Consider the following 63014-nt stretch of genomic DNA (forward strand, 5'->3'; position numbering starts at 1 on the left):
CCGTAGGCAAGCACCATGGTCTTGTAGCGGATGCGAGCTTCAACTGGAAGCCAGTGGAGAGAGCGGAGGAGTGGGGTGACGTGAGAGAACTTGGGAAGGTTGAACACCAGACGGGCTGCGGCGTTCTGGATGAGTTGTAGGGGGTTAATGGCACAGGCAGGGAGCCCAGCCAACAGCGAGTTGCAGTAATCAAGACGGGAGATGACAAGTGCCTGGATTAGGACCTGCGCCGCTTCCTGTGTGAGGCAGGGTCGTACTCTGCGGATGTTGTAGAGCATGAACCTACAGGAACGGGCCACCGCCTTGATGTTAGTTGAGAACGACAGGGTGTTGTCCAGGATCACGCCAAGGTTCTTAGCGCTCTGGGAGGAGGACACAATGGAGTTGTCAACCGTGATGGCGAGATCATGGAACGGGCAGTCCTTCCCCGGGAGGAAGAGCAGCTCCGTCTTGCCGAGGTTCAGCTTGAGGTGGTGATCCGTCATCCACACTGATATGTCTGCCAGACATGCAGAGATGCGATTCGCCACCTGGTCATCAGAAGGGGGAAAGGAGAAGATTAATTGTGTGTCGTCTGCATAGCAATGATAGGAGAGATCATGTGAGGTTATGACGGAGCCAAGTGACTTGGTGTATAGCGAGAATAGGAGAGGGCCTAGAACAGAGCCCTGGGGGACACCAGTGGTGAGAGCGCGTGGTGAGGAGACAGATTCTCGCCACGCCACCTGGTAGGAGCGACCTGTCAGGTAGGACGCAATCCAAGCGTGGGCCGCGCCGGAGATGCCCAACTCGGAGAGGGTGGAGAGGAGGATCTGATGGTTCACAGTATCGAAGGCAGCCGATAGGTCTAGAAGGATGAGAGCAGAGGAGAGAGAGTTAGCTTTAGCAGTGCGGAGCGCCTCCGTGATACAGAGAAGAGCAGTCTCAGTTGAATGACTAGTCTTGAAACCTGACTGATTTGGATCAAGAAGGTCATTCTGAGAGAGATAACGGGAGAGCTGGCCAAGGACAGCACGTTCAAGAGTTTTGGAGAGAAAAGAAAGAAGGGATACTGGTCTGTAGTTGTTGACATCGGAGGGATCGAGTGTAGGTTTTTTCAGAAGGGGTGCAACTCTCGCTCTCTTGAAGACGGAAGGGACGTAGCCAGTGGTCAGGGATGAGTTGATGAGCGAGGTGAGGTAAGGGAGAAGGTCTCCGGAAACGGTCTGGAGAAGAGAGGAGGGGATAGGGTCAAGCGGGCAGGTTGTTGGGCGGCCGGCCGTCACAAGACGCGAGATTTCATCTGGAGAGAGAGGGGTGAAAGAGGTCAGAGCACAGGGTAGGGCAGTGTGAGCAGAACCAGCGGTGTCGTTTGACTTAGCAAACGAGGATCGGATGTCGTCGACCTTCTTTTCAAAATGGTTGACGAAGTCATCTGCAGAGAGGGAGGGGGGGGGATTCAGGAGGGAGGAGAAGGTGGCAAAGAGCTTCCTAGGGTTAGAGGCAGATGCTTGGAATTTAGAGTGGTAGAAAGTGGCTTTAGCAGCAGAGACAGAAGAGGAAAATGTAGAGAGGAGGGAGTGAAAGGATGCCAGGTCCGCAGGGAGGCGAGTTTTCCTCCATTTCCGCTCGGCTGCCCGGAGCCCTGTTCTGTGAGCTCGCAATGAGTCGTCGAGCCACGGAGCGGGAGGGGAGGACCGAGCCGGCCTGGAGGATAGGGGGCATAGAGAGTCAAAGGATGCAGAAAGGGAGGAGAGGAGGGTTGAGGAGGCAGAATCAGGAGATAGGTTGGAGAAGGTTTGAGCAGAGGGAAGAGATGATAGGATGGAAGAGGAGAGAGTAGCGGGGGAGAGAGAGCGAAGGTTGGGACGGCGCGATACCATCCGAGTAGGGGCAGTGTGGGAAGTGTTGGATGAGAGCGAGAGGGAAAAGGATACAAGGTAGTGGTCGGAGACTTGGAGGGGAGTTGCAATGAGGTTAGTGGAAGAACAGCATCTAGTAAAGATGAGGTCGAGCGTATTGCCTGCCTTGTGAGTAGGGGGGGAAGGTGAGAGGGTGAGGTCAAAAGAGGAGAGGAGTGGAAAGAAGGAGGCAGAGAGGAATGAGTCAAAGGTAAAATATAAATAATATATGCCATTTAGCAGACGCTTTTATCCAAAGCGACTTACAGTCATGTGTGCATACATTCTAGACGTGGGGAGGTTAAAGTCGCCCAGAACTGTGAGAGGTGAGCCGTCCTCAGGAAAGGAGCTTATCAAGGCATCAAGCTCATTGATGAACTCTCTGAGGGAACCTGGAGGGCGATAAATGATAAGGATGTTAAGCTTGAAAGGGCTGGTAACTGTGACAGCATGGAATTCAAAGGAGGCGATAGACAGATGGGTAAGGGGAGAAAGAGAGAATGACCACTTGGGAGAGATGAGGATCCCGGTGCCACCACCCCGCTGACCAGAAGCTCTCGGGGTGTGCGAGAACACGTGGGCGGACGAAGAGAGAGCAGCAGGAGTAGCAGTGTTATCTGTGGTGATCCATATTTCCGTCAGTGCCAAGAAGTCGAGGGACTGGAGGGAGGCATAGGCTGAGATGAACTCTGCCTTGTTGGCCGCAGATCGGCAGTTCCAGAGGCTACCGGAGACCTGGAACTCCACGTGGGTCGTGCGCGCTGGGACCACCAGATTAGGGTGGCCGCGGCCACGCGGTGTGGAGCGTTTGTATGGTCTGTGCAGAGAGGAGAGAACAGGGATAGACAGACACATAGTTGACAGGCTACAGAAGAGGCTACGCTAATGCAAAGGAGATTGGAAGGACAAGTGGACTACACGTCTCGAATGTTCAGAAAGTTAAGCTTACGTAGCAAGAATCTTATTGACTAAAATTATTAAAATGATACAGTACTGCTGAAGTAGGCTAGCTGTCAGTGGCTGCGTTGTTGACTTTGTAGGCTAGCTGGCAGTGTCTGCGTTGTTGACACTACACTAATCAAGTCGTTCCGTTGAGTGTAATAGTTTCTACAGTGCTGCTATTCGGGGGCTAGCTGGCTAGCTAGCAGTGTTGATTACGTTACGTTGCGTTAAAAGAACGACAATAGCTGGCTAGCTAACCTAGAAAATCGCTCTAGACTACACAATTATCTTTGATACAAAGACGGCTATGTAGCTAGCTACGATCAAACAAATCAAACCGTTGTACTGTAATGAAATTAAATGAAAATGTGATACTACCTGTGGAGCGAAGCGGAATGCGACCGGGTTGTTGAGTGTGGAAGTTCTATTCGGTAGACGTTGGCTAGCTGTTGGCTAGCTAGCAGTGTCTCCTGCGGACCGAAGTGCAGATGCGACCGCTCGCTCCAACCCGGAAGTGACTAGTCATCCTTGAGATGTTTTCCAACTTGATTGGAGTCCACCTGTGGTAAATACAATTGATTGGACATGATTTGGAAAGGCAAACACCCATCTATATAAGGTCCCATGGTTTATGTCAGAGCAAAAACCAAGCCATGTGGTGGAAGAAATTGTCCGTAGAGCTCAGAGACAGGATTGTGTCAAGGCACAGATCTGGGGAAGGGTACCAAAAAATGTCTGCAGCATTGAAGGTCCCCAAGAACACAGTGGCCTCCATTATTCTTAAGATGGAAGAAGTTTGGAATCCCCAAGACTTTTCCTAGAGCTGGCTGCCCCAGCCAAACTGAGCAATCCGGGAGAAGGGCCTTGGTCAAGGAGGTGACCAAGAACTTGATGGTCACTCTGACAGAGCTCTAGAGTTCCTCTGTGGAGATGTTCCTCTGTGGAGATGGGAGAATCTTTCAGAAGGACAACCCTCTATGCAGCACTCCAACAAATTAGGCCTTCATTGTAGAGTGGCCAGACGGAAGCCATTCCTCAGTAAAAGTCACATGATAGCCTGCTTGGTTTTTGCCAAAAAAGTTGCTAAAGACTCTCAGACCATGAGAAACAAGATTCTCTGGTCTGATGAGACCAAGATAGAACTCTTTGGTCTGAATGCCAAGCGTCACATCTGGAGGAAACCTGGCACCATCCCTATGGTGAATCATGGCGGTGGCAGCATCATGCGACTTGTCTGGATCGAAGCAAAGATGAACGGAGCAAAGTACAGAAAGATCCTTGATGAAAATCTGCTCCAGGTGACTCAGGACCTCAGACTGGGGTGAAGTTTCACCTTACAACAGGACAACGACCCTAAACACACAGCCAAGACAACGCAGGAGTAGCTTCTCTGAATGTCCTTGATTGACACAGCCATAGAACAAACTTAAACCCGATCGAACATCTCTGGAGACCTGAGACCTAGATGTGCAGAGACGCTCCTCATCCAACCTGATTGATTGAGAGGATCTGCAGAGAAGAATAGGAGAAACTTCCCAAATCAAAATGTGCCGACTACAACATCACCTTACAGTGAAATGCTTACTTACAAGCCCTAACCAACAAAGCAATTCATTTTTTTTAAATAGCTAAAAAAGAATAAGTAATAAAAAACAAATAATTAAAGAGCAGCAAAAAATAACAATAGAGACAGGGGGTACCGATACAAAGCCAATGTGCAGGGGCACTTGTTAGTTGAGGTAATTGAGATCATGTGCATGTAAGTAGAGCTTTTAAAGTGACTATGAATAGATAAGAGTAGCAGTGGTGTAGGGGGGGTAATGCAAATAGTCTGGGTATACATTTGATTAGATGTTCAGGAGTCTTATGGATTGGGTAGAAGCTGTTTAGGAGCCTCTTGGACCTAGACATGGCACTCCGGTACCTCTTGCCATGCGGTAACAGAGAGAACAGTCTATGACTAGGGTGGCTGGAGTCTTTGACAATTTTTAGAGCCTTCCTCTGATAACGCCTGGTGTGGAGGTCCAGCATGGCAGGAAGCTTGGCCCCAGTGACGTACTGGGCCGTAAGCACTACCCTCTGTAGTGCCATGCAGGTCAGAGGCCGAGCAGTTGCCATACCAGGCATTGATGCAACCAGTCAGAATGCTCTTGATGGTGCAGCTGTAGAACCTTGTGAGGTTCTGAGGACCCAAATCTTTTCAGTCTCGTGAGGGGGAATATATTTTTCGTGCCCTCTTCACGACTTTCTTGGTGTACTTGGACCATGTTAGTTTGTTGGTGATGTGGACACCAAGGAACTTGGAGCTCTCAACGTGCTCCACTACAGCCCCGTCGATGAGAATGAAGGCGTGCGCAGTCCTCTTTTTCCAATAGTCCTTGATCATCTCCTTTGTCTTGATCACATTGAGGGAGAGGTTGTTGTCCTGGCACCACACGGCCAGGACTCTGTCTGACCTCCTCCCTATAGGCTGTCTCCTCGTTGAAAGTCATCAGGACTTACGTTGTGTCATTGGCAAACTTAATGGTGATGTTGGAGTTGTGCCTGGCCGCACAGTCATGCGTGAACAGGGAGTACAAGAGGGGATTGAGCATGCACCCCCGAAGGGCCCCAATGTTGAGGATAATCGTGGCAGATGTGTTGTTACCTACCCTTACCACCTGGGGCAGCCAGTCAAAAAGGCCAGGATCCAGTTGCAGAGGGAGATGTTTAGTCCCACGGTCCTTAGCTTATTGATGACCTTTGAGGGCACTATGGTGCTGAATGCTGAGCTGTAGTCAATGAATAGCATTCTCACATACAGTTGAAGTTGGAAGTTTACACACACCTTATCCAAATACAATCAAACTCAGTTTTCACAATTCCTGACATTTAATCCTAGTAAAAATTCCCTGTCTTAGGTCAGTTAGGATCACCATTTTTTTAACAATGTGAAATGTCAGAATAACAGTAGAGTGAACGCTTGCCGTTAAATAGTTTAACTTGGGTCAAACCCTTTTCGGGTAGCCTTCCACAAGCTTCCCACAATAAGTTGGGTGAATTTTGGCCCATTCCTCCTGACAGAGCTGGTGTAACTGAGTCAGATTTGTAGGCCTCCTTGCTTGCACACGCTTTTTCAGTTCTGTCCACAAATTTTCTATGGGATTGAGGTTAGGGCTTTGTGATGGTCACTCTAATACCTTGACTTTGTTGTCCTTAATATATTTTTCCACAACTTTGGAAGTATGCTTGGGGTCATTGTCCATTTGGAAGACCCATATTCGACCAAGCTTTAATTTCCTGACTGATGTCTTGAGATGTTGCTTCAATATATCCACATAATTTCACACCCTCATAAAGCCATCTATTTAGTGAAGTGCACCAGTCCCTCCTGCAGCAAAGCACCCCCACAACATGATGCTGCCACCCCCGTGTTTCACGGTTGGGATGGTGTTCTTCGGCTTGCAATCCTCCCCCCTTTTCCTCCTAACATAACAATGGTCATTATGGCCAAACAGTTCTGTTTTTGTTTCATCAGACCACAGGACATTTCTCCAAAAAGTACAATCTTTGTCCCCATGTGCAGTTGCAAACTGTAGTCTGGCTTTTTCATGGCGGTTTTGGAGCAATGGCTTCTTCCTTGCTGAGCAGCCTTTCAGCTTGTGTCCATATAGGACTCGTTTTATTGTGGACATAGATACCTTTGTACCTGTTTCCTCGAGCATCTTCAAAAGGTTCTTTGCTGTTGCTCTGGGATTGATTTGCACTTTTCGCGCCAAAGTACGTTCATCTCTAGGAGACAGAATGCGTCTCCTTCCTGAGCGGAATGACGGCTGCGTGGTCCCATGGTGTTTATACTTGTGTACTTTTGTTTGTACAGATGAACATGGTACCTTCAGGCATTTGGAAATTGCTCCTAAGGATGAACCAGACTTGTGAAGGTCTACAATTTTTTTTCTGAGGTCTCGGCTGATTTCTTTTGATTTACCCATGATGTCAAGCAAATATTTTGAAGGTAGGCCTTGAAATACATCCACAGGTACACCTCCAATTGACACAAATGATGTCAATTAGCCTATCATAAGCTTCTAAAGTAGTGGGTTCGATCCCCGGGACCACCCATACGTAGAATGTATGCACACATGACTGTAAGTCGCTTTGGATAAAAGCGTCTGCTAAATGGCATATATATATATATAAAGCCATGACATAATTTTCTGGAATTTTCCAAGCTGTTTAAAGGCACAGTCAACTTAGTGTATGTAAACTTCTGACCCACTGGAATTGTGATACAATGAATTATAAGTGAAATAATCTGTCTGTAAACAATTGTTGGAAAAATGACTTGCACAAAGTAGATGCCCTAAACGACATGCCAAAACTATAGTTTGTTAACATGAAATTTATGGAGTGGTTGAAAAACGAGTTTTAATGATATCAACCTAAGCATATGTAAAATTCTGACTTCAACTGTCGGTGTTCCTTTTGTCCATGTGGTAAAGGGTGTCGTGAAGTGCAATAGAGATTGCATCATCTGTGGATCTGTTAGGGCGGTATGCAAATTGGAGTAGGTCTAGGGTTTCTGGGATAATGGTGTTGATGTGTGCCATGACCAGCCTTTCAAAGCACTTCATGGCTACAGACGTGAGTGCTACGGGTCAGTAGTCATTTAGGCAGGTTACCTTAGTGTTCTTGGGCACAGGGACTATGGTCGTCTGCTTGAAACATGTTGGTATTGCAGATTCAGACAGACAGAGGTTAAACATTTCAGTGAAGACACTTGCCAGTTGGTCAGCTCATACTCGGAGTACACGTCATAGTAATCCGTCTGGCCCTGCTGCCTTGTGAATTTTGACCTGTTTAAAGGTCTTACTCACATTGGCTGAGGAGAGCGTGATCACACAGTCGTCCGGAACAGCTGATTCTCTCATGCATGTTCCAGTGTTACTTGCCTCGAAGCGAGCATAGAAGTATCTGGTAGGCTTAGAGGTTAGAGTTCTGCTCCTTGAAAGAGGATTACATTTCGGTCAGATTTGCCAAATGGAGGGCGAGGGAGAGCTTTGTACGTGTCTCTGTGTGGAGTAAAGGTGGTCTCGAGTTTTTTTCCCCTCTGGTTGCACATTCTACATTCTGGTAGAAATGAGGTAAAACGTATTTAAGTGTCCCTGCATTAAAGTCCCCTGCCACTAGGAGCGCCATCTATGGACGAGCGTTTTCCTGTTTGCTTATGGCGGTATACAGCTCATTGAGTGCGTTCTTTGTGCCAGGATTGGTCTGTGGTGGTATGTAGACAGCTACAAAAAATACAGATGAAAACTCTCTAGGTAGATAGTGTGGTCTACAGCTTATCATGAGATACTCTACCTCAGGCGAACAAAACCTTGAGACTTCCTTAGGTATCGTGCACCACCTGTTGTTTACAAATATACATAGACCTACACCCCTTGTCTTACCAGAGGCTGCTGTTCTATCCTGCCGATACAGTGTAAAATCCGCCAGCTCGTGATGTTCATGTCGTCGTTCAGCCACGACTCGGGGAAACAAGATATTACCGTTTTTAATATTCCGTTGGAAGTTTAATCTTGCTAGTAGTTCATCGATTTTATTTTCCAATAATTGCATGTTTGCCGATAGAATTGGTACTCTAATTGGTACTCACTCGCCTTCGAATTCTCAGAAGGCAGCTCGACCTCTGCCCCCTTTTTCTCTGTCTTCTTTTCACACAAATGACAGTGAATTGGGCCTGTTCCCGTGAAAGCAGTATATCCTTCACGTCGGACTCATCAGATTCGTTAAAGGAAAAAGCTTCTTCCAGTTCGTGGTGAATAATCGCTTTTCTGATGTCCAAAAGTTGTTTTCGGTCATAAGAGACGGTAGCAGCAACATTATGTACGAAATAAGTTACAAACCAATGCAAAAAATTAACAAAATAAGTTGGTTAGGAGCTCATAAAACATTAGCCATCCTCTCTGGCGCCATTTCAGGTGAGCCAAGCTTGTAGCGTCATACTCCAAAAGACTCAATGCTTTAATCACTACCAAAGGTGCTTCAGAAAAGTACCGGCTAAAGGGTCTGAATAATGATGTAAAATGTTCCGTTTTTTATATGTAATAAATGTGCAAAATTTCTAAACCTGTTTTTGCTTTGTTATTATGGGGTATTGTGTGTAGATTGAGGGGGGGGGGGGGACTATTTCAACAATTTTAGAGTAAGGCTGTAACTTAACATTATGTAGAAAAAGTCAAGGGGTCTGAATACTTTCCATCTGTAATGTTCGTAAACCATAAGTAATATTAATATATTGCCATATTACTTTTACTAAATGTGCACAGATGTTATCCACATGTTGATCTGATTCTGGGGTAGTAGATAAAGGGCCTTGTTGCCAAAATCCGAAAGTATCCCTTGAAGACATCGGTTCGAATCTAATTAGTTTGTGCCATTACATTTTGAGAAAATGACCAAATAAGTATTTTTCACATCTCTCATTGACTTCTCAAACCCCAGCCTAGTCTGTTTGGTCTGTTTTGCAAGTCTTCCCTGAAGTTTCGTAATGTTGTTTCTTGGGGTTTAGAAACTGTGGTTTTAGCATGGGCAGTGCCATTGTGGGCTTCCAACATGCTTCTGCCATTATAAAGTTGTCAAAGTAGTCACCTGGTTTGGGATTCCTATGGGTTATAGCCTCAACAGTGCTGTGGATATTTTATGGCAGTTGTCAACCAACTTTAAGGTGCATTACTACCACTTACTGGACTGGAGTGTGGGCCAATGACAGGAAAGGTCTGAATCCTACCCAAAATTCAAATACATAATGAAATAGTACATTCACTGAAGATATCCCCAGCAGTTCACTTCATCTTGGCATTTCAACCCCATTTCTCCTTAAATCTATTAACAAATCGCTCCCTTTCCCTCCTATATTGCTCGCACTAAAGTAGAAATTGTTCCACTGTCTCCATCTCCTTCTGACAATGATCCCACCTCCCAGTCGAATGTTTTCCCACCAATTTCAATGTACTATTGAGCCTTGTGTGTCCCAGTCAGTCTCAGCCCTTCCTGCCCCCACCTTTTCCTGGATCTTATACAGATGTCTTTCCCTCCCTTTTCCACAACTCTTGCCATTTGGCTTCTGCTTTACTGATTGACAGTTCGATCTCAACATTAGAATGTTTAGGAGCCTGCTTCGCGAGAACATCCACCTCCTCATTCCCCTCTACTCTAATGTGAACTGGTACCCAGAAGAACATCACACATACCCCCATCTGTCTCACCCTATACAAGCAATGCAAAACCTCATACAATACATCTTGTCTGTTCCGAAACACAAATTAATTGAAGTTCCTCAGTGCTGCACAGGTAACAGAGAAGAGGACTACCCTGTCTGGCCTCACCTCCTCCGCCCACTCTGCAGCCAAGAGTATGGCCAGCAACTTCATTGTGTAAACAGATAAATTATCTGTTGCTCTTTTTATCACTGTGACCTTAAACTCAGGAACACCAAAAGCTGCACCTGTCCTCCCTGTTTTATGGTCCTTAGATCCATTTGTGAATATATTCAACAAAGCATAGTACTGTGTTCTTAAATGGTCACTTACAACTGAATCTACTCCTTCCTCAACATCTCTTACCCTCTCAAGCAACCCTACATCTATCACTGTCAGCGGAGCAACCAAGGTGGGATAGCAGGAAGAACCACAGAGGAGCTAAACTTCTTCCTTAACCTCTCGCCATGCCATTGCCTATCCACCCAAAACTGGTATTCAGATTTCGTTCATGTTCCCAGCACTCCAAGAGTACCATTTTTGTAGGATGTGTAACCTTATGTCTTTGTAGATTTACCCAATGTGTCATGCTTAGTTGTTGTCTTCTTAACTTTAACAGCATCTCTCCCAACTCTACCTACATCGCTATGGCGCTACCGATGCTGTCACATATGCTTTAATGGCACAGATATAAAGATGAGTTCTATATCTATTTATATGTGTGATGGAGCATGCCCCCACTGCTGGAAAAGGATACAGATCAAACATTATAGTTAAAAATGTAACACACCAGCTAGGTTTCCGTCCAATTGGTGACAGATTTTCATGCGAATATCACCATAAATATCACCATAAAGAAAATATATGCATTTTCCCACCAGTGTTTCCCTCAAACGGACTTGTTGCAGATAACAGTGAGTGCATGATGACATAGTGCACATAAAATGTACTTTTTTTCTGCTTACATTTTCATGTTTCCATCTTATTTTCAACTCTACCGTAGTTTGTCACAAAAACTGCTTCTTTAAATAGCAAATGTGCCTGCTCTGGTTTTTGCACATGCACTCTCGCCAACAGCTCGCAGATACAGTGCTAATAGGTTCTACATGATGAGATTATTATGGATAAAAGCTAGAATATTTGTATTTGTCAAAGGCTTCCTCTGCTGGTCTTGTTTGTTCCCATCCTCTCTCCCCTCCCTCTCACTCTCTCGCTCGCTTTCTCTGTCGCCCGTTCCTGCTCCCAGCTGTTCGTCGAGATCATCATGTCACCGGAATAACAACCTCGATATTTATTGTTACGAGCATCAACATGATCATGCATGTCCACAACTCTGTGAAGCTCATCATCATTTATTTAATCTGTAGACTAATTAACGGCATGGTTTCCCGAGTCATGTACATATAAAGGATGTGTAACCTTATGTTCTACATTTCTCATGTTCTACCTTTCTTATTGTAGGCTTAATGACATGATTTACTTTTACTTGTTCATCATAATTTGTATAATTTTGTTGATCCGGTAACATTCATGCAAAAGACTGAACACAATATATTCAGCAAAAAAATTTAAATGCGAAAATGGGAGCCCTAAATAGACATCAGAGGACAGCATTACTCAGTAGCTACTGAGTGTCTACGTGTAATGTCTTCTCTATGTCAGAGGGTGAAATCCTTATGTCTGGGCTCAGGACTCTTGAATATTAACTAGAATGTTAGATCATGAGAAATTGAGTGAGTTACCAAAATTCGGGTTGTGCAGAGTTTCCTTCTTTTTTTTGACCGTGCAAGGTCTGTGTTTATAAATGTAACTGTGACTTCATTAAATTGAAACATCAACCAAAAATCACACACTCTTCAGCCAATTATTTTCTATTATTTTCTATTTAATGTGAGTGAAGCAGCAGCTTGCTATAGTCTATAAGCCTCAGACAGCTGGCCTGCCGTTAATGTCAACAGTCATGTGCAGTGGAAGGAGTAGTTGGTTGACTACATCACATAAAAGTGACTATAAAATATGTCTGAGCATGACTTCAACAATTGAAACACTGAATCAATCATGGAAATAACCAATTGAGCTCAATAATGAAATGTAAAGCTGCAATATGTAACTTTTTGGGCTATGAACGAATTCACATAGAAATATGTGTTATAGATCTGTCATTCTCATTGAAAGCAAGTCTAAGAAGTGGTATATCTGGTCTTTGTGCACTATGCTTCCAGGTCTGAAGTTTCGTATTTGCTTCTTTTACTTTCGGTTTTGTACACCAGCTTCAAAAAGCAGAAAATAAATAGTTATGTTTATTGAAAATATATTTCACATAGGTTGAGATGGTACAATGAATATCTACATTGCTTGTTTGTCACATAAATTGAAATTAGTAGAACTTTTCGAATTTTAGCAACCAGGAAATGGTGTTGTGATTTTGTATATTGCACCTTTAATGTTGATAATAAAATCCCCAAGAGCCTCATGCTCGTGAGATGGACCGCCCTCAATATCTGCGGTTATCAATTCAATGCGCTGGTGCGGGCTGGACGCAGTGCCTGACACATTTATACTGGAACATGTGAAGGTGGGAAGATTTGGAAAGTAGTTAGAGCATCCAACAAATTCTGAAGGTATTTTTGCATATTTTCCAAGAGTATGTCCATGTTAGATTTAAATGTTTTTTGCTTGTAACATAAATAGTTTTTTTTTTAACCAGTTACGGAATGTGACATCTATGTTACTGTGATTGTCTCACGATTTCAAATCATAGCGTAAGCGTAATGTATGTATGCCCAGCGAAACTTCAAGAACTTTAGTGTCCTTTTAATTAAGTAAATATATATATATATTTTGTTTTTAAACAAAATGTCAATGAGCAAAAACAATTAAAACACATTTGGTTATATTGGCACATTTGGGTATTAATGCACGGATAACTCCACCCAAACATGTTGAGTGAATAACAAGCCCAGACCAGTTAGTTGGTTGCCTTGTTTGGGAATTGGAGTGCAGGAATTTAAAGTTGCAAAATCTAATTACGTGTACGTGTTTGTGCGCGTGTGTGTGGACTTTTAAGAACAAGTAATATACGTGAAATGAAATTAATTTCCTTGACAGTTGTGCCTTCATAACTACATGTGACTGTTTTATGTCACTCAAATTATGAATAGGGGATCACATCAAATGCTGGCAATAAGTAACTTGAGGTGTTTCCAGATCTGTTCCATTTATGCATATTGTTTTACTGGTTTTAACGGGAAAGTTCACCCAAATTACAAAATTGTATTTGGGTTTCCTTACATGACTGCCTTCCATGCTTTGATTTAGTTTCCCTGTCACGGTTTCCACATGCTAATGTTTTATCATTTGTGGCACAAATTCCATTCAAGTCATGGGACAAATATTATACATTTTCGTGCATCATATTTAAAACATCTACAAGTGACATTGTTGAGCTTCACAAATCAATTTGAGATACTTTAGGATGCTTTGAACATGATGTGTGAAAAAGTACCATGTCTTGAATGGGGCTTGTGCCACAAATGCTAAAATGTTAGCATGTGGAAACAGACCAGGGAAATACTTTGAAGAACTACTTAAGTCGTTTTTTTGAGTTATCTCTACTTTACTATTTATATTTTGGATTACTTCTACTTTTAGACCATTACATTCATAAAGAAAATAAGTACTTTTTACTCTTGTACATTTTCTCTGACACCCAAAAGTATTCTTCACATTTCGATTGCTTAGCAGGACAAGAAAATTGTCCAATTCACGTGGTAACCCCTAGTGCCTCTGATTTGGAAGACTCACTAAACACAAATGCTTCATTTGTAGATGACGTCTGAGTGTTGGAATGTGGCCCTGGCTATCTGAGAAATGTTAAACAAGAAATTGTGCTGTCTTGTTTGCTTAATATAATACATTTGAAATTATTTATAACATTTACTTAAGTATATTTTATTTTTAAAAATTGCATGTAAGCAATCCATTTTTCAAGATGTAGAACTTTCAAAATGCATAAATACAGACAATATGATGCATTCATACCAGCTGTATTTATGTATTTTGAAAGTTATATCTTAAACTTGATTGATTATATTCAAAACCTTTTGGGACTATATAAACAATGGACGAATGAAACAAATACCAAAATATAGTGTGTGGGTGGATTTTCCCTTTTAATTATATTTAAAACCAAATACTTTTAGACTTAAGTATTATTTTAATCTGTGACTTTCACTTTTACTTGACTAATTCTCTATGAAGGAATCTTTACTTTTATTCAACTATGACAATTGGGTACTTTTCCCCCCACTGGAAACTAAACCAAAGCATGACTGTGGTCACGTCTTGTCTGTAGACTGCTTACAGGTTAAGGAAACCAATGTGTCATTTTTTTATTTGGGTGAACTATTGCTTTTAATGGTGCTGTTCAGAAGTCCCCGCCCCCCAACATGTCTTTGCCCCAGAACATGCTGGACCTGCCAGGCAGCTGTTGAGTGATATAAATAGGTTTTGTGTGCCTTGTACTTTAGTCCAAAACCCTTTTGCAATCATGCCAAGACACTGTACCTAACTAACCTCTGCTTTTTGGGGGTAGTGAAAGGAAATGGGGGCCAGGGTATCATGTTACCTATGTATTCTTTTTTTATTTTGAGAAACTGGATGACATATAAACTGGTAGTTGGGGGGGAGGGGGCATCCTCCCAGTCCTACTGGCATCACAGTGATAAGTTATGGGAGTTGGGACAGTGTGTTGAGGTGCTGTTCTGGACAGTCTGTGCTGTCTTTCTTTCTCTCTATCGCTCTTTCGCTCTTTGCCTCCAGGAAAAATTGTGGCATGGCTCCAAGCTTGGAAAACTATTTTTGGATCCAGCTATGGGAAAATAAGCAAGTCCATAATCACTCACAAATAGACAGCTTTTTGAAAATCCCTAGAAAACAAACAGTGATTTATGGAATCAGTCAGTAAAAGTAAAGAATCTTTTCCATGAAATACTCTACCATTTGTCAGATTAGACTTTGCACTGTGATCCATACAGTAGTTGAGGTAGGTTTATGTATTGGGGTGGCAGGATAGCCTAGTGGTTAGAGCGTTGGACTAGTAACCGAAAGGTTGCAAGTTCAAACCCCCGAGCTGACATCTGTTGTTCTGCCCCTGAACAGGTAGTTAACCCACTGTTCCTAGGCCGTCATTGAAAATAAGAAGAAAATAAGAATCTTAGTAAATGTTATGTTTTTTATGTACAGTATGCACTGCACAATCACAAGACTATATACACTGAGTGTAGAAAACATTAAGAACACCTACTCTCCATGACAGACTGACCAGGGTTATTCAGGTAAAAGCTATAATCCCTTATTGATGTCACTTGTTAAATTCATTTCAATCAGTGTAAATGAAGATGAGGAGACAGGTTAAATACATATTTTTAAGCCTTGAGACAATTGAGACCTGGATTATGTATGTGTTCCTTTCAGAGGGTGAATGGGCAAGACAAAAAATGTAAGTTTCTTTAAACGGGGTCTGGTAGTAGGTGCCAGGCGGACTGGTTTGTGTCAAGAACTGCCACACTGCTGGGCTTTCCACACAAAACAGATTCCCATGTGTATTAAGAATGGTCCACCAAAGGACATGCAGCCAACTTGAAACAACTGTGGGAAGCATTGGAGTCAACATGGGCCAGCATCGCTTTGGACACCTTGTAGCGTCCATGTCCTGATGAATTGAGGTTGTTCTTGGGGCAAAAGGGTGGGTGGAACTCAATATTAGGAAGGTGTTCTTAATGTTTTGTACACTAATTGTATACACACTCACTCCACACACACTACACTGCCACTCTCACACAAAACCAACACAAATTCACATACAGTACATACGCACACACATGCGTACAGACACAAGACAAACACACATACACACACACAAACTCTTATCTATCCTGACACCTAGTGACTTTACCCTGCCTTCACGTACATACAGAATCTACCTCAAATGCAGCATACAATGCTGTTAAGGTAAAGCTCACAAGTGAATATTGGTATAATATTGGGAAGATGATATAATTAGTTATCATTAGTATTATGTTCCACACTTTGCTGTTATCTCGGTATCTTAAGGTCGTATTGTCCTCAGTGCGATTGCAGTTATTGTTCTTTCTCGCTGTCCTTTTTTTCTTTTTCCATTAATTCCAAAAGAGGAGATGCACTTCTCATGGTCATGCACTTCTCATGGCTTACAGGCTTTTGGCTGCGCGCTTGAGGGGTGGTAGCATTGAAACAGGTTTCATGGGACAGTACCAACTCTTTACTTTGGCCATGCCAATCGGTGGTTGAAGGTGTGCATTAAGACACTAAACGTGTGTTATGGGTACAGAGGTGGTATGATAGTATCAGGGACAACAGCCCATCTGGGATCGGGGAGACTTTCACAGGGAGGATATTGGAAGACAGCTGGAGGTCCACTTGGAGTCAGTTGCAGCTACAGTATGTTTAGCAGTGCATACATTTTAGTACAGCTACATGGATAGAGGTCATGTATTGATTCTTGTAGTATTGGTAAGTATGATACATTCAGGGTGTCTAGCAGCTTGATCATCATGGTACGTTTTGTTAGTAAGTTTACAGGCATGTAAAATTGAAACTTGTATCTCATTATGAGTATAGCTAGTTATAATTGTAGTGGTTTAGCAGATTATACAAAAAGACGATGGGTCTTTCCTGTAAACAATGGATATTACTTATCTTTTAGCCAGGTAAACTCACTTTACAATTACAGATGAGGTTGTGTGGGGAAACGACTGGGAGAGAGCAATATAGTTCTGTCATGGGCAAAGAAACTCAAAAGTGGTGATGATATAAAATGATCAATTGTCTTGATCTGAATGTGCAAACTGTCCAAACAAGGAATTCAACCTCATGGTTTGGTTTTTGCTCTGACATGCACTGTCAACTGTGGGACCTCATATAGACAATGTATTTTACAAAAAGGTGGACTCCAATCAAGTTGTAGAAACATCTCAATGATGATCAATGGAAATAGGATGCACTTGAGCTCAATTTCGAGTCTCATAGCAAAAGTTCTGAATTTATTTAACCTTTATTTAACTAGGCAAGTCAGTCAAGAACAAATTCTTATTTTCAATGATGGCCTAACAGTGGGTTAACTGCCTGTTCATGACAGATGTGTACCTTGTCAGCTCTGGGATATGAACTTGCAACCTTTCAGTTACTAGTCCAACACTCTAACTAGGCTACCCTGCCGCCCCAGAATACTTATGTAAATGTAATGTTTCTGTTTTTATTTTTTTATGACTTAGCAAACATTTCAAAAACCTGTTTTTGCTTTGCCATTATGAAATTGATGAGGGAAAAAAAAACATTTTAATCCAGTTTAGAAGAAGGCTTTAACGTAACAATGTGGAAAAAGTCAAGGGGTCTGAATACTTTCCAAATGCACTGTACCAATAGCTGCCCTATTGCCCTATGCTCTATGCAAAGCATTGGAAAGCCTCCCTGGTCTTTGATTGAATCTGTTTGAAATTCACTGTTCGACTGAGGGACCTTACAGATAATTGTATGTGTGGGGTACAGAGACTAGGTAGTTATTCAAAAATCATGTTAAACACTATTATTGCACACAGAGTGAGTCCATGCAACTTATGTCACTTGTTAAGCTAATTGTTACTCCTGAACTTATTTAAGTTTGCCATAACAAAGGGGTTTAATACTAATTGACTCAATACATTTCAGCTTTTCATTTATAATAAAGAATAAAAATAAATAAATAAATAAATAAAAAAAAAATAAAAAAAATATATATATATATATATATATATATATATAAATATAAACATAATTCCACTTTGACATTATGGGGTATTGTGTGTAGGCAAGTGACATATCAATGTTTAATCAATTTTAAATTCAGGCTGTAACACAGCAAAATGTGGAAAAGGTCAAGGTGTGCGAGTACTTTCTGAAGGCAAAATAAAAATAGTAAATAATCGTTACTTCTCAATGTATTGAACTGTCAAGGAGTTCAACAAGGTTGCCCATTGTCTTCGTATCTTTGTTTTGGCCATCTAAATGTTAACTATGAAAGTTAGCAAAAATGAACAGGATCTTGCAAGCAGGGAGAGTGCCATACCTCTCCATTTATGGAAATCACACTGATATAACTCTAGTCATATCACAGTTCACATAATGACTTATGGCACTGCGTACTCCAGACGAATAGTTTTTCAAATTATATGAGCAAAAAATAATTTTATTTGGAAGGGTAAGACAGACAAAATTAAATATGCCTATTTATATAATGAATACGAGTTTGAGTCTAAAATGATTACACATTAAAGCATTAAACCTCTCACTAAAAGCTAAAGTAATAAAAAAAGTTATACTCAAAAAAGCCATACAAAGCTGGTTGCAATTCCAGTTATCCCCCAGAAAAGACAGAATAAATATTATGGTTAAACACAAATATACTGATTTGATTTTTTTTAAATAAAACATTAAAAAAAATATTTTGATTTGATTTGTTCATGATATTAGGAATGGTGGAGTTATGTCACAAGTGCAGTGAACAAAAATATGGAAATGTTTGATCTATCAAAATTACAACCAACTGATTGCAGCGTTAACCAACTGATTGCAGCGTTAAAAAACTGATTGCAGCGTTAACCAACTGATTGCAGCGTTAACCAACTGATTGCAGCGTTAACCAACTGATTGCAACGTTAACCAACTGATTGCAACGTTAACCAACTGATTGCAACGTTAACCAACTGATTGCAACGTTAACCAACTGATTGCAGCGTTAACCAACTGATTGCAGCGTTAACCAACTGATTGCAACGTTAACCAACTGATTGCAGCGTTAACCAACTGATTGCAACGTTAACCAACTGATTGCAGCGTTAAACAACTGATTGCAACGTTAACCAACTGATTGCAACGTTAACCAACTGATTGCAGCGTTAACCAACTGATTGCAGCGTTAACCAACTGATTGCAGCGTTAACCAACTGATTGCAACGTTAACCAACTGATTGCAACGTTAACCAACTGATTGCAACGTTAACCAACTGATTGCAACGTTAACCAACTGATTGCAGCGTTAACCAACTGATTGCAACCAACTGATTGCGCGTTAACCAACTGATTGCAGCGTTAACCAACTGATTGCAGCGTTAACCAACTGATTGCAGCGTTAACCAACTGATTGCAGCGTTAACCAACTGATTGCAACGTTAACCAACTGATTGCAGCGTTAACCAACTGATTGCAGCGTTAACCAACTGATTGCAGCGTTAACCAACTGATTGCAGCGTTAACCAACTGATTGCAGCCATAACCAACTGATTGCAGCGTTAACCAACTGATTGCAACGTTACTGCACAAATGAAGGAGGCAGGTAGAAGGGGGAGAAGGTTCTTGTGTGTCTGCCTTTTATTAATTAAAATACCAAAATTAGACATTTTAGGGGGGCATAAAATAAACGCATATACCAGTTTCATTTGAGGACAAATGTTGACAGCGGCAGCGCAATACAGGATGCAAAATAGCTGAGAAAAGATTTAGGATGTTCCATGGCACATGGTTTATGAACTGATACACAAAACAACGCTTTATTCAAAACTTAAAGTTTTTCAATGAAAATTATTATTCAAAATTCTTGCCACCAATAGAATGTTGTGTATGGGGTGTAAAACCATCTCATCTCGGAATATTTTGCTGAGAAGAAACAATCATTAGATCACTTATTCTGGTATTACCCTGTGTAGCTTATTTCTGATCACAGGTTCAGGGAGTGTCTGAAAAATCACATTTACCTAAAACTAGCCCTGCAAATAACACTGTTGGGAGATTTGGAAAGCCATTGTCAATCAACAATATAATAACTTATGTAAAAAAAATGCATATTTAACTTACAATCTGTAGATACTATGTGATTAGAAAGGTTCAGAATGTATGTGAATTATCCCAGCACAGTTGGAAAAATATATGGCACATACGTATAAGGGGGTGGTTTAATGGAGATACTGTAGGTGGGATGGGTGGGTTTTAAAGCCATTGATCTATAATATTTATGACTGCAAACACTATATATAATGTACAGTATACCGGATGTGTTTAAGTACCATCTATCCAGATGTACACTGAACAAAAATCTCTTAAAGTCGTCTTAGAAAATTTGGTAGTACGTCCAACTTGCCTCACAACCGCAGACCATGTGGAGTTCCTGGGCTGGCGTGGTTACACATCTGGCTTCTTCACCTGCGGGATCGTCTGAGAACAGCCACCTGGACAGCTGATGAAACTGGGTTTACACAACCGAAAAATGTCTGCACAGACTGTCTCAGGGAAGCTCATCTGCGTGCTCGTCATCCTCACCAGGGTCTAGATCTGACAGCAGTTTGGTGTAGTAACAGACTTCAGTGTGCATATTCTCACCTTAGTTGGCCACTGGCACGCTGGAGAAGTGTGCTCTTCACGGATGAATCCCGATGAACTGTACCGGGCAGATGGCATCGTGTGGGCGAGAAGTTTGCTGATGTCAACATTGTGAACAGAGTGCTGTATGGTGGCGGTGGGATTATGGCATGGACAGGCATAAGCCACGGACAATGAACACAATTGCATTTTATTGATGTCAAATGCACAGAGATGCCGTGATGAGATCCTGAGGCCCATTGTCATGCCTTTCATCTGCCGCCATCATCTCATGTTTCAGTGTGATAAGGCACACCCCCATGGTCGCAAGGCTATGTATACAATTCCTTGGAAGCTGAAAATATTTTTTTACTCTGCATCATTGGTAAGGGCTCGTAAGCAAGCATTTTACAGTAATGTCTATATCCGTTGTATTCACTGTATATGACGAATACATTTTAATTGACAGAACTGTTTTAGTTATAATAAAACATTTTCAGGCAGTTAAATGTAAATAAATAAATAATAATAATAGTATTACTGACACCAACAACCAATGTTGAAAGTTCAACATTTTCTTCCTTCTAAAACCCTCTGCCTTTGTGTAGGTGTAACAATGGCATATTTTTAACCTGTGGTTGTTGGGAGAGGGGGACGGAAGTGCCAGGACAACTAAGGAAGAGAGGCCTCCTCATACTTTATCCTTCCTGGGATTTGGAGATCTCTCCGCAGCCCCTTTGAAATACAAATAAACAGGCCTCTCCCCAGTGAGTAACAGTCAGTGAGCTATGACTGCCTGACCTACAATTAGCAAAAGAGATGGAAGTTGTGTAGAGGTCGTCCCTAAGCTCAACAAATGGTTTACCATTATTGCATGGAACTCTGTTCCATCTCATATTGCTCAAATAAACAGCAAACCTGGTTTTAAAAAACAAATGAAGCAACACCTCACGGCACAACGCCTCTCCCCTATTTGACCTAGATAGTTTCTGTGTATGTATTGATATGGCTGTGTGCCATTAAACCTTTTTTTTAATGCAGTTCTGTCCTTGAGCTATTCTTGTCTATTAATGTTCTGTATTATGTCATGTTTTGTGTGGACCCAGGAAGAGTAGGTGCTGCTTTTGCAACAGCTAATGGGGATCCTAATAAAATACCAAAACTACCAACGTCATGTGGCAAGAAACAACTAATTGGCACCAGAGAGCCACCATTTAGAATGTAACCCCTAAAGGACAGAAATAGATTAATTGCTCTCGGGGGTCATGGGGTCATCAAAAAGGAGCTGGGAAATCCAAATATTTTTCATAAAAACATGGAATGCATGATTAGCATCTTTCCTAGTCAAATGGGTTACAGATGCTTCTAACGCGTGGGTGGAAATTTAGAGCCCAGACGTCATTAAGGTCTGATGTCTCAGAGGAATTTATAAAACTGACTGGATGAAAGTTTTTTTTAAATGGTGAAATAAAACGGTAAACAGCTTAGGGTTAGGATGGTGCTTTGTGGAGACAAAACAGGAGAAAAGCTTTTCTGAGAAACCTTTTAGAATCACACCATAAGATGATATTGTATTGTCCGGTCAAAGACAGCCAGGTTAGACAAATCATAAAGAAGGAGTCTTCTTGCCATATGACGGGGGTAGTTGAGCCTTGGGATGATTCTGCACATCATAACACAAAAAGGTTTCAGGATCTGGGTTGAAAATGACATTTTCATGGCAATCCATTTCACAAACGCGTCAGCCACTTTAGAGTCCTATGGAAATCGTGGGAAACATGTTGCTTCCCCTCCATCCACTTCGAGTTCCCTCGTAAAGGTCCAACACAATATAAACAGCTCCTCTTGCTGCTGTCGGAAATACTCAAGTTGTTCAATGTACGGTGCGACCCACATTTAAAAAATACTATGGTATAAAAAATATATTTCCCGTAGTGTTTTTGTGTACTTTAGTCTGCAAAAACACTACACTGAAATACTGTATTATTTAATGTAGTATTTACAGTTAACTCAACTAAATACTGCAGTAAATATACTTGTTTATAATTAATGTGGTGTTTTTGCAGGCTGTAGTATTTACTGTTGTTTTTGCAGACTAGTATACTGTATTCTTTTACTGTAGTGTTTTTGTGGACATTACTGCAGTGTTTACTATAGTGTTTTAGTTTTATTATATTTTACATGAATGGAGGCTTTCTCCTTCAGGAAACATACTGGAGAAAAGCACACATTTTCCATAACTTGTAGATAGGTCAAACTGGGGTCCGAACAGAGCAGAAGCGCTGAGTCTGCACCTGTAGGGAACACAATATATGACCAACACTTTGCATTTAGGTTACTCACTAATGGGTGGCACAAATTGCAATACAAAGGGAGGGGAATGGGCAGGGTATATGCAAATTAAATACTGTAGTTTTTACTATAGTGAAAAAACATTACTTTTATTTGCTACAGTGTGTGTTTTTGCTGATAATACTGTAGTATTTACTATATTATTCTATAGTATACTACAACATTCTATAGTAAGTATGATCGAGGGATACTAGTTTTTACAAGCTTTTTGCTACATTATAAGCATTGCTACACCCCCAGAACATCTGCTAAATATGTGTATGCAACCATTACAGTTTGATTTGACTTGATTACTACAGTGTGTTGTATTGTATACTACATTTTACAATAGAAAACTGTAGTATTTTTTTTCATGTGGGAAGACCCACTGCAGCCACATCTGTATTTTTCCAGTGGTAGGACTCTTTGGTAGAAAATAATGTAAGGAAGAGTGAACAAGAGAAAGGCTTGTCTGAACCTACCCATACACTCCATGGTACATGGAGACATTTATGAAAGTGTAAATGGACATTTTCATTTATCTATGGAAGTCCACATGTGCTATATGTAACCCAAGAAGATAATCAAAACAAGTAAAAGTGCTTTGAAAGCTTTGAACACAGAATACATTCCTGTGAGTCAGACTTAAAAGACTTGGACTGGAATGAATGAATTATTTGAGTGCTTATGAAGAGCCTCCTGATTGGGTGTCAAGGGACAGTTTCTAGCAGTAATTACCATTTTTAAATAGTAAATATGTCAGTGTGCAAACCTGTGAATAAATCAATGTAAATAGTGTAAATCAAAATTTTGCATCAACTATTAATATAAGTACCAATATGATCTTTAAATATGTTGATTACCTAGGATGCTGGACCAGGGATGTGAGTTTCTTAACGCAATCTCTGGTGTGTTTTGTTTTGAGTTGGAAGTTCTGTTGAACCTAGATTAGGACTCAGAGTATGGGACCGCTAGTGTTGGCCACAGACACATATCCAAACAGACTACTCTTCCCCTCCATGTCAGGGAAATGATAGGAGGCAGTGGCCTCTGGTAATGTCTTTCTCGTCCTTATACAAGTCAAGGGTGTTCACAATCACAGCATGGCCTCTATCTTTTGTTTTACGATTCTCTACATCAAAGCAACAAACACAGAACAGGACAATAACAATAGACAAATGGGTCTTTACCCAAAGCTGTTGTAGCTCATGAGTCATGGCTTTGTTTCTGGCAACAAATGAAACAGCTTGATTAAGGCTTTCTTTTGCAGTTTCTTTCTTGGTCTTGATATTTTTCACAGCCTAATTAGGCCTATTTGTCTGGTCTACAGGAATTCAAATGCTTTGATAGCAAACACTGCATGTGATGGAATCAATGCTTGTTAATTGGGGTAATTAAATGTGGCAAAGCATGGTGCCAAATTAAATTGAGAATTTAAAAAATCCCAGACTTGTTAGACACTAATATTCAATGACACAACATCAGCTTTGTTCACAGACAAACTACAGTGGTGTTAACACTTTTTAAAACTAGATTTACTCAACTAAGCATTGTATTTCATACTTAAAACTGTAGTTGGCAGAAAATTCACTAACATTTACATTTTAGTCATTTAGCAGATGCTCTTATCCAGAGCAACTTAGTGAGTGCACCCATTTCCATCCCTTTTTCATACAGGTCCACTGTGGGAATCAAACCCAGAACCCTGGCGTTGCACACACCATGGTCTACCAACTGAGCTACATGGGATGTGTAAAAGGGTTCTTTGGCTATCCCCATAGGAGAACCCTTTTGGTTTACCTCTGTAGAAAGGGTTCTAGCTGGGACCCAAAAGGGTTTCTCTTGGGGAAAAAACTGTTGTTGGCAAAACATCTACTGACCACTATGCTAGAGCTATAGTGCATCAAAAGGGCAGTTGGAGGGACTATTTTCAGGTTGTTCTCCATCATCTAGGGTTGTGTTTCCATGGAGGGACTATTTTCAAGTTGTTCTCCATCATCTAGGGTTGTGTGATCATGATGTTTGCTGATGACCTTTATCCTTCATAAAATGAGAAAGTGAAGGGTGTCACTCACTTGATAGACTGATCTAGGTCCCTCCATGGAAACACAACCCTGGATGATGGAGAACAACCTGAAAATAGTCCCTCCATGGAAACACAACCCTAGATGATGGAGAACAACCTGAAAATATGTCCCTCCATGGAAACACAACCCTAGATGATGGAGAACAACCTGAAAATATGTCCCTCCATGGAAACACAACCCTAGATGATGGAGAACAACCTGAAAATAGTCCCTCCATGGAAACACAACCCTAGATGATGGAGAACAACCTGAAAATAGTCCCTCCATGGAAACACAACCCTAGATGATGGAGAACAACCTGAAAATATGTCCCTCCATGGAAACACAACCCTAGATGATGGAGAACAACCTGAAAATAGTCCCTCCATGGAAACACAACCCTAGATGATGGAGAACAACCTGAAAATAGTCCCTCCATGGAAACACAACCCTAGATGATGGAGAACAACCTGAAAATAGTCCCTCCATGGAAACACAACCCTAGATGATGGAGAACAACCTGAAAATATGTCCCTCCATGGAAACACAACCCTAGATGATGGAGAACAACCTGAAAATATGTCCCTCCATGGAAACACAACCCTAGATGATGGAGAACAATCTGAAAATATGTCCCTCCATGGAAACACAACCCTAGATGATGGAGAACAACCTGAAAATATGTCCCTCCATGGAAACACAACCCTAGATGATGGAGAACAATCTGAAAATATGTCCCTCCATGGAAACACAACCCTAGATGATGGAGTACAACTTGAAAATAGTCCCTCCATGGAAACACAACCCTAGATGATGGAGAACAACCTGAAAATAGTCCCTCCATGGAAACACAACCCTAGATGATGGAGAACAACCTGAAAATAGTCCCTCCATGGAAACACAACCCTAGATGATGGAGAACAACCTGAAAATAGTCCCTCCATGGAAACACAACCCTAGATGATGGAGAACAACCTGAAAATAGTCCCTCCATGGAAACACAACCCTAGATGATGAAGAACAACCTGAAAATAGTCCCTCCATGGAAACACAACCCTAGATGATGGAGAACAACCTGAAAATAGTCCCTCCATGGAAACACAACCCTAGATGATGGAGAACAACCTGAAAATAGTCCCTCCATGGAAACACAACCCTAGATGATGGAGAACAACCTGAAAATAGTCCCTCCATGGAAACACAACCCTAGATGATGGAGAACAACCTGAAAATAGTCCCTCCATGGAAACACAACCCTAGATGATGGAGAACAACCTGAAAATAGTCCCTCCATGGAAACACAACCCTAGATGATGGAGAACAATCTGAAAATATGTCCCTCCATGGAAACACAACCCTAGATGATGGAGAACAACCTGAAAATAGTCCCTCCATGGAAACACAACCCTAGATGATGGAGAACAACCTGAAAATATGTCCCTCCATGGAAACACAACCCTAGATGATGGAGAACATCTGAAAATATGTCCCTCCATGGAAACACAACCCTAGATGATGGAGTACAACTTGAAAATAGTCCCTCCATGGAAACACAACCCTAGATGATGGAGAACAACCTGAAAATAGTCCCTCCATGGAAACACAACCCTAGATGATGGAGAACAACCTGAAAATAGTCCCTCCATGGAAACACAACCCTAGATGATGGAGAACAACCTGAAAATAGTCCCTCCATGGAAACACAACCCTAGATGATGGAGAACAACCTGAAAATAGTCCCTCCATGGAAACACAACCCTAGATGATGGAGAACAACCTGAAAATAGTCCCTCCATGGAAACACAACCCTAGATGATGGAGAACAACCTGAAAATAGTCCCTCCATGGAAACACAACCCTAGATGATGGAGAACAATCTGAAAATATGTCCCTCCATGGAAACACAACCCTGATGATGGAGAACAACCTGAAAATAGTCCCTCCATGGAAACACAACCCTAGATGATGGAGAACAACCTGAAAATATGTCCCTCCATGGAAACACAACCCTAGATGATGGAGAACAATCTGAAAATATGTCCCTCCATGGAAACACAACCCTAGATGATGGAGTACAACTTGAAAATAGTCCCTCCATGGAAACACAACCCTAGATGATGGAGAACAACCTGAAAATAGTCCCTCCATGGAAACACAACCCTAGATGATGGAGAACAACCTGAAAATAGTCCCTCCATGGAAACACAACCCTAGATGATGGAGAACAACCTGAAAATAGTCCCTCCATGGAAACACAACCCTAGATGATGGAGAACAACCTGAAAATAGTCCCTCCATGGAAACACAACCCTAGATGATGGAGAACAATCTGAAAATATGTCCCTCCATGGAAACACAACCCTAGATGATGGAGAACAACCTGAAAATAGTCCCTCCATGGAAACACAACCCTAGATGATGGAGAACAACCTGAAAATATGTCCCTCCATGGAAACACAACCCTAGATGATGGAGAACAATCTGAAAATATGTCCCTCCATGGAAACACAACCCTAGATGATGGAGTACAACTTGAAAATAGTCCCTCCATGGAAACACAACCCTAGATGATGGAGAACAACCTGAAAATAGTCCCTCCATGGAAACACAACCCTAGATGATGGAGAACAACCTGAAAATAGTCCCTCCATGGAAACACAATCCTAGATGATGGAGAACAACCTGAAAATAGTCCCTCCATGGAAAATATGTCCCTCCATGGAAACATTTTCTGTTGGACATTCTTCCCCGCAGGCCTAGCAGTCTCTCTCTCTCTCATCTGATGAATTGGTGTCCTCAGAATGTAATATTCTGCTCATTACTACTCAGTTTATGATAACAACCAGACTGTTATTACAGTTCTCATTACAGTTTGTTTTCCTTGGCATAGGAGGCAAATAGTAGTTTTACAGATGTAAAGGGATTGGGAACGTGGCTTGATTGTGAAAGGGTGTTGTATAGTCTTGGACGAGAACACTATTGAACACGTGTGACACCATGTCCCTGTGTCTCCCTTTGGGACTTTGGTCAGGTGACAAGTCGTTGAAGAGAGAGGACCCGACAGTGCATTCGGAAAGTATTCAGACCCTTTGACTTTTTCCACATTTTATTACGTTACAGCCTTATTCTAAAATTGATTTAATAGTTTTTTCCCCCTCACCAATCTACACACAATACACCATTGTGAGTTTTTTTTTCAAATGTATTACAAATAAAAAACTTTATCATAAGTATTTAGACCCTTTACTCAGTACTTTGTTGAAGTAACTTTTGGCAGCCGTTTACAGCCTCAAGTTGGTTGGGAGCGTTGCTGCAAAGCTATTTTCATGTCTCTCCAGAGGATGTTCGATCGGGTTCATGTCCGGGGACTGGCTGGGCCACTCAAGGACATTCAGAGACTTGTCCCAAAGCCACTCCTGCGTTGTCTTGGCTGTGTGCTTAGGGTCATTGTCCTGTTGGAAGGTGAATCTTGACCCCAGTCTTGAGTTCCTAAGCGCTCGGGATCAGGATTTCGTTAAGGATCTCTCTCTGTACTTTGCTCTTTTCATTTTTCTGTCGATCCTGACTAGTCTCCTTGTACCTGCCGCTGAAAAACATCCCCACAGCATGATGCTGCCATCACCATGCTTCACTGTAGGGATGGTGCCAGGTTTCCTCCAGACGTGACGCTTGGCATTCAGGCCAAAGAGTTCAATCTTGGGTTCCTCAGACCAGATAATCTTGTTTCTCATGTTGTTTTGGTGCCCCTTGGCAAACTCCAAATGGGCTGTTGTGCCTTTTACTGAGGACTTGCTTCCGGCCACTCTACCATCAAGGCCTGATTGGTGGAGTGCTACAGAGATGGTTGTCCTTCTGAAAGTTCTCCCATCTCCACAGAGGAACTCTGGAGTGACCATCAGGTTCTTGGTCACCTCCCTGACCAAGGCCCTTCCCCCCCCCGATTGCTTAGTTTGGCCGGGTGGCCAGCTCTGGGAAGAGTCTTGGTGGTTCCAAACTTCTTCCATTTAAGAATGATGGAGGCCACTGTGTTCTTGGACTTTCAATACTGCAGAAAATGTTTAGTACCCTTCCCCAAATCTGTGCCTCGACACAAACCTGTCTCGGAGTTCTAGGACAAATCCTTTGACCTCATGGCTTGGTTTTTGCTCTGACATGCACTCTCAACTGCGGGACCTTATATGGTGTGCCTTTCCAAATCATGTCCAATCAATTTAATTTACCACAGGTGAACTCCAATCAATTTGTAGAAATATCTCGATGATGATCAATGGAAACAGGACGCACCTGAGCTCAATTTTGAATCTCCTATCAAATAGTCTGAATAAGGTTGTTTTTTTGCTTTGTCATTATGGGGTATTTTGTGTAGATTGATGAAAAACAATCAATTTTAGAATATGGCTGTAACGTAACAAAATGTGGAAAGTCAAGGAGTCTGAATAGTTTCTGAATGCACTGTATATACACACTTAGAAAAAAAGGGTTATTTGGCTTTCCCTATAGAAAGGGTTTTACATGGAACCCAAAAGGGTTCTACGTACAATCAAAAATGGTTCTTCAAAGGGTTCTCCAATGGAGACAGCCAAAGAACCCTTTATGGTTCTAGATAGCACTTTCTTTTAAAGAGTGTATAGACTACACCAGTGTATTGTATTTCTGGGCCAACCATAAGCCTCTGTGGATTGTCCTTGGTCTTCACCCAAAACTACACAGTGTTCCATATTCTATCCTCTCTCTTTTCCTCCTGTCTTTCTCTCCCTTTGCTCATGTTTTACACTCATCATTTTCACGTCTCATACAACAACAAAAAATCACTATACTTCTATGTTCCTGTTAAATTTAACAGGAAGTTTACTGTGCGTTAAACTGTGTTAGTCAATTAACATTTGGATTTCATGATGGGACACTAGTGTTATACTTCACGTTTTTTCCCGTTTCAAATTTCAACCATAATCAACTAAACATCCTGCTTGGTATTGTAAATATGCATGTTCCCCTGACCTTGAGTGGAACGACTGCGGTGCTGTGACCTCCTATTGAGAGTGGACATCCTGTTCTGAGACATTTGTACACACTGCGCTGCGTGTTCAGCGAGTGCAAAGACGTACAGTAGAATCATGAACAAACAAGTATTTTTGTTGTTTCCTCATAGTATGGCCAATTATTGTTGAGTGGTCCATTCAAAAGAGAGCTATTGCTGCAATCAATCGCCACTGTGAACCAAACCACATGAAGTATGTCGCAAAGTTAGAAATACAGCCACTCACTCCTCTATATTATTTCCATGCTTGTGATTCCTCTCGCCATAGTTCACTGATGCTCACTGGCAACACCTCTCTTTGTCCCATATAGAACCATGTGGAGGATCCTAGCACTATGGCTTCCGGTGCTACTCCTGGGAATTGAGGTGAGAGAGCTCGACTACTCTCTCTGTGTGTGTGTGTAATGTCTTTGTCATATTAGAAACTGAAAAGGGGCCCTTAAACATATCCAATAGGTGTGCCACTGTGAAGATGTGCTGGAATCAGAAGAGGTGCCTATCAACCCTGTGTCAACCACAGTGACCCGCAGCCAGATCCTCTCAGCTCAGTTTGAGTGCTACCTAAAGATTCTCCATGACCCACCACACAATGAAGATGGTGAGGCACTATACACATGCACCCCCACACACAGATGCACCTGTGGAGGCTCTAATAAAAACTATAATAAATATATATTCACAAGTCACCAAATAGCTGATTAAAACACAATGTTTTGCAATGAAGGTCTACAGTAGCCTCAACAGCACTCTGTAGGGTAGCACCATGGTGTAGCTGGAGGACAGCTAACTTCCATCCTCATCTGGGTACATTGACTTCAATACTTAACTATTCTCACCCCCTTCCATAGACTTACACAGCAATTATGATTACTTCCGGATGATGGCCTCCAACCTATCAGAGCTCTCTGACATGTTGTCCATCCAATCAGATAATTCTTCCAGTACTGAAAGCAGAAGCTGCAACTAGCTAGCACTGCACGGCATAACGTGTGGTGAGTAGTTGACTCAAAGAGAGAGAAAGACAATAGTTGAACAGTTTTGAACAAATTCCTTTATTACCAAAAATTAAGGAAAAGCAGCAGAGAGAGAGCTACGGTAGTTACATTTTTTGTTCTTCTTAGTTTACCTTTCACTTACTTAGCTCGCTAATGCAGCAAATTTAGCCTACTCAACAACCTGACTTAAACAGAGAGGAATTATATTAAAATGTTAGCTAGCTGGCTAAGGCTATCCAACACTGCAATGCAGTGGCAATTTTTTATTAATTTATTGCCACTGGGCCCCAACGGTGTAGCTGCTGAACTGCTTGCTGTACACTGTACTGCGTGATTGTACACATGGATTGGGTTGTAGGTTTACTAACGAGTTAGTTCCGCTGTTGACTATGATGTTAGCTTATATCGTGACAACGATGTAGGTTGTGTAGAGGTAGGGTTGGGGAGTAACTGATTGCATGTCATCAGTTATTAAAAAGAAACTAACTGTAAATCAGTTACTTTACCCACAAAAATATTGTAATCAGATTGCAGATACTTTTGAAAAACCTAGATTACTTTTAAATTCAGAAAGGATGTTAGCGAAAAAAGAAAAAGTACATTATGATACATTTGTTCTCTCAATAACTTTCAATTCAGCATTGAAAAAAGGCACGCGTTTAAGTTTGTTCCACCTGAGCGAGTCTAACCACAAGTGAGAGACCAATGTGATGAAACACTAAATGCGTTTGGTGGATCCTTTTTACTTTCCCCTAAGATTCATTAAAAGAAAACAATCTAAAAGTAACTGAGTAATCACATTACTGAGTTTGGGTAATCCAAAAGTTATGTTACTGATTACAATTTTGGACTGGTATCTAGTAACTAACGGATTACATTTAGAAATTATTATAATTATTTTTAATCCCAGTCCCCTTCCCCGCAGGATGTCTTTTGCCTTTTGGTAGGCCGTCATTGTAAATAAGAATTTGTTCTTAACTGACTTGCCTTGTTAAATAAATAAAGAATGCAACCATTCCCAACCCTGTGTAGCAGTTATGGTATGAAAGTAATCCGTTAGCATCCAGAACTTTCCTAGTAATCCTATTTTATTTATGTAAAAAAATCCACTGGGACAGACATGCTTGACCCATGCCCTGGGGCGGCAGGGTAGCCTGGTGGTTAGAGCGTTGGACTAGAAGGTTGCATGTTCAAATCCCCGAGCTGACAAGATACAAATCTGTCGTTCTGCCTCTGAACAGGCAGTTAACCCACTGTTCCTAGGCCGTCATTGAAAATAAGAATTTGTTCTTAACTGACTTGCCTAGTTAAATAAAGGTAAAATAAAAATGCCTGATTCTGCAGCCCTTGACATGTTTTTAATCTTTTTAAATTATTTTAATTATTATTCCTAACGTGTGGAAATTGGCCCTTTTTGTTCTCCCGCTCCACAAAGGTGGTGATCCCTGCGATCTTAATAATTATTGCCAGACCTCAAATCGTTCACGTCTAGCGACAATATTAGAACTTTTGGTAAATTTTCAAATGCGGTCGTCCTTTTTAGAAAATGTATTCTGAATGCTCACCATTAGGCCAGGTCGCAGCACCATCTCCCTGCTTCTCGAGTCTTAAATTACATAAACACACCAGACAGGAAAGAGTACTGCGCGCTGCCCTTTTTATTGATCTGTCGAAAGTATCTGATATAGTTTATCATGCACTCCTGCTATTCGAAGTTGGTCTGGACCAAGAGACCTGCGGCTGGTTAAAAAATGACCTGCACAACAGAAGTCGGTGTATATCTGATGGAGTTCAGTCTAATTTTCTTAGCATAACCAAAGGAGTGCCACAAGGCTCAGTACTAGGCCCTTACTATTCCCTATTTACATTCATCATTTTGGTTTGTCCCCCAACAGAAACTGGGGCTTACATCTCTGTGGATGACAGTTACTTATTCCTGTCCCCTCAGAGTAGCAGGCCGTTCACAACTTTCAGCTTGGCTTTGATTAAATTCAATCTTAAATTAGTGCTAAAATTTGTTGATGAAACAAAGTTTATATTTTTCTCCAGGTCTCATAAAATTTATCCTAAAGACCTGCATATATATGTACATTAAGAGGAGTCCAAATTGAGCTAGGCCCCCATTATAATTATCTCGGTATTTGATTGACGATAAGCCAGCCTTTTAAAAAACACATTGATAAACTGACAAAGTTGCGAGTATAAAAATTAATCCTATCTCACTTTTGAAAATAGGAGGAAGACACTCCTCCCTGTAATTGACTATTGCGACACAATTAAAATCTCTGGATTCAGTCTACCACTCAGCCTTGCGTTTTATCACTGGTGAGAATTCCGTACGCATCATGTCTCTTATATATTTCTGTTGGCTCGGAGTCTCTGACTAACAGAAGACCCCAACATTGGCTATTATTCGTATATAAAGCACTTCTCCAGGAACTCCCTTATTACCTCACCTCACTTCTAAATTGGAATTCTAGTAACTGTAAAACTCGCTCTCAAGACTGGTTGGTACTAAAGGTTCCAGTGTCTCCTTTGAGTTAGGGAAGGCAGCTTTCAGTTACTATGCGTCTCCGTCCTGGAATGACCTACAGGTCACTCTAAAACTAAATGATTTGGTCCAAAAAGGTGAATTCAGGGCTCTGATTAAAAATAAATCTGACCAATGAAAACAGTACTTGTTTTGATTGACTGTATATAAACTCAGCAAAAAAAGAAACATCCTCTCACTGTCAACTGTGTTTATTTTCAGCAAACTTAACGTGTAAATATTTGTTTGAATATAAGATTCAACAACTGAGACGTAAACTGAACAAGTTCCAGAGACATGTGACTAACAGAAATGGAATAATGTGTCCCTGAACAAAGGCGGGTTCAAAAAGTAACAGTCAATGCAGCTGGTGGCCACACCAGATACTAAGTACTGCAGTGCATCTGCTCCTCAAGGACTGCACCAGATTTGCCAGTTCTTGCTGTGAGATGTTACCCCTCTCTTCCACCAAGGCACCTGCAAGTTCCCGCACATTTCTGGGGGGAATGGCCCTAGCCCTCACCCTCCGATCCAACAGGTCCCAGACGTGCTCAATGGGATTGAGATCCAGCCTCTTCGCTGGCCATGGCAGAACATTGACATTCCTGTCTTGCAGGAAATCATGCACAGAACGAGCAGTATGGCTGGTGGCATTGTCATGCTGGAGGGTCATGTCAGGATGAGCCTGCAGGAAGGGTACCACATGAGGGAGGAGGATGTCTTCTCTGTAACGCACAGCATTGAGATTGCCTATAATGACAAACTCAGTCCGATGATGCTGTGAAAAAACAGCCTCAGACCATGACGGACACTCTATCCCCAAATCGATCCCGCTCCAGAGTACAGGCCTCGGTGTAGAGCTCATTTAATCGACGATAAATGCCATCACCCCTGGTGAGACAAAACCGCGACTCGTCAGTGAAGAGCACTTTTTGCCAGTTCTGTCTGGTCCAGCAAAGGTGGGTTTGGGCCCATAGGCGACGTTGTTGCCGGGGATGTCTGGTCAGGACCTGCCAGGACCTACAACAGGCCTACAAGCCCTCAGTCCAGCCTCTCGCGGACAGTCTGAGCACTGATGGCGGGATTGTGCGTTCCTGGTGTAACTCGGGCCATTGTTGTTGCCTTCCTGTACCTGTCCCGCAGGTGTGATGTTCAGATGTACCGATCTTGTGCAGGTGTTGTTGCACGTGGTCTGCGAGGACGATCAGCTTTCCGTCCTGTCTCCCTGTAGAGCTGTCTTAGGCGTCCCACAGTACGGACATTGCAATTTATTTCCCTGGCCACATCTGTAGTCCTCATGCCCCCTTGCAGCATACCTAAGGCACGTTCACGCAGATGAGCACTGACCCTGGGCATCTTTCTTTTGGTGTTTTTCAGAGTCAGTAGAACGGCCTCTTTAGTGTCCTAAGTTTTCATAACTGTGACCTTAATTGCCTACAGTCTGTAAGCTGTTAGTGTCTTAACGACCGTTCCACAGTTGCATGTTCCTTCATTGTTTATGGTTCATTGAACAAGCATGGGAAACCGTGTTTAAACCCTTTACAATGAAGATCTGATGTTATTTGTTTTTTTAATGAATTATCTTTGAAAGACAGGGCCCTGAAAAAGGGGCATTTCTTTTTTTGCTGAGTTTATTTGTTTCTACTGCCCTTTTGAATGAAACTTAGTTTATTTTACATGTTTTAACTGTAATTTTGTAGTGAACATGCTTGAATTGTTGCTCACTGTTGTTCTCAGGGCACCATTGGAAATGAGACCCTGGTCTCAATGGGTTCTCTTGGTTAAATACAGTCTAATTATCTAAATAAATGGCACTGACCGCCACTGACATGCAGCCACAGACACACTCATCATAATAAGAGTGGAGGAGTAGTGCAGGTCAGGAGAGAAATAGGGAGAAGGGAAGTGACTACCCTCAGGTCTGAAAGGAGGGAAGTGTTCTTTGTCTCCAAGCTGCCCCCGTTACTGGAGCTCAGTAAATAACAGCCTTTGAAATGCTATTTTGCGCTCTATTTCCCTACATGCAACAACCTGGACACAGACTTCCTTGTATTGTTTACTAGGAATGTATTTAAAGTGATATGTGTGTTTGCATATGTAGCTGTTTCTCTCAGCTGTTTTAATGTACAGTATTGATACAATGTTCAATGTTTTATATCAATCATTTTGAAGGGACATTTTAGGTGTTGGGTTCCATCTGTTTTTTGTTTCTCTGTTGGCTTTTGCATCACATTCACAGAAAATAATAGACTGTTGTTTTCAGTTTGTCTTAGAAAACGACCCAACACAGTATTTTAGAATGAGTGTGAAAGATGTATACCCAGGTTATTAGAACTGTTCTTTGATCACTAATACCAGATGTCACTCAACCTGTATATGTTCATGATATAATACACAGTTCAGAGTTCACTAATGCAATGAACCTAAACTTTGAAACATGAAATAGTTGCATTACTATAATACACTGCAAACAGCTGCTCCTCCCTCTTTGCCCCCTGCAGGCACATTCTGTAACCGCACATGGGACGGATGGCTATGTTGGAGTGACTCTGCCCCTGGCACGGCCATGCAGCTCTGCCCTGATTACTTCCAGGACTTTGACCCCTCAGGTGAGCCAGCCAGTCAGCCACACATCTCATTCAATCACAATTCAACTGACTTGATCTTTACTGATGATGCCCTACCTGAAATGTTTTGTGACATCCATATTCTCCCTGTGTCCATTCAAACAGAGAAAGCGACCAAAGTGTGCAACTTGGATGGACAGTGGTTTCGTCACCCTGAGAGCAACCGAATTTGGTCCAATTACACCCAGTGTCAGATGTACACCAAGGATAAACTGATGGTATTCTTCTAAGCCAAGTAGTTTGTCAATTCTGACAGTGGCTAAACCATTTTTATTAGAGTCCATTTAGTGATTGTTGTTGTCAACATCTCTATTGTGTCCACTTAGTTAAAGAAGTGAATTAATGCTTCCTCTTGTATCCTCATTCCCTTCTTGCCCAGTTTGCTTTCAGCTTGTACTACTTGGCCATTGTGGGACATGGATTGTCTGTGGTATCCCTCATCATCTCACTCTGCATCTTCTCCTACTTCAAGTAAGTCATTCATGGTTTCCTCCATGGACCCATTGAGGCAGATATTCAGAGCACAACGGTAGACTGTCACATTAGTGTACTTTTTCACTTTACATCCTTGAATCAAAGTGATTCTGTTGGTGTTGCTCTTCCTGCATACCGAGCTCTCTATTCTAAAACAGAAGTATTTGGTTCTAACTACACACCGAGCTCTCTATTCTAAAACAGAAGTATTTGGTTCTGACTACACACTGAGCTCTCTATTCTAAAACAGAAGTATTTGGTTCTAACTACACACTGAGCTCTCTATTCTAAAACAGAAGTATTTGGTTCTGACTACACAATGAGCTCTCTATTCTAAAACAGAAGTATTTGGTTCTGACTACACACTGAGCTCTCTATTCTAAAACAGAGGTATTTGGTTCTAACTACACACTGAGCTCTCTATTCTAAAACAGAAGTATTTGGTTCTGACTACACACTGAGCTCTCTATTCTAAAACATAAGTATTTGGTTCTAACTACACACTGAGCTCTCTATTCTAAAACAGAAGTATTTGGTTCTGACTACACACTGAGCTCTCTATTCTAAAACAGAAGTATTTGGTTCTGACTACACACTGAGCTCTCTATTCTAAAACAGAGGTATTTGGTTCTAACTACACACTGAGCTCTCTATTCTAAAACAGAAGTATTTGGTTCTGACTACACACTGAGCTCTCTATTCTAAAACAGAAGTATTTGGTTCTGACTACACACTGAGCTCTCTATTCTAAAACAGAAGTATTTGGTTCTGACTACACACTGAGCTCTCTATTCTAACTACACACTGAGCTCTCTATTCTAAAACAGAAGTATTTGGTTCTGACTACACACTGAGCTCTCTATTCTAAAACAGAGGTATTTGGTTCTAACTACACACTGAGCTCTCTATTCTAAAACAGAAGTATTTGGTTCTGACTACACACTGAGCTCTCTATTCTAAAACAGAAGTATTTGGTTCTGACTACACACTGAACTCTCTATTCTAAAACAGAAGTATTTGGTTCTGACTACACACTGAGCTCTCTATTCTAAAACAGAAGTATTTGGTTCTAACTACACACTGAGCTCTCTATTCTAAAACAGAAGTATTTGGTTCTGACTACACACTGAGCTCTCTATTCTAAAACAGAAGTATTTGGTTCCAACTACACACTGAGCTCTCTATTCTAAAACAGAAGTATTTGGTTCTAACTACACACTGAGCTCTCTATTCTAAAACAGAAGTATTTGGTTCTAACTACACACTGAGCTCTCTATTCTAAAACAGAAGTATTTGGTTCTGACTACACACTGAGCTCTCTATTCTAAAACAGAAGTATTTGGTTCTGACTACACACTGAGCTCTCTATTCTAAAACAGAAGTATTTGGTTCTGACTACACACTGAGCTCTCTATTCTAAAACAGAAGTATTTGGTTCTGACTACACACTGAGCTCTCTATTCTAAAACAGAGGTATTTGGTTCTAACTACACACTGAGCTCTCTATTCTAAAACAGAAGTATTTGGTTCTAACTACACACTGAGCTCTCTATTCTAAAACAGAAGTATTTGGTTCTAACTACACACTGAGCTCTCTATTCTAAAACAGAAGTATTTGGTTCTGACTACACACTGAGCTCTCTATTCTAAAACAGAAGTATTTGGTTCTAACTACACACTGAGCTCTCTATTCTAAAACAGAGGTATTTGGTTCTTCCTACATTGCCAACTTGAATTCACAACATTTGACTACTAGTGCTACACCATGAAGTGGAAAAGTGAAAAATAAGAAAGTGATCCTATTTTTTTACAAATAAAAGTAATTACCATACCACACCACTTGTTTCTTGAGTTGTGTCCCTCTGTTCTAATCCTCCCATTAGGAGTCTGAGCTGCCAGAGGATCTCCCTCCATAAGAACATGTTCCTGTCCTTTATCTTCAACTCCATCTGCACCGTCATCTGGATCTCTGCTGTAGCCAAAAACCAGCAGCTGGGGGCCAGCTACCCTGTAAGTAATGTATACCTCTGCCATCAGGGGGATTACTCTGAACATAAATGGCTACTGGTTGAACTCGTGAAGTTGGTGAAGATGCAATTTTGAGGTGCTTACACTCCACAATGTATGGCAATGAGTGACAACTTCAGAAAGTTGTCCCTGTGCTGTTCTCAGATTGGATGCAAGATCCTGACAGTCCTGAACCAGTATATATTTGGCTCCAACTACTTCTGGATGCTGTGTGAGGGGATCTACTTGCACACTCTCATCGTCGTTTCTGTGTTTGTGGGAGAGCAGCAGCTGGGCTGGTATTATGTCCTTGGTTGGGGTGAGTGACTGACTGCATCTTTGTCACACTGCTGTATGTTCTGCTCTGCTATCTGAAATTCATTGTTGTTTCAGCATCCTGTTCCCCTAGCACAATGTTGAACATTTCTATGGTTTCATATCTCTATATTATGCATTGTGTCATCTAAGAAGGCCTTATGGAAGCTCATGACAGTCTTGGGCTGCAGTCCAAACACTTTCATTTTACCTCCTCAGCCCTTGCGCTTGCCACTTTCCCTTGGGAGAATCCCCGTCAAAACCAGAGACAGTTTGATTGCCGAGACAATGCTAGACCTCATGTGGCTGGAGTGTGTCAGCAGTTCCTGCAAGAGGAAGGCATTGATGCTATGGACTGGCCCACCCGTTCCCGAGACCTGAATCCAATTGAGCACATCCGGGACATCATGTCTCGCTCCATCCACCAACGCCACGTTGCACCACAGACTGTCCAGGAGTTGGTGGATGCTATAGTCCAGGTCTGGGAGGAGATCCCTCAGGAGACCATCCCCCACCTCATCAGGAGCATGCCCAGGCGTTGTACGGGGGTCATACAGGCACGTGGAGGCCACACACACTACTGAGCCTCATTTTGACTTGTTTTAAGGACATTACATCAAAGTTGGATCAGCCTGTAGTGTGGTTTTCCACTTTAATTTTGGAGTGTGACTCCAAATCCAGACCTCTATGGGTTGATAAATTTGATTTCCATTGATAATTTTTGTGTGATTTTGTTGTCAGCACATTCAACTATGTAAAGAAAAAAGTATGTAATAAGAATATTTCATTCATTCAGATCAAGGATGTGTTATTTTAGTGTTCCCTTTATTTTTTTGAGCAGTGTATATACAGATGATATTGTGACCTGTAGCGACCCGTAGCACTCACTTCTGTAGCCTTGAAGTGCTTTGAAAGGCTGGTCATGGCTCACATCGACACCATTATCCCAGAAACCCTAGACCCACTCCAATTTGCATACCGCCCCAACAGATACACAGATGACGCAATCTCTATTGCACTGCCCTTTGCCACCTGGACAAAAGGAACACCTACGTGAGAATGCTATTCATAGTACACTCAAAGCTCATCACTAAGCTAAGGACCCTGGGACTAAACACCTCCCTCTGCAACTGGATCCTGGGCTTCCTGACGGGCAAGCCCCAGGTGGTTAGGGTAGGCAACAACAAATCTGACACGCTGATCCTCAACATGGGGGCCCCTCAGGGGTGCATACTCAGTTCCCTCCTGTACTCCCTGTTCACCCATGACTCCATGGCCAAGCACGACTCCAACACCATCATTAAGTTTGCCGACGACACAACAGTGGTAGTCCTGATCACCAACAACGACGAGACAGCCTATAGGGAGGAGGTCAGAGACCTGGCAGTGTGGTGCCAGGATAACAACCTCTCCCTCAATGTGATCAAGACAAAGGAGATGATCATGGACGACATCGACAGGGCTGTAGTGGAGCAGGTTGAGAGCTTCAAGTTACTTGGTGTCCACATCACCAACAAACTATCATGGTCCAAACACTCCAAGACAGTCGTGTAGAGGGCACGACAATGCCAGGAGACTGAAAATATTTGGCATGGGTCCTCCTATTCTCAAATTCTACAGCTGCACCATTGATAGCATCCGGACTCGTTGCGTCACTGCCTGGTATGGCAACTGCTGTATACCTGTTGTATTCGGGCACGTGACAAATACAATTTTATTTAATTTTAGCATTGGCAAATGGGAATAACACTCAAATTGGCTTAGGCTCCTCACCATGAGACTATAAAATGTGGCTAGCTTCATAAACATTTTTTGGGAATTGTGAAAATGATTTGGAATAAATTACCAAACTATAAACCTAGCTAGCCAGCGATGGGTAACTGTAGCTAGCTACCTGACAGGATTGCTAGCTAGTTACGTTAGCTTGCTAGCTACATTAATAGCTTTAGGTTGGTTGTTTTTCAGCTCAACTTCAAGATTTTCACCAAAGACATTGCCTCTCTCTCCCTCGCTTGGGCAAGGGACATTTAAGGTACACTCTGATGTGACGATGTAAAACGTCATTCAAGGGCTGAGGGTTTAGGGCTGAGGGCTGTCTACTTTGCGTTTGAACTGCAGCCATGGACTCCTCTGTCTCTCTCCCAGGCTTCCCCATCATTCCTGCCATTACACATGCTGTGGCCCGCGGGGTCTTCTATGATGACAGGTAATGTGTCAACTCCTCCCTCTGAATAATATGCTACTGTGCACAATAGTAGCAGAGGTTGACAGTGCACTGCACGCTGCATTAGTACGCTGCATCCTGTCATTTACAATACTTATGTCCCAGTAAAGCTCAGGATCTTATTTGACTGTCTCAGTTGACTTTAGCCTCGTCTCTCCTTGTCTCCCAGATGCTGGATCAGTTCCGACACACACCTGCTCTACATCATCCATGGTCCTTTCCAAGCTGCCCTGCTGGTGAGTCTGCACTACCAAAACAAAATATCTAACAAAAATAGAAACCAAAGTGGACAGTGTGCTCAAACTCGATCCCTCCTCCTCTGCTTCCCTCTGGCTGTTTCCAGGTGAACCTGTTCTTCCTACTCAACATAGTGCGTGTGCTGATCACCAAGCTGCAGGTGACCCATAGTGCGCAGTCCAATGCCTATATGAAGGCTGTGCGAGCCACTCTAATCCTGATACCTCTGCTGGGAGCCCAGTTCATCCTGGTTCCTTGGAGGCCAGAGGGACATAAGGCCAGGGCCATCTATGAGTTCACCATGAACATCTTCACACATTTCCAGGTATGAGTGTTTTTTTATTAAAAGCAAATCTGATGACCTTTCAACACCCAATATCCACAAGTGATATAAGGCCATTACAGAATGTTTAATCTGGAGAAATATTCACTGAATAATTATTCCTGTATAGGGACTCCTGGTCGCAATTATATTCTGCTTTTGCAATGCAGAGGTAAGTGCCAGTATTTCTTAAATAGCTGATGATTACCCTCAGTCTATCTTTTCATTTAGAAGTAGAATCATTGTCATTCAGGAATTCTATATATATTTGTTTGCCAGTATTTACTGATAAGGATCAAGCTTGCATTTATATTGCTCTTAAAGCACTCTGTCTTTGGTTCCACAGGTGCAGGCATGTCTCAGAAGGAAATGGGCCCAGACCAAGCTGGTGTGGAAATGGACAGATTCCTACTCCCACTACAACACCAACTCCTCTGTGACCGAGACGAGTCGCGCTACAGTCAGCCTGGAGCTCACTCCTTCTGAGGAGGACACCATCATTAAGCCAGGTGGCAGTGTGCACTACCGAGTCAATGGACAGAGCAACGGCAAGCGCTGCACCAATAGGGAGATGGACACGCCAAGGATCCTGGAAACCACTGACATCTGAGAACATTGCATTGTCCCTTCCCATAGGTGTCATCACATTATGCTGGTCACAAACAGGCTCACTTAGCTCACAGCGTGGCCACAGACAATTGGTCAGAGCAGAAAAAGAGGATCTCACACACACACTGTAAGAATATACGCACAAATGTGTACAAGATACACATGCAAGCACAAACACGCAACACAGACAAAGACACACACATTTGATAATGAATGATTCGTTTACAGGGTCCAGTTGAAACCTTGCAGACAAGTATTCACCCCAAATGTATATACATTTCACTGTAGCTTCTCACTGTTGCTCATGTTGGCCTTATGGAACAAATCCATTGATACAAGGACCCAATGAAGATGGTTGTCTCTGGTAATGTTTGATCTTGGCCTTCAATGCGAATTAGTGTCTGATATAATAATTTTCTGTAGGCCTATTGTACCATTTGTACAGTATATAAGCACTCTTATATTTTATGAGTTTATTAAACTCTGACACTCCTTTTATATTGTTAAAATTAGGATATGTCACTTTAATGATGTGGAACTTATGATTTAATTGTGTTGCATAAGTTTGCCTTTTTAGAACCATGAAATTACTTGGCATAGTTCTGACTGCTGAATGTTGAGTTCTCAGAGGCAAGGAAGATGACTGACAGTGAATAAGGCACACAACACAATGGGGAGTAGTGTGTCTGTGTGCTTTGACACTCTAATGGGAGAACCTATGATTCAGTGATGTGGGGTTACCCTATGTCTGACAACACCCAAAAGTCACTTTTTATCCAGTGTTATTTTCTTACAGTTTTACAAGTCTTGTTTATTGAGTAGCTTTTCACCATATAAAAATCTAAGGATATATGTATTATAGCACTGAGCTGCAGTTGAACTATTTATACATGCATACATATGTGTGTAGTGGGGAGAATTTGAAATGCTGCAGTTTATGAAAAACATTCCACTTTGACTTCAGAATAAATGCCTAACTGAATACACTTCTTTATAAACCTATTTAATTGTGTAACAATGGTATTAAAATAAACTTTTATAATTTAGTTTTTTGCTTGTTATTTTCTATTTAAGTATAACTTTTTTGTAATGTAGATGTGACTCACTCAGAATGTGATCTCTTCAAAGGCAGAGGTATTAAAAGAAAGACCACCAGGAGTGAAAAGCTTTTGTTAAACTCACTCACTCTTCTCACTCACTCTACTCACTCTTCTCACTCACTCTGCTCACTCACTCGGCTCACTCACTCGGCTCACCAACTCTACTCACTCACTCACTCTACTCACTCACACTACTCACTCACTCTACTCACTCTCACTCTACTCACTCACCACTCACTCTACTCACTCTCTACTCACACTATTCACACTCTACTCACTCACTCTACTAACTACTCACTCACTCACTACTCACTCACTCACTACTCACTCTACTTACTCACTCTCACTCACTCTACTCACTCTACTCACTCTACTCACTCTCACTCACTCTACTCTACTCACTATCACTCACTCACTCTATTCTACTCACTCACTCACTCACTACTCACTCTAGTTACTCTCACTCTACTCACTCACTACTCACTTACTCTACTCACTCACTCTACTCACTACTAACTCTACTCACCACTAACTACTCACTCACTCACTACTCACTCACTCTACTCACTCATTACTCACTCATTCACTACTCACTCTACTCACTCTACTCACTCCCTCTACTCAATCTACTCTATCCACTCACTCTCACTCACTCACTCTCTACTCACTCTCTACTCACTCTACTCTCTCACTCTACTCACTCACTCTAATCATTCACTCTACTCACTCACTCTACTCACTACTAACTCTACTCACTACTAACTACTCACTCACTCACTACTCACTCACTCTACTCACTCATTACTCACTCACTCACTACTCACTCTACTCACTCTATTTACTCACTCTCACTCTACTAACTACTCACTCACTCTACTCACTCTACTTACTCACTCTCACTCACTCTACTCACTCTACTTACTCACTCTACTTACTCACTCTCACTCACTCTATTCACTCTCACTCACTCTCACTCTCTACTCTACTCACTATCACTCACTCACTCTATTCTACTCACTCACTCACTACTCACTCTACTTACTCTCACTCTACTCACTCACTACTCACTTACTCTACTCACTCACTCAAATCACTACTAACTCTACTCACCACTAACTACTCACTCACTCACTACTCACTCACTCTACTCACTCATTACTCACTCACTCACTCACTCACTCACTCACTCACTCACTCACTCACCCACTCACTCCACTCACTCACTACTCACTCTACTCACTCTACTTACTCACTCTCACTCACTCTACTCACTCTCACCCACTCTACTCTACTCACTCTACTCACTCTACTCACTCCCTCTACTCAATCTACTCTATCCACTCACTCTCACTCACTCACTCTCTACTCACTCTCTACTCACTCTACTCTCTCACTCTACTCTACTCACTCTAATCATTCACTCTACTCACTCACTCTACTCACTACTAACTCTACTCACTACTAACTACTCACTCACTCTACTCACTCACTCTACTCATTCATTACTCACTCACTCACTACTCACTCTACTCACTCTACTTACTACTAACTCTACTCACTACTAACTACTCACTCACTCACTCTACTCACTCTCACTCACTCTACTCACTCCCTCTACTCAATCTACTCTATCCACTCACTCTCACTCACTCACTCACTCTCTACTCACTCTCTACTCACTCTACTCTCTCACTCTGCTCTATTCACTCACTCACTCACTCTACTCACTTTCACTCACTCTACTCACTTTCACTCACTCACTCTACTCACGACTAACTCTACTCACTACTAACTCTACTCACTACTAACTCTCTAGTCACTCTACTCTCTTACTCTACTCATTCACTCACTCTACTCACTCACTCACTCACTCACTCACTCACTCACTCACTCACTCACTCACTCACTCACTCACTCACTCTACTCACTTTCACTCACTCTACTCACTCTACTTACTCACTCTACTTACTCACTCTCACTCACTCTACTCACTCTCACTCACTCTCACTCACTCTACTCTACTCACTATCACTCACTCACTCTATTCTACTCACTCACTCACTCACTACTCACTCTACTTACTCTCACTCTACTCACTCACTACTCACTTACTCTACTCACTCACTCTACTCACTACTAACTACTCACTCACTCACTACTCACTCACTCTACTCACTCATTACTCACTCACTCACTCACTCACTCACTCACTCACTCACTCACTCACTCACTCACTCACTCACTCACTCACTCATTCTACTCACTCCCTCTACTCAATCTACTCTACCACCCACTCTCACTCACTCTACTCACTCTCTACTCACTCTACTCTCTCACTCTACTCATTCTAATCTTCACTCTATTCCTCTACTCAATCTACTCTATCCACTAACTACTCACTCACTCACTCTCTACTCACTCTACTCACTCATTACTCTACTCTCTCACTCTACTTACTCACTCACTCACTCTAATCATTCACTCTATTCACTCACTCTACTCACTACTAACTCTACTCACTACTAACTACTCACTCACTCACTACTCACTCACTCTACTCACTCATTACTCACTCACTCACTACTCACTCTACTTACTCACTCTCACTCACTCTACTCACTCTCACTCACTCTACTCACTCCCTCTACTCAATCTACTCTATCCATTCACTCTCACTCACTCATTCATTCACTCACTCACTCACTCACTCACTCACTCACTCACTCACTCACTCACTCACTCACTCACTCACTCACTCACTCACTCACTCACTCACTCACTCACTCACTCTCTACTCACTCTACTCACTCTACTCTCTCACTCTACTCTATTCACTCACTCACTCACTCTACTCACTTTCACTCACTCTACTCACTTTCACTCACTCACTCTACTCATGACTAACTCTACTCACTACTAACTCTACTCACTACTAACTCTCTACTCACTCTACTCTCTTACTCTACTCACTCACTCACTCTACTCACTCTACTCTCTTACTCTACTCACTCACTCACTCACTCACTCACTCACTCACTCACTCTACTCACTCACTCACTCACTCACTCACTCACTCACTCACTCACTCACCACTCACTCACTCACTCACTCACTCACTCACTCTACTTACTCACTCTCACTCACTCTACTCACTCACTCACTCACTCACTCACTCACTCACTCACTCACTCACTCACTCACTCACTCACTCACTCACTCACTCACTCACTCACTCACTCACTCTACTTACTCACTCTCACTCACTCTACTCACTCACTCATTTTCACTCACTCTACTCACTCACTCACTCACTCACTCACTCACTCACTCACTCACTCACTCACTCACCACCACTCACTCACTCACTCACTCACTCACTACTAACTCTACTCACTCACTCACTCTACTCACTACTAACTCTACTCACTCACTCACTCTCTACTCACTCACTCTACTCACTCTCTACTCACTCACTCACTCACTCTATTCACTCTACTCACTCACTCTTCTCACTCACTCCCACTCTACTTAATCTTACAAATCGGAAGAGGGAATTTATTGCAAACCATTAAAATAAAAAAAGGGGGGTGGTATTTTTTCCAGACTCTTTTCATCGTATGTGCCGGTGGACAGGGCCTGTTTCAATCCTGTCTTGCTGGAAATGAAAGTTACCTTTCATGGGCTGATGGTGTTACTGCTCGGTGGCCTAGTTTAACTAGATTGAATTGTTTTATTATTGTGAGAAGCCTTAAGTGTATACGTGATCACATGAACCTAATAAATAATGTTGGCCTAAATTAAATGTAGGCCTAATAGCGAATCCCTATGCTACGCCATTGGCACAGGTTCATGAGGCGTCCACATATATATGCCTAATTCGCTTTCCCAACAGGTCTTTAGTTGGGTGACGTTACTATTTATTGCAGATAGAAGTCAATGAAAGTGCAGCTTTGCATGATAAATAGGCCCACCGTAGGTTCCAACATGAAGATGGTGCTCTACACAAGCATTTTCTGTAAGAAGTGTATGCTCTCCTCTCACCTCAGAACGACAGAACGGTTGCAACATTGAATTCAACATAAATGGTACTGTAGCGACCAATTGAAAAACATTGTAATTACGGTGGCTAAGGTTGCAAACTTTTGAAGTTTACCAGTAAACTACCAGAATTGTGGTCTCTTTCAAGGATTTTATGTAATCTATCACAAGACATCTAGTGTCCTTTTTGGGTACTTCAAATGATCACAGGTTTCTCTTCATGTTTGGCCTACTGTGTGGCCTTATCATATGCAAAAGCATTAAATAGTACCTGCAAAACACCAGTCTCAACGTCAACAGTGAAGAGGCGACTCCGGATGCTGGCCTTCTAAGGAGAGTTCCTCTGTTCAGTGTCTGTATTCTATTGCCCATCTTAATCTTTTCTTTTTATTGGCCAGTCTGAGATATGGCTTTTTCTTTGCCCCTCTGCGTAGAAGGCCAGCCTCTTCACTGTTGAAGTTGAGGCTGGTGTTTTGAGGGTACTATTTAATGAAGTTGCCAGTTGAGGACTTGTGAGGCGTCTCTTTCTCAAACTAGACACTAATGTACTTGACCTCTTGCTTAGTTGTGCCCACCCCTCCTCTTTCTATTCTGGTTAGCGCCAGTTTGCGCTGTTCTGTGAAGGGAGTAGTACACAGCGTTGTACGAGACCTTCAGTTTCTTGGCAATTTCTCACAAGGAATAATCATTTCTCAGAACAAGAATAGACTAACAAGTTTCAGAAGAAAGTGATTTGTTTCTGGCCATTTTGAGCCTGTAATACTCAACTAGTCTAAATAAGGCCAGTTGTATTGCTTATTTAATCATCACTACAGTTTTCAGCTGTGCTAACAATTGCAAAATAGTTTTCTAATGATTAGCCTCTTAAAATGATAAACTTGGATTAGCTAACACAATGTGCCATTGGAACACAGGAGTGATGGTTGCTGATAATGGGCCTCTGTACGCCTATGTAGATATCCCTTTTTTTTAATCAGCCATTTCCAGCTACAATAGTCATTTACATCATGAACGTCTACACTGTATTTCTGATCAATTTGATGTTATTTTAATGGACCACATTTTTTTTGCTTTTCTTTCAAAAACAAGGACATTTCTATGTGACCCCAACTTTTGAAGGGCAGTGTATGTGTATATATATATATATTATATATATATATATTATTTTTACACCAAAGCCCCATATACTACCCACCACTGAGAACTGTATGCACTCGTTGGCTGGCCCTCACATCAAACCCACTGGCTCCAGGTCATCTATAAGTCTCTGCTACGTAAAGCCCCGCCTTATCTCAACTCACTGGTCACCATAGCAGCACCCACCTGTAGAATGCGCTCCAGCAGGTATATTTCACTGGTCACCCCCAAAGCCAATTCCTCCTTTGGGCGCCTTTCCTTCTAGTTCTCTGCCAATGACTGGAACGAACTGCAAAAATCACTGAAGCTGGAGACTCATATCTCCTTCACTAAATTTAAGCACCAGCTGTCAGAGCAGCTCACAGATCACTGCACCTGTACATAGCCCATCTGTATATAGCCCATCCAACTACCTCATCTCCATACTGTTATTTATTTATTTTGCTCCTTTGCACCCCAGTATCTCTACTTGCACACGCATCTTCTGCACATATATCACTCCAGTATTTTATTGCTAAATTGTAATAATTTTGCCACTATGACCTATTTATTGCCTTACCTCCCTTATTTGCACACACTGTATATAGACTTTTTCTATTGTATTATTGACTGTATGTTTGTTTATTCCATGTGTGTTGTTGTTTGTGTCGCACTGCTTTGCTTTATCTTGGTCAGGTCGCAGTTGTAAATGAGAACTTGTTCTCAACTAGCTGGTTAAATAAAGTGAAATAAAAGAAAAAATATATAATTGTTTTATTTATTTTATTATGTCAACAAATGTATTTGTTGTCAATATTTTGGAGTCAAACTGGTGACAGTAGTGAAGAAAGTAAATAGTTGGAAAAGTTAATTGAATGTTAATGCTATTGTTGATTAGTGTAACGATCGTCGTTGGTGGAATTAGACCAAAATGCAGCGTGGGGTAGGTTAATCATATTCTTTAATGATAACCAGAAAAACAAGAAAGAGAGAACCAACAAAACATACAGCCTTGTAGGGCTCAGCAGCAACAATACAAGGACAAGATCCCACAACATAGGTGTTAAAAGGCTACCTAAGTATGATTCCCAATCAGAGACAACGATAGACAGCTGCCTCTGATTGGGAACCACACTCGGCCAAACACAAAGAAATACAACACATAGAATGCCCACCCAAATCACACCCTGACCAAAACAAATAGAGACATAAAAAGGCTCTCTAAGGACAGGGTGTGACAATTAGACAGTTTCAAATTAATTAGGCTATTTTCTCTTGAACCATATGGTATCTGCTAGAAACTCAGGGACAATATTGACACATAAATGAATACTATATATGAATACATACAGCTTGGGTGAAGGCCTTGTCTGTATAAGCATTGGACAAAACACAGAACCGTCGACATTGGAAACAAAATGTTGCATCTGCAGCAATCGAGCATTGCAGCATTCTTCCTATGACCAATTGTTATTAAATTAATGTTTTTGGCCAGAAAATCTGCAGCTAGAGTAGGATTCTAAGCTAACCTGGGCTGGATTCTCTGTGCCAAGAGAATCAGGAACAGTTGGAGGTGGAGGGGGCTGTGGAGCTATTATCGTGGCCGCGCTTGTGGAAGGGTGGGTAGGCTCTGCATGCAGAGCTACCTGGAGCTCGGCAGCCTCATTCTTTTACTGTTAATAATATCCTGTTGTGACTAGGGGGCAGTATTTTCATTTTTTGAAAAAAAAAACATTCCCGTAGTAAACGGGATATTTTGTCAGGACAAGATACGAGAATATGCATATAATTGACAGCTTAGGATAGTTTCCAAAACTGTAAAAATATTGTCTGTGAGTATAACAGAACTGTTATGTTGCAGGCGAAGGCCTGAGAAAAATCCAATCCGGAAGTGCCCCATGTTTTGAAAGCTCTACGTTCCAATGAGTCCCTATTGAGCAGTGAATGGACTATCAACCAGATTACTCTTTCTTCGTATTCCCCAAGGTGTTTACAGCATTGTGACATAGTTTTACGCATTTATGTTGAAGAATACCCGTAAGAAACTACATTGCGCAAGTGGTCACCTGATGCTGCCAGAGAGATTCTCGCGTAAAATACAGAGGTAGCCATTACTCCAATCGGTCCTACTGAAAAACGAATTGTCCCGATGGATATATTCTCGAAAAGATATTTGAAAAACACCTTGAGGATTGATTATAAACAACGTTTGCCATATTTTTGTCGATATTATGGAGCTAATTTGCAATATTTTTCGCCGTTTTGACAATTTCCGGGCAATTTCTCAGCCAAACGTGAAGAACAAACGGAGCTATTTCGCATACAAAAATAATATTTTTGGAAAAAAGGAACATTTGTTATCTAACTGGGGATCTTGTGAGTGAAAACATCTGAAGCTCATCAAAGGTAAACGATTTAATTTGATTGCTTTTCTGATTTCCGTGACCAAGTTACCTGCAGCTAGCTGGACAAAATGCTATGCTAGGCTATCGATAAACTTACACAAATGCTTGTCTAGCTTTGGCTGTAAAGCATATTGTAACGGTTTTCTAGGTGTGAAGGAGAGTCGGACCAAAATGCAGCGTGTAGATTGCGATCCATGTTTAATGAACCACGTAAACACGAATTAACACAAACACTACAAAACAAAGAACGTAAATAACGAAACGAAAACAGAAACAGCCTATACTTGTGTCAACTAACACAGCGACAGGAACAAAGACAATCACCCACGACAAACTCAAAGAATATGGCTACCTAAATATGGTTCCCAATCAGAGACAACGATAAACACCTGCCTCTGATTGAGAACCACTCCAGACAGCCATAGACTTTGCTAGATACCCCACTAAGCTACAATCCCAATACCAACACCAAAACCCCAAGACAAAACACACCACAATACAAAAACCTCATGCCACACCCTGGCCTGACCCAATACATGAAGATAAACACAAAATACTTTGACCAGGGCGTGACAGAACCCCCCCCCCTAAGGTGCGGACTCCCGAACGCACCTCAAAACAATAGGGAGGGTCCAGGTGGGCGTCTGTCCATGGTGGCGGCTCCGGCGCGGGACGTGGACCCCACTCAGTCAATGTCTTAGTCCCCTCTCCTCGCGTCCCTGGATAGTCCACCCTCGCTGCCGACCATGGCCTAGTAATATAATAATAATATATATAATATATGCCATTTAGCAGACGCTTTTATCCAAAGCGACTTACAGTCATGTGTGCATACATTCTACGTATGGGTGATCCCGGGAATCGAACCCACTACCCTGGCGTTACAAGCGCCATGCTCTACCAACTGAGCTACAGAAGGACCACCCAGAACCCCACTGGACTGAGGAGCAGATCGGGACTGAAGGACAGCTCGGGACTGAGGCAGCTCGGGACTGAGGGGAAGCTCGGGAGTGAGAGAAAGCTTGGGAGTGAGAGAAAGCTCAGGAGTGAGAGGAAGCTCAGGAGTGAGAGGAAGCTCAGGAGTGAGAGGAAGCTCAGGCAGGTAGATAGATCTACCAGATCCTGGCTGGCTGGTGGTCTCAGCAGATCCTGGCTGACTGGCAGATCCTGGCTGACTGGCAGATCCTGGCTGACTGGCGGATCTGGCGGATCCTGGCTGACTGGCGGATCCTGGCCGACTGGCAGATCCTGGCCGACTGGCAGATCTGGCAGATCTGGAAGAGTCTGGTTGACTGGCAGATCTGGAAGAGTCTGGTTGACTGGCAGATCTGGAAGAGTCTGGTTGACTGGCAGATCTGGAAGAGTCTGGCTGACTGGCGGATCTGGAAGAGTCTGGCTGACTGGCGGATCTGGAAGAGTCTGGCTGACTGGCAGATCTGGAAGAGTCTGGCTGACTGGCGGATCCTGGCAGACTGAAAGATCTGGCTGCTCCATGCTGACTGGCGGCTCTGGCTGCTCCACGCTGATTGGCGGCGGCTTCTTACAGACTGACAGCTCCTTGCAGACTGACAGCTCCTTGCAGACTGACAGCTCCTTGCAGACTGACAGCTCCGTGCAGACTGGCAGCTCCTTGCAGACTGGCAGCTCCTTGCAGACTGGCAGCTCCGTGCAGACTGGCAGCTCCTTGCAGACTGGCAGTTCTGGCTGCTTCATGCAGACTGACATCTCTGGCTGCTCCTTGCAGACTGACAGCTCCGTGCAGACTGGCAGCTCCTTGCAGACTGGCAGCTCTTTGCAGACTGGCAGCTCCTTGCAGACTGACAGCTCCGTGCAGACTGGCAGCTCCTTGCAGACTGGCATCTCTGGCTGCTTCATGCAGACTGACATCTCTGGCTGTCCCATGCAGACTGACAGCTGTGGCTGCTCCATGCAGACTGACAGCTCTGGCTGCTCCATGCAGACTGACAGCTCTGGCTGCTCCATGCAGACTGACATCTCTGGCTGCTCCATGCAGACTGACATCTCTGGCTGCTCCATGCAGACTGACAGCTCTGGCTGCTCCATGTAGACTGACAGCTCTGGCTGCTCCATGCAGACCGACAGCTCTGGCTGCGCTGAACAGGCGGGAGACTCCAGCAGCACTGTAGAGGAGGAAGGCTCTGGCTGCGCTGAACAGGCGGGAGACTCCGGCAGCGCAGGAGAGGTGAAAGGCTCCGGCCGCGCTGGAGAGGCGAGGCGCACTGTAAGCCTGATGCGTGATACTGGCGGTACTGAACCAAGGACACGCACAGGAAGCCTGGTGCAGGGAGCTGCTACCGGAGGGCTGGGGTGTGGAGGTGGTACTGGATAGACCGGACCGTGCAGGCGCACTGGAGCTCTTGAGCACCAAGCCCGTCCAACCTTACCTGGTTGAATGCTCTCGGTCGCCCTGCCAGTGCGGCGAGGTGGAATAGCCCGCACTGGGCTATGCAGGCGAACCGGAGACACCGAGTGCAAGGCTAGTGCCATGTAAGCCGGCCCAAGGAGACGCACTGGGGACCAGATGCGTAGAGCCGGCTTCATGGCATTTGGCTCAACGCTCAATCTAGCCCGGCCGATACGCGGAGCTGGAATATACTGCACCGGGCTATGCACCCGCACTGGAGACACCGTGCGCACCACAGCATAACACGGTGCCTGCCCGGTCTCTCTAGCCCTCCGGTAAATACAGGGAGTTTGCGCAGGTCTCCTACCTGGCATAGCCATACTCCCTGGGAGCCCCCCCAATACATTTTTGGGGCTGACTCTCAGGCTTCCATCCGCGTCGCCGTGCTTGCTTCGCCAACTCCATTCTCTGATAACCTTCCGTGCACTGCTCCATCGAATCCCAGGCGGGCACCGGCACTCTCCCTGGGTCGACCGCCCACCTGTCTATATCCTCCCAAGAAGTATAGTCCATACTGTACTCCTCTTTGGGCTGCTCCTGTTGCCTCTTCTCCTGCTGCACCTTTGGGCGGCTACACTCCCCTGGTTTAGCCCAGGGTCCTCTCCCTTATTGCGCATCTCCACTTTGGGCTGCTCCTGCCTGTTGACACGCTGCTTGGTCCGTTTGTGATGGGTGATTCTGTAACGGTTTTCTAGGTGTGAAGGAGAGTCGGACCAAAATGCAGCGTGTAGATTGCGATCCATGTTTAATGAACAACGTAAACACAAATTAACACAAACACTACAAAACAAAGAACGTAAATAACGAAACCAAAACCAAAACAGACTATACTTGTGTCAACTAACACAGCGACAGGAACAAAGACACTAAGGACAATCACCCACGACAAACTCAAAGAATATGGCTGCCTAAATATGGTTCCCAATCAGAGACAACGATAAACACCTGCCTCTGATTGAGAACCACTCCAGACAGCCATAGACTTTGCTAGATACCCCACTAAGCTACAATCCCAATACCAACACCAAAACCCCAAGAAAAAACACACCACAATACAAAAACCCCATGCCACACCCAGGCCTGACCCAATACATGAAGATAAACACAAAATACTTCGACCAGGGCATGACACATATTTTGAAAATCAGAGATGACAGTGTGATTAACAAAAGGCTAAGCTGTGTCTCAATATATTTCATTTGTGATTTTCATGAATAGGAATATTTTCTAGGGATATTTATATCCGTTGCGTTATGCTAATTAGTGTCAGGCGATGATTACGCTCCCGCATGCGGGATGGGGAGTCACTAGGGTTTTAATGTAACTAGCCTAAATATAGATTGTGTTGTTTACTAGGGCCTACTTGGTATCGCTGTTTTGTTCTGTTTGCATTAATATGTTCTTATTCACGGTTGTGTCCGTTTTCTAAGCCAAACTGCTCTTCAGTATTTTTGTTTGCATGCATGAATAACTAGGCTACTACTTTCGGCATTTAGTTTGCATTCTTTTGGTAAGACAGCTATGTGTACGACTGCATTCACATAGGATAATTCATCTATTACAAACAGTGTATCTATCTTGTAGCCTATATGCATGACCAAAACCGCCTTGCTTTAGTGTGTAGGGCACAGTCCATAGTGCTGATACAGCGGAGATAGGCAACAGAAATACTGAAATACCCTAGCCACAGGTTTTCTGTCTAAAAACTGTCAAGTAATAACAACTGGTCATAGGAAGAGAGTGGCTGGAATACTTGGTTGCTGCAGATGCAAAAAAAACAACATTTCCCATGTTGAAAGTTCTGTGTTGGGTCCAATGTTAAAGCAGACAAGACCCAAGCTGGGCATTCTAACTGGAAGCATGCGATTGATATAAAGATGATTAAATAGAGCCTTTATTGCATGGAATTCCGTTCCATCTCATATTGCTCAAGTGAACAGCAAACCTGAAAAAGCAACACCTCACGGCACAACAGCTCTCCCCTATTTGACCAAGATAGTTTGTGTGTATGTATTGATATGTAGGCTACGTGTGCCTTTTGAATTTATTTATGTCCTTGAGCTGTTCTTGTCTATTAATGTTCTATATTATGTCATGTTTCTTGTTTTATGTGGACCCCAGGAAGAGTAGCTGCTGCTTTTGCAACAGCTAATGGGAATCCTAATAAAACACCAAAAGCCTGTTATTATTTAATGAAGTGCACTTTAATATAGAAAATTCAATGCATCTGATTTTTTAAATATAAATAAAGACTTGCTGAAGTGCCAAAATTCATCATTTTGACATGTCCCTCTGTGCTCCCTCTCTGACTTTGAGGAAGATTTGAACCCACTTAATCCCAACGTTTCACCATCACTGTAAAGCCCTAGTTATTTTGTTGCTTTGACAAAGTCATTTCTGAAGATGATTTATTTGATGTGATTCATCTAATCACATGAAATGTGTGTCCCTCATGGTAAGGTCAACCCTATTAAGTGAAAGGAAAGGGGGACAACCTAATCAGTTGTACAACTGACTGCCTTCGAATGAACAGTGAACTGAACTCTCATTTTAACATGGTTAAACTATTAATTTCATAAGAAACATTGAACATATACTGTAACAGTGGAATCAGAGTGTAAAAGCAGGTTAGCTGTTTCTACTCTATTTGGACATTTTCTGGTGTTTTATGGTGGAAAACTGAACGGGTCGAGCATAACTCGCCATCCCTGTTACGCATAGATAGACAGGTTAAACATGTTTTAACAATAACATATTTGGGTGAAGCTTGCATTCAATTGTGTAACGTCGTTCGTCTGTTGTATGAAGAGAGTCAGACCGAAATGCAGCGTGTAGGTTACTCATGACTTTAATGAAGATAATAGCGGTACATGAAATAACTGTATATGAAAACAACAAACGAAACGAAAACCTATTACAGCCCATCTGGTGACTACAACACTAAGACAGGAACAAACACCCACAAAATACAACGCGAACTCAGGCTACCTAAATACGGTTCCCAATCAGAGACAACGATAAGCAGCTGACTCCAATTGAGAATCGCCTCAGGCAGCCAAGCCTAACTAGACACACCCCTAAACAGCCGCAATCCCAAATAATACAAACCCCAATACGAATACAACAAATATAAACCCATGTCACACCCTGGCCTACCCAAACATATACCAAAACACAAAATACAATGACCAAGGCGTGACAAATTGTCCCTTCCTGTTACACAAATCAAACTTCCATCCCCCTGTCACGACAGGATTTATGACTGATTTAAAATGAAATGGTCAACCCTGTTACTTTATTTGGCACTTAGTAGGCATTTACTATAATTTATTTTTCCATTTAACCTCTTGAGATGTGTTTTACTAAGCTAAAAGTAGGTGAACATATACAGTACCAGTCAAGTTTGGACACACCTACTCATCAAGCATTTCTTTTTCTTTTTAATATTTTCTACATTAGTAGTGAAGACATCAAACTATGAAATAACACATTTGGAATCATGTAGTAACCAAAAAGTGTTAAACAAATAAAAATATATTTGAGATTCTAAGTAGCCACCCTTTGCCTTGACAGCTTTGCACACACTGGCATTCTCTCAAACAGCTTCACCTGGAATGATTTTCCAACAGTCTTGAAGGAGTTGCTACATATGCTGAGCACTTGTTGGCTGCTTTTCCTTCATTCTGCAGTCAAATAACTTTTACACGGCCTAGGGCACTGTAGCCGTGCCACCGGAGACTCTGGGTTCGCGCCCAGGCTCTGTCGCAGTGGGGTGAGGACTGTGGGGTGGCCGGAAGGGATATCCTTGTTTCATCGCGCACCAGCGACTCCTGTGGCGGGCCGGGAGCAGTGCACGCTAACCAAGGTGGCCAGGTGCACGGTGTTTCCTCCGACACATTGGTGCGGCTGGCTTCCGGGTTGGATGTGCACTGTGTTAAGAAGCAGTGCAGCTTGGTAGGGTTGTGTTTCGGGGACGCATGGCTTTCGACCTTCGTCTCTCTCGAGCCTGTACGGGAGTTGTAGCGATGAGGCAAGATACCACGAAATTAGGGAGAAAAGGGGATAAAAAATAAAATAGCTTTTACACAGCCTGGATTTGGTCATTGTCCTGTTGAAAAACAAATGATAGTGGGATTAAGCACAAACCAGATGGGATGGTGCATAGCTGCAGAATGCTGTGGTAGCCATGCTGCTTCAGTGTGCCTTGAATTCTACATAAATGAATTCTAAACAATGTCACCAGCAAAACACCCCCACACCATTACACCTCCTCCTCCATGATTCACGGTGGGAACCACACATGCGGAGATCATCCATTCACCTACTATGTGTCTCACAAAGACAGAGGTTGGAAGAAAAAATCTCAAATTTGGACTCATAAGACCAAAAGGACAGATTTCCACCGGTTTAATGTCCATTACTCGTGTTTCTTGGCCCAAGAAAGTCTCTTCTTTAGTAGTGGTTTCTTTGCAGCAATTCGACCACGAAGGCCTGATCCAAGCAATCTCCTCTGAACAGTTGATGTTGAGGTGTGTCTGTTGCTTGAACTCTGTGAAGCATTTATTTGGGCTGCAATCTGAGGTGCAGTTAACTCTTATTAACTTGTCCTCTGCAGCAGAGGTATCTCTGGGTCTTCCTTTCCTGTGGCGGTCCTCATGAGAGACAGTTTCATCATAGCACTTGATGGTTTTTGCAACTGCACTTCAAGAAACTTTCAAAGTTCTTGAAATGTTCTGTATTGACTGACCTTCATGTTTTAAAGTAATGATGGACTGTCATTTCTCTTTGCTTATTTGAGCTGGTCTTGCCCTAATATGGACTTGGTCTTTAAACAAATAGGGCTATCTTCTGTATACCACCCCTACCTGTCACGGCTGTTGAAGGAGGAGGACCAAGGTGCAGTGTGGTGAGTGTACATATTCTTTATTTAAGATGACGCCGACAAAAACAATAAACACTACAAACAAACCGTGAAGCGAAAGGCTATGTGCCCTAAACCAGGTCAACTTCCCACAAAGACAGGTTGTAACGGCGTTCGTCTGTTGAAGGAGAGTCGGACCAAAATGCAGCGTGGTGGTTACTCATGTTCTTTAATGAAGAATAGACGATACATGAAATAACTATATATATACAAACAACAAACGGAACGTGAAAACCTATACAGCCTGTCTGGTGTCAACTAACACAGAGACAGGAACAATCACCCACGAAAACACTCACAGAATATGGTTGCCTAAATATGGTTCCCAATCAGAGACAACGAGAATCACCTGACTCTGATTGAGAACCGCCTCAGGCAGCCATAGACTACGTTGACGCCCCACAAAACCCCAAGACAAAAAACACACCACAATAACCCATGTCACACCCTGACCTGACCAAATATTTAAAGAAAACACAAAATACTAAGACCAAGGCATGACACAGGTGGGAAAAAGGGCTACTTAAGTATGGTTCTCAATCAGAGACAACAATAGACAGCTGTCCCTAATTGAGAACCCTACCAGGCCAAAACATAGAAATACAAATAATAGAATATAGAATACCCACCCCAACTCACACCCTGACCAAACCAAAATAGAGACATAAACAGGATCTCTATGGTCAGGGCGTGACACTACCTTGTCACAACATAACAGATTAGCTCAAATGCATTATGTTATGCTGGTGAATGAGGACCCAAAAGCGACTTAACAGAAACAGAGTCTTTATTCCAGTCTATAACAAAAACGATAATCCTGGAAATCTCTCAGGTAAAGTCAAAACAGGAAAACTGAAATCCTCTAGTCAGTAGAGGGGAACTACTGGAGATGCGACCACAGACTGCAGGTCGCTTCGGGAAGTCCCAGGCCGTAGCTGATCTAGACACCTGCTCACACGCAGCATCTGAAGAAGGCAAAAACACGACAGGGCGGAACAAGGACACAGAACAGCAAACATCAAACAAGGATCCGACAAGGACAGACGCAGAAACAGAGGGAGAAATAGGGACTCTAATCAGAGGGCAAAATAGGGAACAGGTGTGAAAGAGTAAATGAGGTAGTTAGGAGAATGAGGAACAGCTGGGAGCAGGAACGGAACGATAGAGAGAGAGAGAGAGAGAGGGAGAGAGGGAGGGGGAGAGAGAGGGATAGAAAGAGGGAAAGAACCTAATAAGACCAGCAGGGGGAAACGAATAGAAGAGGAAGCACAAGGACAAGACATGACAATATATGACAAAACATGACAGTACCCCCCCACTCACCGAGCGCCTCCTGGCGCACTCGAGGAGGAACCCTGGCGGCAACGGAGGAAATCATTGATCAACAAACGGTCCAGCACGTCCCGAGAAAGAACCCAACTCCTCTCCTCAGGACCGTAACGGGAGATGATGAAGAGGGAATCTAGGGCTATTACTCTTATAAAAATGAGACACGGGTAGAGAACTGTAAGCGTTAGAGCAATCAGGACCAAACAGGCCAGGAGAGTAACAACTAGGGACAGACTGAGACACAGCAAGGCTAAGACCAGGAACAGGAGAGAGGCGGTGGCTGTGGACAGACTGAGACACAGCAAGTGCAGGAGCAGGACCAGGAGAGATGCGGTGGCAGGGGACAGACTGAGACACAGCAAGGCCAGGAGCAGAAGCAGAAAAAAAGTTACCGGACTTATTCTGCGCGCAGTCCGAACAAGCAGCCACGAAACGGCGCGTGTCACGCTCCTGAGTAGGCCACCAAAACCGCTGGCGAATAGAAGCAAGCGTACCCCGAACACCGGGGTGGCCAGCTAACTTGGCAGAGTGAGCCCACTGAAGAACAGCCAGACGAATAGAGACAGGAACGAAAAGAAGGTTACTAGGACAAGCGCGCGGCGACGGAGTGTGAGTGAGTGCTTGCTTGACCTGTCTCTCAATTCCCCAGACATTCAACCCGACAACACGCCCCTCAGGGAGAATCCCCTCGGGGTCGGTAGACGCTACAGAAGAACTGAAGAGACGGAATAAAGCATCAGGCTTGGTGTTCTTAGTACCCGGGCGATAAGAAATCACGAACTCGAAACGAGCGAAAAACAACGCCCAACGAGCTTGACGCGCATTGAGTCGTTTGGCAGAACGGATGTACTCAAGGTTCTTTTGGTCAGTCCAAACGACAAAAGGAACGGTCGCCCCCTCCAACCACTGTCGCCATTCGCCTAGGGCTAAACGGATGGCGAGCAGTTCGCGGTTAGCCACATCATAGTTACGTTCCGACGGCGACAGGCGATGAGAAAAATACGCGCAAGGGTGGACCCCATCGTCAGTATGGGAGCGCTGGGACAGAATGGCTCCCACGCCCACCACCAACGCGTCTACCTCGACAATGAACTGTTTAGTGACGTCAGGTGCAACAAGGATAGGAGCGGATCCAAAACGCTTCTTGAGGAGATCAGTACAACAATCATATGACCGGTGAGGAGGAAGGGAGGTGGCTCTAGACCGACTGAAGACCGTGCGCAGATCATGATATTCCTCCGGCCCTCCTGTCAAAACACCAGGTTCCTCCTGTGAAGAGGGAGCAGAAGAAACAGGAGGAATAGCAGACATTAAACATTTCACATGACAAGAAACGTTCCAGGAAAGGATAGAATTACTAGACCAATCAAAAGAAGGATTATGACACACTAGCCAGGGATGACCCAAAACAACAGGTGTAAAAGGTGAACAAAAAATCAAAAAAGAAATGGTCTCACTATGGTTACCAGATACTGTGAGGGTTAAAGGTAGTGTTTCACATAATATACTGGGGAGAGGACTACCATCCAAGGCGAACATGACCGTGGGCTCCCCTAACTGTCTGAGAGGAATGTCATGTTCCCGAGCCCAGGCTTCGTCCATAAAACAGCCCTCCGCCCCAGAGTCTATTAAAGCACTGCAGGAAGCTGCCGATCCGGTCCAGCGTAGATGGACCGGCAAGGTAGTACAGGTACTTGACGGAGAGGACAGAGTAGTAGCGCTTATCAGTCGCCCTCCGCTTACTGATGAGCTCTGGCCTTTAACTGGACATGAAATGACAAAATGACCAGCGGAACCGCAATAGAGACAGAGGCGGTTGGTGATTCTCCGTTCCCTCTCCTTAGTCGAGATGCGAATACCCCCCCAGCTGCATGGGCTCAACACCTGAGTCAGTGGGGAAAGATGGTAGTGTCGGGGAGAGGGGGGGACACAGTTAACGCGAGCTCTCTTCCATGAGCTCGGTGACGAAGATCTACCCGTCGTTCAATGCGAATAGCGAGTTCAATCAAAGAATCCACGCTGGATGGAACCTCCCAGGAGAGAATCTCATCCTTAACCTTAGCGTGGAGTCCCTCCAGAAAACGAGCGAGCAACGCCTGCTCGTTCCAGTTACTGGAGGCAGCAAGAGTGCGAAACTCTATAGAGTAATCCGTTATGGATTGATTACCTTGACATAGGGAAGACAGGGACCAGGAAGCTTCTTTCCCAAAAACAGAACGATCAAAAACCCGTATCATCTCCTCTTTAAAGTTCTGATACTCGTTAGTACACTCAGCCCTTGCCTCCCAGATAGCTGTGCCCCACTCCCGAGCCCGTCCAGTAAGGAGTGATATGACGTAGGCGATCCGAGCAATACCCCTGGAGTACGTGTGGGGCTGGAGAGAGAACACTATATCACACTGGGTAAGGAACGAGCGACATTCAGTAGGCTCCCCAGAGTAGCACGGTGGGTTATTAATTCTGGGCTCCGGAGACCCGGAAGCCCAGGAGGTAACCGGTGGATCGAGGCGGAGATTGTGAATCTCCTCCGAGAGGCCGGAGACTTGGGCGGCCAGGGTCTCAACGGCATGTCGAGCAGCAGACAATTCCTGTTCGTGTCTGCCTAGCATCGCTCCCTGGAACTCGACAGCAGAGTAGAGAGAATCCGTAGTCGCTGGGTCCATTCTTGGTCGGATCCGTCTGTTATGCAGGTGAATGAGGACCCAAAAGCAACTTAACAGAAACAGAGTCTTTATTCCAGTCTATAACAAAAACGATAATCCTGGAAATCTCTCAGGTAAAGTCAAAACAGGAAAACTGAAATCCTCTAGTCAGTAGAGGGGAACTACTGGAGATGCGACCACAGACTGCAGGTCGCTTCGGGAAGTCCCAGGCCGTAGCTGATCTAGACACCTGCTCACACGCAGCATCTGAAGAAGGCAAAAACACGACAGGGCGGAACAAGGACACAGAACAGCAAACATCAAACAAGGATCCGACAAGGACAGATGCAGAAACAGAGGGAGAAATAGGGACTCTAATCAGAGGGCAAAATAGGGAACAGGTGTGAAAGAGTAAATGAGGTAGTTAGGAGAATGAGGAACAGCTGGGAGCAGGAACGGAACGATAGAGAGAGAGAGAGAGGGAGAGAGGGAGGGGGAGAGAGAGGGATAGAAAGAGGGAAAGAACCTAATAAGACCAGCAGGGGGAAACGAATAGAAGAGGAAGCACAAGGACAAGACATGACAATATATGACAAAACATGACACATTATGGAAATAAATTCCACAAATGAACTTTTAACAAGGCACACCTGTTAATTGAAATGATTTCCAGGTGACTAGGTCATGAAGCTGGTTGAGAGAATGCCAAGAGTGTGCAAAGCTGTCATCAAGGTAAACGGTGGCTACTTTGAAGAATCTGAAATATAAAACA

General features: G+C 43.0%; 1 protein-coding gene across 1 annotated transcript; it reads left to right on the top strand.

The window, feature by feature from the left end:
* Nucleotides 1-12575: 12575 nt before the first annotated feature.
* LOC124032075 (calcitonin gene-related peptide type 1 receptor-like) lies at nt 12576-43312 on the top strand. Its single transcript, XM_046344137.1, has 13 exons — nt 12576-12684; nt 30238-30292; nt 30383-30524; nt 35953-36060; nt 36184-36296; nt 36458-36549; nt 38436-38562; nt 38725-38878; nt 41020-41080; nt 41268-41334; nt 41442-41660; nt 41788-41829; nt 42004-43312. Exons 2-13 carry the CDS (start codon nt 30242-30244, stop codon nt 42265-42267), a joined length of 1440 nt encoding a protein of 479 aa, XP_046200093.1. The 5' UTR covers nt 12576-12684; nt 30238-30241; the 3' UTR covers nt 42268-43312.
* Nucleotides 43313-63014: the final 19702 nt, after the last annotated feature.

This window comes from Oncorhynchus gorbuscha, linkage group LG03, assembly GCF_021184085.1.
Source record: "Oncorhynchus gorbuscha isolate QuinsamMale2020 ecotype Even-year linkage group LG03, OgorEven_v1.0, whole genome shotgun sequence".
NCBI lineage: Eukaryota > Metazoa > Chordata > Actinopteri > Salmoniformes > Salmonidae > Oncorhynchus > Oncorhynchus gorbuscha.

What these genes read in the sequence shown, in the direction of transcription:
- LOC124032075 (XM_046344137.1), top strand. Translation starts at nt 30,242, where the DNA reads ATGTGGAGGATCCTAGCACTATGGCTTCCGGTGCTACTCCTGGGAATT. An exon ending in GGGGTCTTCTATGATGACAG is followed by an intron (nt 41,081 to 41,267) that starts GTAATGTGTCAA and finishes CTTGTCTCCCAG; the next exon opens with ATGCTGGATCAGTTCCGACA. An exon ending in CTTTCCAAGCTGCCCTGCTG is followed by an intron (nt 41,335 to 41,441) that starts GTGAGTCTGCAC and finishes GGCTGTTTCCAG; the next exon opens with GTGAACCTGTTCTTCCTACT.